This window comes from Lactuca saligna, chromosome 7 (assembly GCF_052625555.1).
Source record: "Lactuca saligna cultivar CGN05327 chromosome 7, ASM5262555v1, whole genome shotgun sequence".
Classification (NCBI taxonomy): domain Eukaryota; kingdom Viridiplantae; phylum Streptophyta; class Magnoliopsida; order Asterales; family Asteraceae; genus Lactuca; species Lactuca saligna.
Genome location: NC_136423.1, coordinates 35,371,675 through 35,443,763, shown reverse-complemented (window position 1 = coordinate 35,443,763; position 72,089 = coordinate 35,371,675). Strand labels below are relative to the sequence as shown.

The 72,089-nt window shown below is 33.7% G+C and overlaps 2 protein-coding genes and 1 long non-coding RNA gene across 4 annotated transcripts; 1 reads left to right on the top strand and 2 right to left on the bottom strand.

The window, feature by feature from the left end:
* The first annotated feature begins 1,037 nt into the window (after window positions 1-1,037).
* LOC145004146 (callose synthase 2-like) lies at window positions 1,038-18,988 on the top strand. 2 transcript variants are annotated; one of them, XM_078963043.1, is made up of 43 exons: window positions 1,038-1,240; window positions 2,713-2,939; window positions 4,905-5,005; window positions 5,152-5,267; window positions 5,380-5,473; window positions 5,550-5,660; window positions 6,140-6,256; window positions 6,969-7,061; window positions 7,157-7,248; window positions 7,339-7,465; window positions 7,574-7,711; window positions 7,788-7,864; window positions 8,258-8,330; window positions 8,450-8,572; window positions 8,646-8,763; window positions 8,852-9,186; window positions 9,830-9,882; window positions 9,966-10,026; window positions 10,401-10,482; window positions 10,627-10,676; window positions 10,768-10,854; window positions 10,993-11,127; window positions 11,211-11,302; window positions 11,694-11,778; window positions 11,911-12,071; window positions 12,139-12,262; window positions 12,348-12,445; window positions 12,751-12,829; window positions 12,918-13,069; window positions 13,154-13,263; window positions 13,328-13,453; window positions 13,929-13,997; window positions 14,129-14,318; window positions 14,723-14,879; window positions 15,174-15,293; window positions 15,403-15,518; window positions 15,635-15,718; window positions 16,042-16,154; window positions 16,355-16,584; window positions 16,824-17,618; window positions 17,721-17,771; window positions 18,215-18,400; window positions 18,497-18,988. In XM_078963043.1, exons 2-43 carry the CDS (start codon window positions 2,747-2,749, stop codon window positions 18,746-18,748), a joined length of 5,766 nt encoding a protein of 1,921 aa, XP_078819169.1. In that variant the 5' UTR covers window positions 1,038-1,240; window positions 2,713-2,746; the 3' UTR covers window positions 18,749-18,988. The 2 variants fall into 2 exon arrangements, with proteins under 2 accessions (XP_078819169.1, XP_078819168.1); XM_078963042.1 differs by having other exon boundaries at window positions 2,705-2,939.
* A 94-nt stretch (window positions 18,989-19,082) lies between these two features.
* Window positions 19,083-20,698, bottom strand: LOC145004147 (uncharacterized). The gene is made up of 2 exons (XR_013662286.1): window positions 20,412-20,698; window positions 19,083-19,452 (listed from the first exon to the last, which is right to left on the bottom strand). It is a non-coding gene; the product is annotated as an uncharacterized LOC145004147 (long non-coding RNA).
* Window positions 20,699-54,645: 33,947 nt separating this feature from the next.
* Window positions 54,646-56,432, bottom strand: LOC145004626 (costunolide synthase-like). Its single transcript, XM_078963582.1, has 2 exons — window positions 55,532-56,432; window positions 54,646-55,433 (listed from the first exon to the last, which is right to left on the bottom strand). Exons 1-2 carry the CDS (start codon window positions 56,396-56,398, stop codon window positions 54,828-54,830), a joined length of 1,473 nt encoding a protein of 490 aa, XP_078819708.1. The 5' UTR covers window positions 56,399-56,432; the 3' UTR covers window positions 54,646-54,827.
* Between the last annotated feature and the right edge of the window lie 15,657 nt (window positions 56,433-72,089).

Sequence of the window (72,089 nt, the reverse complement as noted above, 5' to 3'; positions counted from 1 at the left end):
TTGAGAATACAAAATCTCTAAAATACCTTATTGATATAAAAAATTATTTAATATTTTATTAGTTTTTGATTGGTGTATTCATAAACACAATAATTATCAAAAACATTTGAACCTATTTTTTACCACAAACAAAGGAAAGACGAGTTATTTGATGATATTATGTGTCTTTTTTTTTATTTTTTTTTATTTTTTTTTTTTTTATGGATTTGTAACGGACGATAAAAGTGCAAGATGCACCAGGACAATTAGATGTGTTATCCCCGATTATATATATATATATATATATATATATATATATATATATATATATATATATATATATATATATATATATATATATATATATATATATATTGCTCGGGCTTATAGCTAGAGCTTTGTTTCTAATAAAACCCCTCGTTTCAAAAAGAACCGGTAAAATCTTTAAACAATACAAATAATCCCATAAAATTAAAATGGAAAGCTTTTAAATATTATTATCAAATTTATTTGAATTTCTGCATGTAAAAAATATGATTCGATTTTCGAAAAATGAGTAAAGAGACTACTCGTACTACTGCAAAAAAAGAAAAAAAAATCATAATATATCCATATTAGTGTAAAACAGTTTGTTTTAGGGTGAACAAAAATACCGATGATACCGAGCCGATTTGGTATCGGTATCGGTACCAAATGAATGCCGAAACATATGCTTTGGTTCAATATTTGATTCTTACTTTTGTGTCATTTTGGTTGAAGTACTTTCAGTTTGATACCGGTTTGTTTTGGTTCCGTACTAGCTCACCCCTAGTTAATTTGTTTGGGGTGTTATACTTGGAGAAAGTGTGAATGATTCGAGTCTTAACAACCATTGCACATCAGTGTTAATTTCATGGATTCATCTTCTTATGGCCAGGGTACTAATTTGAACATTCCTGAAAATATGAAGCCTAAACCGCAAATATTCATATTTTAGTGGTCAATTATTTGTGTTGTTGCCCGCGTTTTCTTGTTGATTAAGGCGAGTTAGGTAATGCATCTCTCTCTCTCTCTCTCTCTCTCTCTCTCTCTCTCTCTCTCTCTCTCTCTCTCTCTCACACACACACACACACACTGTGTATATATATGTGTTCTCTTGCAAGTGTTTCTCTTTTCAGCAGAAAGCTTTCCGCATGATGAATCTTTTTTGTGACTAGTACTGAATCGTTCAATGTGATGATAAAAGCTACTTTTGTATGAAACTTTGAGCTTCATTTATCTGGTAAGTTCAACATCCTCTTCTATTTTGAATGATCTTGTAATTTAGTTGCTATGTTTAGCTGTTTTTAATCCTGTAAGTTCCTCCACACAAGGGTTTTTTGATCAATAAATTTTCCAGTTTTCTGATGAAATTTTGAATGAATTTTCGAGGGGTTTCACACAAATATGATTAATGGATTTGGTTTGTTGATCGAACAGCTTACAAATTTCCAGTTTTCTGAGAACTGAAAGATGGCTGATGGTTTTCTTTTATAAAATGCTAGTTAACTTTGTCAAGTCTACTTGCTTTCGGAAAGTGATTCAACTATATAAAGTTGTCTCGTTGTTTTTTGGGCTTCATGCAAGAAATGATAATGGACTTTGATTTACGATGTATTATAGCATAAAAGTAAACTTCCAAATTGTTTCTTAAAGCTTCTTTTTTAATAAACTTCCAAATTGTTTATTAAAGCTTCTTTTTTAAAAAATACCTCATTTTAGCATTATACTTTTAGTTATTTTTATACTACACTTTAAAAAATCCACCAAATTATAATATGAGTGAAACTATTTTGTACTTGGATAGGATTACAGCTATTGGATTGACTTCTCAAAATAAATTCTTGTAATAAGATGAAATAAAAGTAAGATACTATACAAACCAATGATAATACATACCTTACTATTTATTGGATATAAACTTATTTCAAACCATCAAAGGCTGAGACTCGAAGTGTAAAAAGTTGCTAGCTGCCAAATATTTATTGTCTAACCAATATCAAGCTGTTTCATTTCACTTAATTTCACAAATTCCATTGAAAGTAACAATTCATTGGCAATTTGACATTTTTTTTTGTAAAAGTAAAATATGTCAAAATGTAGAATATATGAGATTAGCATGGACAAGCTTTCTAGACATATTTTAATGATGATGAGGATAACACGCCTTTTGATTAGATAAAAGCTGAGTTTTTGTTCAACCTTTTTAGATGGGATAAAAATTGCAATTTTTATCTCATTCATATTAATCTCACTTAAGGATAATAAAAACTCGTTAAAATATAAATTAGTTATAATAAAAATTATACTTTTAGATACATACATAATACAATTTTAATAACTTTTTTTTGAATATCATACCATCTAAAAGTTTAAGCCAATGAGATTTGAACCTGAAAATTTACATACATAAAAATAAATTTCCAAACACTTTTGTGATGGATTGGAAAAAATATCCCTACCTAGTCTTTGAATGAAAATTAACAAAATGGAGAGAATGATGCTTTTAAGTTTCAAGAATGGTCTATCCATCCGGCAAAAACCTCCTTTTTGTTCCAATCGAAATATTGAATGAACCATTTCGTTCATTCTTCGACGATATCAATACCAAACACTATATATATGATACATTTTTTTTGTGGTCTATTGCTATTTGGCAATGATTTTTTTTTTTTTTAAATTTTATCTTCATATAATATATCAAAAGGTGAACAGAAACTAGTCTCTGTAAGAAGGTCCAAGAGAAACAATGGCCAATAATCGGAGAAGGTCTAATGAGCAACCGCCTACTCGGCTACTACATACTCAATCAATTGGTGGTAGTTCGAGTATTGAACCTATGATGGATAGCGAGGTGGTGCCTTCATCTCTTGTTCAAATTGCACCTATTCTTCGTGTTGCTAATGAAGTTGAACCTACAAATTCAAGAGTTGCCTACTTATGTAAGTCTCAAACCTGTTTATAGTGGTTATTTTAAATTTCCAACACTAAATAATTAGAATGGTAAATTCATTTGTGAATCCAGGGAACTAATAAATGAAAGTGAACATTGTACATGCTTTCTCAACATACCATTCGCATGTGAATTTGAATAAATTTATTTGTAAATCCCAGTAAACTTTATTTGTGTATGATCAAAATGTAAAAATATTAATAATATCAAATGAATTTACTTATATTCACATGTAAAGTTAGTCAGATTCACATGTAAATATAAATATTTATTCGAATTCACATCTAAGTTTGATATATCTACATTAACGATCTCACACACACACACACATATATATATATATATATATATATATATATATATATATTCATATGTAAATAATCAATCATGTAGACTAAATTGATCGCCGATGTATGATATTTGTATATGATATGGTTCAAATTCACAATGCGAATATGAATTAAAAGTTTGAGGTATGTATAAATGTCGGTTAATAATTGCTAGAATTTTATGAATTTCGATATATTCAATCTTTTTGATAAAAAAATATCTAGAAGAAAAAAGCAGAAAAAAAAAAAACAAAATGATTTTTGTTTTTTATAATCTAAAACATGTGTGTGTCCATTGTAAATAAGATAAATATATACACGGTCTTGATTCATTGATTCCTTGTTTACTTTCTGTTAAACTTTTATCATCTTATTAATACATCTTACTATCAAATACATACAATTAAAATATTGGGTTTTTAAATGCCCTCTAGTTAGAGATATTTTTATATTTAGTCCAAGTTTCTCAATTTAATATAAGATAATAGAAGAAATAAATAACACATCAACAAAAAATACACTTCATAATTTTTTGTAATGAGCCAATTAAATAGTCCCTATGGGTCCGGATCAACATTCAAACTACTTCTCCTTGTCGGATGCTCCATATACCAACCCGACAACCATGGCTACTGCCGGATTTAGGCGTGGCTCTTCTTCTTTACCCACTCAAATGGGTCTACAAAATATTCTCTCTCACCGGTTTGCTTTCTTGGTTGTGATTGATTTAATGTTGTTTTAACTGCAAGTTTGACCCTTATGGGTTTTATTTTTTTGTTGTTGAAACTGGTTTTGGAATTAGGTTATAAGGAGAAGATAAATTGTCACTTTCATTAATCAACCAGCTGGGAGAGATGAAATTTTAGGGACGAAAATAACATAACAATAATATAATAATGGGATCACTTTACGTACCCCTTTAGTTAAAAAAAAGGGCTGGGTGAAGTATATTTATGTGTAAAGGGGGTTATGAGGGATAAGTAAAGTAGAACCCTTATATAATGTAGGGACCATATCATATAATGTTTTGTGGTAGGAAAGAACAAAATTTTGTAACTTACTTTAATTTCAATTATAATAGTGAATGAAAATTTGATTTTATGAAATAGTGGATACCAAACAAAGGCACATGAACGGTTTATAAGTGGTTACATAGTAAATAATAATGATACTAGAATTTCATAAGGCACAATTTTTATATGAGACAAGACATGATTGGATTGAAGAAACTTTCTAAGGCTTTTTTTACGATATCCCAAAGAGAAATTGAGAGCGAGTACATGTCTCGTATTTTTGGGCGAAGCAAAAATTGTCATTTTTGTTCTATTGACACTGGTCTTGGTTTTAGTCCAAGTCCAAGTCCAATGAACTTAACTTCAATACATTGGGTTGAGACTGATGTCAATGGGACAAAAATCACCAATAAGGTGGGACAAAGGGCCCACTCTTGATCTTTTATCTGTACAAAAGACGTGAATGCCCTCCTCATTCAGATCATCGGAAATTGCCTTAGAAAGCTTGTTCAGTTACATCCACTCCTATCCTATGTAATAAACGCAACCTTAATGTAAGCTTGGTTTGCATGCATAAATGAAATGAGAAAAAACCTTATTGTATGCACTTAGGTCGGTTCTATGCCTTTGAGAAAGCACACAATCTAGATCCAAAATCAAGTGGACGTGGTGTTCGCCAGTTCAAAACTGCTCTACTTCAACGTCTACAAAGGGTATGTGTTTGTTTATTTTCCATCTAACAACTTCCGTAATTTGTGCAATATGTTCATTTCAGTATATTTAAACTCTTATTTTTTTAGCATGCTTATCATATAATAATGTTATAAAAAACATGATAAAGTATTTCTAATCTTTTCAGGAAGAAAAAACCACATTAGAAGGACGACCACAGAGTGATGCACGTGAAATGCAAAGTTATTATCAACATTACTTCATGAAATACATTCAAGCCATGAAGGCCGAAAAAGCTGACCGGTTATTATAATAACAACAACATTAATAATTTTAATCTCTTTTTGTGATATGTGTCTTTCTTTCAATTTGCATTATTTATTTTCTGATTTGAGAAATTTACTCGTTTCATCAGTACTCGCCTTACAAAAGCTTATCAGACTGCTGCTGTGCTGTTTGAGGTTTTAAAGGCTGTTAACTTCACAGAGTCTGTTGAGGTGGCAGATGAGGTAAATACTGGATTTTTCTCTTCCCTTTATAGAATTTTACTTGATGAATTTGAATAATTATTGCTTCTGTGTGTAGATTTTGGAAGCTCACACTAAGATTGTTGAGAAGACTGAGATGTATGTTCCTTATAATATACTTCCACTTGATCCCGATAGTTCGAATCAAGCTATAATGAGATATCCAGAGGTTAGTTCCAGATTTTTTAAGAATTGTAATTTATCATGGTATATTTATTTAGAGAAATGCTCAAAAAACCATTATGGTATTTACGTGTCTATTAAGACCATTATATTTTCTGATTTTTATTAAATAATGATTCACAGCCGAATATCACAAGAAAACCGGTAGCATAACTCAAGTATAACTAGAATAAGTACATGAGCAAATTGATAAAAATTATTAAGCTTATGAGGAATAGTAATTACAGTTTCTAGAAATTAATAATGTCATGTAATTATTTGGTTCCACGTAGGTTATACAAGTTTTCTTGCGTTATCTGATTGTGAAACATTAATTGAATCAAAATCACAAAATATAATGGTTTTAGTGGATGCAAAAATAACATAATTGTTTTTTTTTTGTACATTGAGGGATAATAAGTTGGGTATTTTTTTTTTGAGCTTTTCTCATTTAGTTTATTCATGCTTTAATTGTTCCATTTGTAGATTCAAGCTTCTGTTACTGCACTGCGTAGTACCAGGGGACTTCCATGGCCGAAAGGCTACAAGAAGAAAGTAAATGAAGACATTCTTGATTGGCTACAAGCTATGTTTGGTTTTCAGGTGGTTTATTTGGATCATATAGTTTACATTAAATTACAAAAATGGTCCAAGAGTATTTCTATTTCTTGCAATTTTGGTCCCTTTTTCCACACGTTTTTAAATTCCATCCGTTAAATGCTGGACATGCCTTGCACAAGAGGGCAAATTGGTATTTTTTCATTCTCTCTCTCTGTCTCTCTCTCTCTCACACATTACGTTATTGTTATGTTTTCATAGGTAGTCTCTTCTGCATGTACTTCATTGACAATTACCCTAATCCAAAAAAAAAACATTTTAGGAAACAATGATGGGTGGGAAATTTTTTTAACAGAAATATAGGGATCATGTATGAAAGTATAATCCTAAAAAAAATTCAAACGAGTGGAAGCTAATGTGTTAGGGGAGAGGAGAGCAAAAGAACAAAGACCCATTTACCCTCTTGTGTAAAGCCCGTGCAATGTTTAGATGGAATTCAACTCCTTGAGCAAAAAAGGACCAAAATCGAAAGAGAAACATAAAAGTAAGGACCAAAATTGCAAAACAAAACATCTTGGGACCAAAATTGCAAACAACAACATTACTAAAGGACCATTTTGTAATTTAATCATGATACCCTATAAATAAATATTAAAAAAAATTAAACAAGGGTGTACATTTAGTAATATGGGTGTATGAATAGAATCACAAATTATAAATTATGATGATTCTTAGTTTGACTTGTGTTGACTCACAGAAAGATAATGTCTCAAATCAGAGAGAGCATTTAATCTTGTTGCTTGCAAATGTTCACATTCGCCAGTTCCCAAATCCTGACCAACATACTAAGGTATTATTATAATCTTTACGTGCAGCAAAACATTATACACATTTTTGTACATATCTTTTGTTTATGACATTGACTCATTTTTTTCTTCCAAAAAGCTGGATGATTGTGCGCTTACCGAAGTTATGAAGAAACTTTTTAAGAATTACAAAAAGTGGTGCAAATATCTGGGTCGCAAAAGTAGTCTTTGGTGAGTTTTTTTTCGATATTTAGTCGTCACTCATTTCACAAGATTCAATCTTTTTACAAGTACTATGTGACCATTATCCTACATTTATAGGTTGCCAAATGTTCAACAAGAAGTGCAACAAAGAAAATTATTGTACATGGGTCTATATCTTCTCATATGGGGTGAAGCTGCAAACTTGAGATTTATGCCAGAATGCCTTTGCTATATCTATCATCACGTATGCATCATATTTTTTTTTTTTTCAATTTTATGTATTTCCTTTACATGTTACAAGAATACAAACACATAAACAATTAAATGTTCAATGTTTTCTTTGTTTACAAAGATGGCATTTGAAGTATATGCTATTCTGGCCGGTAGTGTTAGTCCTTTGAATGGTGAGAATATTAAACCTGCATATGGTGGTGAAAAAGAGGCATTTTTGAAGAAAGTAGTGACTCCTATTTATGATACAATAGCACAAGTATGGAGAGTTTTCAACTTTTTCTTTCAAAGTTAATAGTTTATATGCGTACGTTTTTAATTATTGTCATGTACAGGAAGCTAGAAAATGCAAAAGGGGAAAGACAAAACATTCTCAATGGAGAAACTATGATGATCTAAATGAATACTTCTGGTATCATGCTATCTATTCATTCTTTATTCAATGATAAATTCAATTGAATATAGGATTAATTGCAAGAAATAGCGACTACTTTGATTAATTTGTTGATTATAGCATCCTACTTTCTTTTCCTTCAATTACAATATTATACTTTGAAAAATCCACACAACTATACCAATATCATTCAAATTTAAAGCAATTTAATGCTATAATTGAGTTTTTTTTTTTTTTTTTTTTTCAAATCATGAAGTACATTGCTCTAATCGTGTATTTTTTCAATATACAATGCCTTAATAAGAAAAAAAAATTAAGTCACAATCATAAAATGTTGTTTTAGAAAGAAATTAAAGTAAGATACTATAATACATATATAAATTTCATATGTTCATTGGGATAATGTTGTAGGTCAGTTGACTGTTTTCGTCTAGGATGGCCAATGCGTGACAAATCTGATTTCTTTTGTCGGCTTGATGATGATGTAAGCACTAAATTTACATTTTAGCCCTACATATTATGCTTACTATATCAATAATAATAATAAATAACCAAGATTCTATCAATTTTGTTTATTTACAATATATATATTAATTATTTCAGGAGAAAAAACCCGATACAAGTGATCATTGGATGGGAAAAATCAACTTTGTTGAGATAGATTCATTTTGGCATATCTTTAGGAGCTTCGATAGAATGTGGAGTTTTTTCATTTTGTCTTTACAGGTAATTAGTTAATTATTAATTATCTTGTAATTAATTAATCTACTAATTTATTAACTATTTTTTTTAATACAAGGCAATGATTATTATAGCATGGAACGGATCTGGTGAACTAAATTCTATCTTCGATGGGGTTGTGTTCAAGAAAGTATTAAGCATTTTCATAACTGCAGCAATATTGAAACTTGCACATGGTAAACATACACATACATATATACCTACAATTTGCGTACACTGCTTATGTGGCGATATAATCTAATTTTTGCCACCTCATTTTGCCAGCTGTCATTGATGTATTTATAATGTGGAATGCAAGATTCTACATGTCATTTCATGTGAAGCTTCGATATATTTTGAAAGCTCTGACTGCAGGAGCTTGGGTGGTGATTTTACCTATAACATATTCATATAGTTGGAAAAATCCATCTGGATTTGAAGAAACTATTAAGAATTGGTTTGGAAATGGAGAAAGTTCACCTTCTATGTTCATCATAGCAGTTGTTATTTATCTATTTCCAAATATCCTTTCTGGAATTTTATTCCTTCTACCCTTTATACGAAGGAATCTAGAGAAATCAGACTATAAGATTGTGAGGTTTGTGATGTGGTGGTCTCAGGTACGGAAAATCTTCCTACAACTTATGTCACTTTTATTTTATTTGTTACTAATTCCTTGCTGTTTTTATTTTTATTTTTGTGACTAAGGTCTTGTTTTTTTTCCCCATTAACTGTTCTCCACAAAAGATAATAATGTACTTTCATTATTTGTTTATTCTAACATCATACTTTCATTTCTTCCTATTACAACATTGTATTTTGAAAAGCCTACCTATTTATAGCAATATCATCCAAAAAACAAACAATTCTCACTGCTATAATTCGGTAGCTTTTTTATGTACAATGTCCTAATAAGAAAAGTAATTTAAAGTACAATACTATAATTGGGCAGGTTATTTTAGATTACAATGCTTAATAAAATAAAAACGAAAGTACAATGTAGTCATAGATAGAACTTAAAGTAGGATGCTATAATACACAAATAAATATAAGTCTGTTACTATTTCTTGCATTTAGCCCAAAAAGATCTTAGAAAAGTATGGCACACTGGGGAATTGAAAGGAAAAAGATAAATAAAGGAAAAGTTGTTAAAATATAGGACTTAATGGGGGAAAACCTCATTTTTCTGACTTTCTCTATTAAGTCGTTCTTTCTGCATTATGTCAAAAACAAATACCCATAACATCTCATCAAATTTTGCAGCTTTCGCTTTATGTTGGGAGGGGAATGCATGAAGATCATGTCTCCCTTATCAAGTATGCTTACATATTCTAATCGCATGTATAGATTGCTAAAATTACTTGTACCATGCTTTATGTTTTTTTTTCTTTTCTTCTAGGTACACTATATTCTGGGTTCTCCTTATAGCTTCAAAGTTAGCTTTCAGTTACTACTTAGAGGTGCCTTTCTTATCCCTTATATTTTTCTTATTACAACATTGTACTTTCATTTCTTCCTATTACAACATCTTACTTTGAAAAATCTATCTAGTTATAGCAAATGTCACCCAAATACAAAACAATTTATTCAACTATAATTTGCTAGATTTTTCAAAGTATAATATGTTTTAATAAGAAACACAAAGAACAACATCATAATTAGGTATATATCTTCAAATATAATGCCTTCATAAGCATAAAGAACTGGAAGCACAATTTTGTAAGTTGTAATAATAAGAAATTATAGTACAATGCTATAATAAACAAATAGATGCACGTAAGTTGCTCTTTCTTGAATTTGTCCCTAAGAATAAGTAATTATATACATATTCCAGATAAAGCCTCTAGTGGGTCCAACAAAAGCAATTATGCGACTTCACATTAGACGTTATGAATGGCATGAATTCTTCCCTCAAGGTAATCATGATTAAGGACCTATATATATATATATATATATATATATATATATATATATATATATATATATATATATATATAATCCATAACGCTATTTGTATAATAAGAATAAAAAATGTTACAAATTGTCATTCTTCTTTTCAGCTAACAGCAATATTGGCGTTGTGATTACGTTATGGGCTCCTATCATTCTTGTATGTTATTTTTATATTATTCATATCCTATTAATTTTCCTTTGCCTCCAAAACATGCTATATATAATGTCATTTTTTAAAATCTTTATAGGTCTATTTTATGGATACTCAAATATGGTATGCCATCTTTTCCACAATATTTGGTGGAATTTATGGTGCATTTCGACGTCTTGGAGAGGTTAGTGCTCGAATTTGCATTTATCTAAAATTTTACTTACTTTGATTATATATATATATATATATATATATATATATATATATATATATATATATATATATATATATATTGTGTTTTTTTGAATTTCTACTTCTTTAGATTCGAACTTTAAGGATGTTGAGAAGTCGGTTTCGGTCAATGCCAGTTGCTTTCAATGAATGCTTAATTCCAAAAGAAAATAGCCAAATGATTGAGCATAGGCTCACAGTTACTCCATCCCATAGAATGACTAAGGTTAAATTTCTTTTATATTTTTTTATACCTATTTGGGTGGTTGATGGTTTACAAATATTTTTTTTTAATTGTGTTTATTTTAGGAACCAACCAATAAAGAGGAGACAATAAGGTTTGCTCATATGTGGAATAAAATCATTACAAGTTTCAGAGAAGAAGATTTGATAAGCAACAGGTATTTTATGTTTGGAAAACGGTTTCAAATATTTCCAACAACTAGCCAATTGTAAAATAATAGAGAAAATTGATATATACGTGGAAAACTCCAAAACCAAAGAAAAACCACATGCCTCCAAAGAGAAAAAAAAATCCACTATATGATAAATTATTACGATTACATAGATAAATCTGTTAATCCAATCCCCCGATTACGTGTACACTTTCCAAAGATTTAACTTACTTTTCTAAATTCTAAAACAAGAGAAGAAAAGAAAAGAATCAATTACAATAAAGCTTGTCCCACACAAAAAAGATGGAACAAAGAGTCGAGAGCTCATATCTATGCAAAAGACAAAAATGTCCTCCTTACTTATCACTGATATGTGCTTGAATTTTTATGTTATCAGGGAAATGGACCTTTTACTTATGCCATGTTGGGCTGATTTTGACTTGAATCTTATTCGGTGGCCACCATTTTTACTTGCTAGCAAGGTTCATTACTTCCTGCAACACTTTCTTTCATATATATATATATATATATATATATATATATATATATATATATATATATATATATATATATATATATATATATATATTGACTATTCAACAATGATTTTATAGCTTCCAATAGCCTTGGACATGGCAAAAGACAGCAATGGAAATGACCGATTACTGCAAAAGAGGCTAAATGCAGACAATTATATGCTTTGTGCTGTTCAGGAATGCTATGTTTCAACCCAAAATATTTTAAATTTTCTTGTTGAAGGGGAAATTGACAAGGCGTAAGTAATGTATTTTTTTAATATGATATGATCTATTTGTTAATTGACATGGTCTGTGTTTTTGCAGTATTATGAAGGAGATTTTTGAAAAAGTTGATCATCACATTAAGGAGGGAGATCTACTAAGTGTGTTGGATATGAGTTACCTGCCTAGCCTCACTAATCATTTCATTCGGCTTATTGAATATCTGGTCAAATATGATCTCTTTGTTTGTTTTTTTATGTCTTCTCTTATAAGGTTTTAATATTAAATACTAGTATTTTTTTTGGTTTTAGAAAGAAAATGAAGCAACTGACAAGGACGAGATTGTCATTGTGCTACTTAACATGCTGGAGGTGGTAAACATAGACATCTTGGATGAGCCATTATCTAGGTAAATGAAATGGATATAATGTCTCTTCGGATATTGTTGGGCTAAATGCAAGTAATAATAACATACTTTCATTTATTTATACATTTTAGCATCCGACTTTCAATTTTTTTTTCAATTACAACATCATACTTTCAATTGTTTTCTTATTAATCTATTCTACTTTGCAAATCTACCCAATTATAGCATTGTATTAGGACATTACTTTAAAATACCTATCCAACTATAGCATTGTATTAGGCTATTTCTTGCATTAAACTCAATAATAAAACATTACTAACTAACTTTCTTTTGCTTTTGACATGTAGCATGGTAGAGTCAAGCCATAAGTATTTCGCAGATCTAAATTTTCCGGTTACAAGAGAGACAAAAGCTTGGAAAGAGAAAGTAAAAAGCTTCTACTCTTTATACACTAAATTACAAAAATTCCCCTATGGTATAATGAACTGAAGTTGTAATTTCCACTAAACCACAGATCAGAAGGCTTCATTTGTTGCTTACAGAAAAAGAATCTGCAATGGATGTTCCATCAAACTTAGAAGCCAGAAGGCGTATCTCTTTCTTCTCAAATTCATTGTTTATGGATATGCCTAAGGCACCCGAAGTTCGAAATATGATATCTTTCTCGTAAGTTTTCTCTATGAAAATATGTTATTATTTCTCGCATTTTGAAGATAAGTTGACTTTACGATAAATTCGATTTTATGTTAGGGTTTTGACTCCTTATTATAATGAGGATGTTCTTTTCTCTATGGATGCCTTGGAAAAGCCTAATGAAGATGGAGTTTCCATTCTTTTCTACTTGCAAAAAATATTTCCAGGTCAGTTATTTTTCTTTCTAAAGCTGTATGTTTCATGATACTAAGTTTAGCAAATAATTTTCAGATGAGTGGAACAACTTTCTAGAGAGGGTGGAATATAGCAATGAAGAAGAAATGAAAGGAGATTTAGATTCAGAAGAATTGTTGCGCCTTTGGGCTTCATATAGAGGCCAAACACTTACTAAGACTGGTAATTGGGTGTACATATGTAAACGATTAGATGCAAGAAATGGCAATCTATTTGTATTAATTTGTTTACTATAGCATCTTAATTTCATTTCTTATTGTTACAACATTTTACGTTGAAAAATGTACCTAATTATCTAATGTCATTCAATTGCAAAGCAGTTGTCATTTCTATAATTGGGTAGATTTTTCATAGTATAATGTCCTATACTATGATTAAGGTAAAAAAAAAATTCAAGTACAATGTCTTAATAAGAAAATATTGAAAGCATATTACTTTGATAGAAAGAAATGAAAGTAGAATGATATAATATACAAATAAATGAAAATAAATTGTAATTTCTTGCATCTAGCCCATTAGTAAAAAGAGAATGGAAGAGGAAAACTCAAATGATGATGATGATAAAACTTAAATCAACCTTTTGTTCTTCATTTCAATATTCTGATCATAATTTTGTTCTTCTTTGAACTTAAATTAGTACGAGGCATGATGTACTATCGGCAAGCATTGGAACTTCAAGCTTTCATTGACATGGCAAATGATGATGGTATATACAATCAACAACAACATATTTTCATTTATTTGATGATTTAGTGCATACATACATACATACATACATACTACATACTGCATGTATGCATGCATGCATACATACATAACTATTGATGATTGTTGCAGAGTTAATGAAAGGTTACAATCCTGCTGAATCTAACACGGAAGAATATTTAAGGAATGAAAGATCAACACTAGCACAATGTCGAGCAGTTGCAGATATGAAATTCACATATGTCATCTCATCTCAGCAATATGGAATCCACAAAAGATCAGGCGATGCTCGTGCTCATGACATTTTAAGGCTTATGACAACGTACGACTTGAGCACTTGTATTCAAGAAATATTTTAATTTATTTGTGTGTTATAGCATCCTACTTTCATTTTTGTTTCTATTAAAACATTCTTTTTTCATATCAAAATGCATTTTGAGAAATCACCCGATTAGAGTAATATACTTTCAAACTTTTTTGTATCAGACATCATACTTGTAAAAAATCTACCTAATTATAGCAATGAAAATTGCTTAAATGTTATAAATGGATAGTTTTTTCAAAGTACAATGATGTGATTGTAATAAATGAAAGTAGGATGTTGTAGTAAACAATACAATGGAAGTAGGTTGCTCTTTCTAGTATTTAAACAATTTTACTTTCATCCATGAAGTGTTTCTCTAATTTTCTAACTAATGTTGGGAAATCTATATGTTTTTGAGGCAGGTATCCTTCTCTTAGAGTTGCCTATATTGATGAGGTGGAAGAAACTAGCATTGATGAATTAGAAAATGTGGTTACCAAAGTTTCTTATTATTCAGTTCTTGTGAAAGCTGTACCAAAGTCTGCTGATGCCTCTAACCAATTTCAGAGCTTAGATCAGGTACAAATTTCAATATTTGTAGACTTAAATCAATCAATTTTGGAATATATTTTTTCACCTATTTGAGCTCAATGTGACAACCGTAAAGAAGGTTGACCAAAGACTCTATCAACTTCTACACAACTCATAAGTTTTCAAGGAAACTAGTTGAGACTTCTACTAGCATCATTTTATGGCTAAATGCAAGAAATAACAATATAACAAAGACTACTACATATTTTGAAAATATACTAATCGAAACATATGTATATCATGAAGGTTCATTAATGTAAATATACCATTTTTGTTATTCAGGTTATATATCGTATAAAACTTCCAGGAGCAGCCATACTTGGTGAGGGAAAACCAGAGAACCAAAATCATGCCATCATTTTCACACGTGGAGAAGGTCTACAGACAATAGACATGAACCAGGTATTTGACTTAATACATAAAGAACATCTTAATAGAGAAAGTCTTGAGTCCTAACTTTTTTAGAGATTTACCCTTGAATAAAATTATTTAATTATTATATTATGAATAGGACAACTACATGGAAGAAGCCTTTAAAATGAGGAATTTACTTCAAGAGTTTCTTATCAAACATGGAGTTAGAACTCCAACCATACTTGGACTTAGAGAGCATATATTCACTGGAAGGTAAATATGCATTTCTATTTCTTTTGTACCATGTAATGTTTTTAATCATTTATTATATGTGTTACTCTATTTTGTGATTAATGACTTTTTTTATTTAATTTTTTGTTTATGATTAGTGTATCTTCTCTTGCGTGGTTCATGTCAAACCAGGAGACGAGTTTTGTTACAATTGGACAACGGTTATTGGCTAATCCATTGAAGTAAGTTGCAAGATTTATTTTATAGTATTGATGTACAAATTTAATTTGATATGCTTCAAGTTTCATGTGGTTTTCATAATTTATTTTCTGAAATTTATTACATCATTGCACTTTCAAAAAAAAAGTCTTATTAAAGTATTGTACTTTGAAAAATCTAGTCAATTATAATGGTGAAAAGTGTTTTTTATTTGTTTACATTGCTATAATTAGATAGATTTTTCAAGAGTACAGTGTTGTAAATGGAAGAAATGAAAGTATAAAGTTGTAAAAAAACAAATTACTGAAAGTAGTTGCTATTTTTACCATTTCATACATATTTGTAGGGTTAGATTTCACTATGGGCATCCTGATGTGTTCGAAAGACTATTTCACTTAACCAGAGGAGGTATCAGCAAAGCTTCAAAAATCATCAATCTGAGCGAAGACATATTTGCAGGCATATATTTTTTTTTCCTTTTATCTACTTCATCATAATTAGTGGTCCCAACATGCTTATTTTAGAATATCACCTTTGTGGGTCCTAGTAAAACTACTCCCTTTAATGTTTTTTTTGGAAAGGAAACTTCCCTAACGAAGGTTTCCGGACCAACTTTCAACAAATGTTTTGTGTTTGACATTTTCCCGAATTGCTGGCAGGTTTCAATTCCACACTACGTGGAGGAAATGTGACTCATCATGAATACATACAAGTTGGTAAAGGAAGAGATGTGGGCCTCAACCAGATCTCTTTATTCGAGGCAAAAATAGCACAAGGAAACGGTGAACAAACAATGAGTCGTGATATATACAGACTTGGACACCGTTTTGATTTCTTTCGTATGCTCTCATGTTATTTCACCACTATCGGATTCTACTTCAACACATTGGTAATAAATATTTTTCTCAATTATTTTTTAAACATGATTTTCTTTTCTACTTAATAGGCTTAATATGTTCACAACAAATATACATTTAATATCGGATTCTACTTCACTACCTTTTACCTATTTATCTTTCTTCTCTACTCCTTTCACTATTGATGAATATTATGTATACACGATTCTATTTATACAACTACGTACTTTTGGAATACATCTAATATATACCCATCAATCTTACGTGGCAGCTGACTGTGCTTATTGTATACGTATTTCTCTATGGTCGCCTCTACCTCGTACTAAGTGGACTTGAAAGAGAACTAAACACAAATAAAGCAATTGCAAGAAACAAACCCCTTCACGTAGCTCTCGCATCTCAATCTTTCGTTCAAATCGGATTCCTCATGGCACTCCCAATGATAATGGAAATTGGACTCGAAAGAGGATTCCGAAGCGCATTAATCGATTTTGTCCTCATGCAACTCCAATTAGCTTCGGTTTTCTTCACATTCTCTCTCGGAACAAAAACCCATTACTACGGTCGCACTTTGCTTCACGGCGGCGCTCAATACCGCCCCACCGGCCGTGGATTTGTAGTTTTTCACGCTAAATTTTCCGAGAACTATCGGCTATATTCTCGTAGCCACTTTGTAAAAGGAATCGAGCTTTTGATCTTGCTTGTTGTGTATGAGATATTTGGAGAATCGTATACAAGTTCAGTTGCGTATATGTTGATTACAGTTTCGATGTGGTTTATGGTGGGGACATGGCTTTTTGCTCCGTTTCTTTTCAATCCTTCAGGGTTTGAGTGGCAGAAGATTGTTGATGATTGGTCGGATTGGTGTAAGTGGATAAGTAATCGTGGTGGAATCGGTGTTTCCGGTGATAAAAGTTGGGAATCATGGTGGGAGAAAGAGCAAGATCATCTTGCATGTTCGGGGGTAAAGGGTATTGTTATAGAGATTTTGTTGGCTGTTCGATTTTTTATTTATCAGTTTGGACTTGTGTATCATCTCAACATCACAAAGAGCAAAAGTTTTCTGGTATTTTTTGTGTTTATGAACTTGCATTTGATTATTATTATTATTATTTTTTGGATATAAAACATTAATTAAAATTTGTGATGTTCACTTGTTGTTTTGCAGGTTTATGGAATTTCGTGGCTTGTAATCTTCGCAGGACTTCTCGTAATGAAGGTGATCTAACTAACATGTAGTATAATAATTTCTAATTATTAAAGTCCAAATAGATACCTTTTTCTTTTTTGGGTATACAAAAAAAAATTTATAATTTTTTTCTCATTCACATTAATCAAAGTCCTAGTAGATTGCATGCCAAATACCCGAATGTACAACTTTTTATATAACTTCTCCTTTGATGTCATGTCCAACAAAAAAAGGTTCTTAAACCACAAATGCACTCCTTTATAGAACATATGTGTCCTATCTTGTTGGAAGGAAAAATTACAGTTTTTATCCCATTGACATCAATCTCAGTCTGTCTGATGCATATATATGTGTGTATCTTAGTGTGTCCCTTTGAGGGACAATGAAATAGATATTCTGAAACCGATTTTCTTTACACACATGGTAATTTTTATGTGCTTATTAAATTAATTCATTATTTTCTATATTTTCAGGGAATGGCATACTGTAGAAAATCTCTTAGTAATGACTATCAACTTGCATTCCGATTGATCAAGGGATTAATCGCTATAACTTTTTTTTCTATACTAATTACCATAATAGCACAACCTCATATGTCAATAAAGGATATAATTGTATGCGTCCTCGCCTTAATGCCTACGGGTTGGGGAATGCTTCTGGTGAGTCGTCCCTTTAATACATATTTAACACATGCTATTTTTTATGGGAAAAAAAAATAGATAATTGGTTTTAATTAACATTGGTTTGTTGTGTAGATTGCACAAGCGTTAAAGCCATTTTTGAAACAAACTGGATTCTGGTCATCTGTTAGAACGTTAGCACAATATTATGAGATAATAATGGGTTTGCTTTTATTCACTCCAGTTGCATTTTTGGCTTGGTTCCCATTCGTGTCTGAATTTCAGACACGAATGCTGTTCAACCAAGCATTTAGCAGAGGTTTACAAATCTCTCGTATTCTTGGTGGTGGCCAAAAGAAAAACAGATCATCTCGCATCAAGGAGTGACTTTTTGTCCTTTAGCATACCTATTTTCCATTCGTATGTATATATGTATAAATTTATGTATGTATGTATGTTATCACAAGCTTGGGATCAACATACATCTATATAAACTAGTAATGTGAATTGATTATTAGTGTTGAAGATGTATCACCATTTGGTAGTAAGATGTATAGTTTTATTTACTTTTTCTAGGTGTGTTTTGTGATCATTGACTACTATTTATTCATATTAAGGGTAGTGGAAGTCATTTTGCATCATATGTTTAAATGTTTTTAAAAGTTGGTCCAAAAAGCTCAAGCAAATTCTTTGGGTTGCATTTAGGACATTGGTCAAAGTGTTTGTGGAACTAAAAGTCTTCATAACAACTTGCAACAAAAGGTCAAATTACAAACTAGAGAAGCTAAAACACAATCCGAGTTTAACTTTTAATTGCATTACAGATGGGAATAAAATGAAACGTTATTTATTTTGAGAAAATCAAACCGAAAAGACCAAAAACCCACGACACAAGGGATCCTACGACCCAAAGTAGGAGGGCAAAAACGACAATCCCAGCCAAAATAGTAAGAAAAGGAGGTCCTTGGGCACTTCCAATGTCATTACTTGTAATTGCTTCTGTCTTCCCTATAGGTTCTTCTGAAGACTTGTTTGATGCATGTAGCAAAGGCAACTTTCTTTTTGTCACCAATTTTGCACCATTTTTGAACCTGTGGCCAAGTGTATATGAAAATAATTTGTCTGAATAAATACTGTTTAAAAAAAAGACCCCTGAATAAGGATTGAATATTTACAAAATGGATAGAACCATGTTCCTTTATAAATTGCAGAAATTGTTCATTCCATTCCATTGGACAAAAATAACTAGGGTTTTTTTACATTCCTGTGGAATCTACCATTCCATTCCTTCGATTGCATCATACAAACACTACTATTTTATCATTTAATTCCTTAATAATAAGACTTTGTCAAACATTCAACATCATCAAAAGTGATGGTTACAACTTCAAGCAAGCATATTTTTGATAACTTGCTTCTACTTATGATTACATAATCGGGTTTTTTACTAACATCAATAAAACTCATTACTAAAGAGTAGAGTAAAATTACTTACATACCCTTACTTACGTTTAATTTATAGATTACTTATATGATTAGAATTCATTAAGCATTCAATATCTTGAAAAGTGATATCACAACTTCAAGAAAAAGCATACCCAAACACTATTTCAAGGGGGGCAATAGAAAGAAATGATAAATGGAAGTGCAATGCGTTTTTTTCTTTCATTTTTAGCCTATCAAATTCAATAGGTAGTATTTGGAAGCATGAAATTGAGATTTGAAACTTGAAATGACGCCCAAATAGTTCAATTCGCCATATGATTTCGCACTTGCACCATTACTAATTCAAGATTCATAGAACAGGATTTGGCAGGATCGATTATGATGTTAGCAAGGGAAGCTCTAATTCTAATTTTAAAGCTGGAATTGTATACTCCCAAATCCCACGAAAATACGAAGGAATGATGTGCATTGTCAGCATTGGGAAACTTATCGAAACACAATTAGGGCACTTTAAATGAAGTTAATTTGCAAATGAAGTTCAAAAGAGAGCAGCATCGATAAGTTGATTATGAAATTGAAAAGGGTAATAGGGATTGTAAAGAACCTGAAAATTGAAGATAGGTGGAGATTGCGTGAGGAAGAATCAGCTGTGGAACAGGGAATTTGATGAAACCCTAGTTTGATTGAATGAGTAGGACGTGCATTGCAGGAGAGGAAAACGGATGCCATTCTTTTTCTGTATCTGTCTTCCCCAAAATCCAAATAAGACCAGATTCATAACAACCACAACTTGGGAAATGAGAAGCACTTCGGTTTGTTTTTATTCAAAATTAGTGGTTTAATTCTTACCAAATCGGTTTTCACTCTACAATTGTAAAATCATGCGATAACTCACAGTCATACTCACACACGTGCTACACGAATTTTTATTTATTTATTTATTTTTTCACTCGCACAATTATTAAGCAAAGTTTAGACCCAAATGATTATTAAAGTATTTATTTTGATTTGATTTGATCCTTAAGGCCTTCTAAAATCGTTTACCCGGTTCCGTTGCATATGTGGCCAAGGGGGATCTCACTTAGATCTGACAAAACATGATACGATACGAAAATCCGATACAAACCTGACACGAAATTAGTAGGTTAGAGTTAGAGATTTTAACACGTTTATGTAAATGGGTTGACACGATACGACACGATAATTAAACGAGTAGAGTTAGAGTCAAGACTTTCAACTCGAAGATGACTCGAATATGATCCGTTTAATTATACATTATTTATTATAAAATTTCATATTTTTATAAATATATTATATGTTATTGACTTGTAGTGGGCCAAACTCAAGAATTTGAAATAATATTCAAAATTTCAAAGTTACTTAATTTTACTCATCCTCACCACTTATCCAATTTGCTCCCCATCTTCAACTCTTTTCATTTTGCCTTCTAAACATACTATTTTTTTTTTGTTTTTCATTCCATCTCCTAATTCCAATGTTTCACTTTTTCATTTTTGCATCCATAACTCCTACTTTCCAACCTTTAAAATGTTTCAAGCAGACATGACACAACATATTTACAAGGTCTAGACCTTAACCCGAAACCCGACACAAAAATAAATAGGTTGATACGACACGACACGATAATTAAACAAGTCGGGTTAGGGTCAAGTCCTTTCAACCCGTTTAATGTCTTGACACGACACGAACCTAGCACGACATGAAATGTTTTCCAGGTCTAGTCTCAATTATATATGTAATATATGTAGTGCACAATTTATCCAACCACATTCATCTTCAATAAAGGTGCTCGATTTCTCCCGCATCTCCCATGACTTCCTCTTCAAATACACATAACTCCAACTTAAGATTGATCAAATCCAAGTTAAAATTGAAACTTGATGTTGCAAAGGCATGTGATTGTGGCTACCCCTTTTGAATTTGGATGTCACAGACCAAAGAAAATCCTAGAAAACAATTTAGGGTTTGCTCTAATTCGTTGGTATGTAGGTTTCAATCTTTATCTAATAAGATTTTCTTCACTAATTTCTATTGTTTGTTTTAAGAGTAATCTAAAGATTAAATGTAAATCTTGGCAATGGGTTGATAATGAAGAAACAATCAAGAGAAGAATGAAGATGAAGTAGGAGTACGATCCTGTGAAGTAAGGATTATTATTTTGGAATGTGAATTCAATATGTAGCATGAGAAGATAAATAAAGAACGTGCTAAGATGAGTAGGAAAATGTGTAGTCTAAAATGTTATGTAGTGGTCATGTTTATGTTGTTTGTAGTGTTGCTTGTAACAAGTAAAAGGGTATATATATATATATCAAATGCAGTTGGATCAAATTAACTGCAAATTTTGTTGCAACTTGCGGTTTAATCTTATTTTGTTTATTACTTGGTCATTGTCATGAATAACTAAATTTAAAAATGCATATACTTATGACTGTTGGGAAAAACTGGAAGGACAACCTACTTTCACTCTAGTCATTGTGATGAGCTTTGGTCAAGGGCATACACAACCAAAACTGGAATGCCAACCTAATTTCACTTCTCAAGAGCATAAATGACTAAAACAAGACCAAAACTGGAATGACAACTTACTTTCATTTTTCAAGGGCATAAATGACCAAAACTAAAATGACAATCTACTTTCATAATGACCATATTTTAACACGAATAAGAAATTTAAAGGAAAAGAAGTTCATACATGAAAAATTAAGATAGAAAAATTAAAGTTGTAACACTTGATTCAAAGTACTTTTAAGTTTAGAGCCTTGGTGTGCTAATGTTTTGCAGAATTGGTCCTTAGGGGGCAAAATTGCCAACTTTAGAAAAGTTGGAGTAGGTTGGGCAAACCATTTCAATTCAGGATGCGGGTCTTAACCACATATGCAGTGCATACTTGGAGTACGCATGACGTACGTGGGCATGACTGAAACCCTAATTTTTAGGGTTTGCACTATATTTAACCCTTGTAATAGCCTTATTTTGTCATGTTTAGCCACCCTCCACCCTCCTTTGTCTAGAAATTGAAACCTTGGTGTGTGTTTGTGAGTTTTGAGCCTTAAAGAGTGTTTGTTGGTGATTTGTGAAAGAGAAGAAGAAGAAGAAGAAAAAAAAGACCATTTGGAAGGGGGTATTGAGCTTGAAGATCCAGGGATAGCTCATCATTTGCAAGCTTTTGAGGTAAAAAGCTCACATCTTGATGATCCATGATGCTAGATCTAGTTATGTTGTTATTTTATGCTTTTTGAGTCCTTAGAGTGATCGATGATCTTCTTGACTTACTCCAGAAGATTTGGTGTTAGATCTGGGCTTCTTTTGGTCCTCTTATTCATAAAAATGTAAGCTTTATGGTGTATCTTATAATTAATTTAATATTTTCTTTTTTGTTATTAGTTTAGTTTATTAAACTAATTTTATTTTATTTTAATATTAACATTAATTTGATTTTAAAACTAATTTAAGTTGATTTTACAATTAATTTATTATGTTTTTAATGTTTTTTAAATTAATTTAATTTTATTCTATAATTAAATTAATATTACTAGAAGTACGTTGCTATTAATAACCTAATTAAAGCTAAAGTTGTAATGACCAACATTAAGTCACCAAAAGTATGTTGCTATTAAGTTGGTTTTATAATTGATTTAATTTGATTTTATAAAGGTAACTTAATTTGATTTTAAAGGTAAATTAATTAGATTTTATAATTAATTTAATATTTTCTTTTTTGTTATTAGTTTAATTTATTAAACTAACTTTATTTTATTTTAATTTTAACATTAACTTGATTTTAAAACTACTTTAAGTTGATTTTACAACTAATTTATTATTTTTTTAATGTTTTTTTTTAAATTAATTTAATTTTATTCTATAATTAAATTAAAATTACTAGAAGTGCGTTGCTATTAATAACCTAATTAAAGCTAAAGTTGTAATGACCAACATTAAGTCACTAAAAGTATATTGCTATTACATTGGCCAAACATTAAGTCACTAACAAAATTAAGCACTTTGAAACCATATACAATACATTACTAGAAGTAAGTTGCTATTAATAACCTAATTAAGCCAAATTTATACATCCAATTTGCATATTCCAATTTCATCCAATTTCACACAATTTCATACAATTAAGCCAAATGTATACATCCAATTTCATACAATTTGCATATTCCAATTTCATCCAATTTGCATATTCCAATATACAATTAAGTCAAATGTATACATCCAATTTGGATATTCCAATTTCATCAAATTTCATACAAATATATACATCTAAATTTCATTTTAAGGCAATGTGGTATAAACATAAATTACAATCCAACAAATGTATATATTCATGTCAATTTTTATTTTTAAGCCAATGTAATCTAAACATAAATTTCAAAACATACATAAAATGCATAATAAAATTCCCACAAATCTGAAAAAAAAAACAAAATCCAACAAAATGCATACAATCCAACAAAATGCATAACCACTTCATATCTCAAAATGCAAACATCACCACTCAACAAAATTGAAAAATACTCACAATTTATCATATAAATTAACATCAAAACAGAAAAATCATAAAAAAGAGGAGGAATTCGACCTTGATTGGGGCTATTTCGGAATGTGGCTAAATGTCACCGGTTTTTGGGGCTGTGTTGGTATTGTGGTTGTCTTGGGGGAAGGAGGGGCTAGCACCGGTCCAATAAGAAATTCCTAGTCCACCATGTTGGAAAAAATTTGCGATATTGAAGAAAGTAAGAGAGAAAAACGAGAGAAAGGTAAGAAAAAATGGCAGAAAGGTAATCTGTGAAGGATATCTGCGTTTATCATTAGCGGCGATGGGCAATAGCAGCGACACTAGGGCATTAGCGACGACAAGCGGAGGGAAAAGTCAGCGCGCATTTCCGCTTTCCTCTACGGCCGTTAGATTGAAAACAAATCGGACGGATGGGGTGAGAATGACGCGGATCGCTAAAACAAAGCATTAGCGGCGACACCTGGAAATAGCAGCGACCTGTAACGCGTCATTTACATGTCGCCGCTATTGCTAGGTGTCGCCGCTAATGCTTTGTTTTCTTGTAGTGTATGTATGTGTGTGTGTGTGTATATATATATATATATATACATATATATATATATATATATATATATATATATATATATATACATATATATATATATATATATATATATATATATATATATAATTGTGTTCTAACTAATTATTGTGTAGATGTAGAAATAATTTTGGACCAATCATTTTACTTATTTTAAGAAAATCATGTATCAATATTATTAAAATTTTAAAAAAAGAAATAATACCATTTAATTAAAAGAAGGATAAAAATGTACGTTTATATTACTTTCAAATTAGGAACATAAATTTAGAAATGAAATTTTCGGATTTTAAGAGATTCTTTATTATGTTAAATTTGAATTCTGTTTTTTTTTTTTTTTTTTTTTTTTTTTTTTTTTTTTTAATTCTGTCAAAATGTTATTTTGTTAAATAATTTTCTATGAGATTGTTTTGTCATAATGTATATCTATTAAGATATTATTGAAGAATAAAAAGTTTATGGAATTTGCAGCTAAGAATGCAAATATCACAATTCTATCTCCTTAAAATCTACTTAGTGAAAGTGTTTCCTCACTATTATTTTCATGAGTCGGAGAGAAACCTTATGACACTTAGATTTTATGGTATATGTGTTCCTATCAATGTGAATTTGTCATAACCATAGTCACAAGACAAGGTTAGTGACAAATCCATACTTATATGGACTGAACTTGTTCAATCTTAATTTCTTGCCACCTAGCAGCACAAGGGACTACCATTGCTTCCAAGTAGTTATGCAAGCAACTAAGAACTCATAGAACCCACATGCATAGTCAAATTTAACTGAAATGGGTACAAAAACAAGAATATGTCAATACGATATGTTACAAACCTCAAGTAATGTGCTAGTGTTTAATAATAGGTTTACTCTTGTATAGTTCTTGAACTTTTCAAGATCTTTAATGTGACAACCCGATATTTCGACTCTATGTAATGACCAAAAAAGTCAAGTATTGTAGCTACTTTTGAAATAATGAAATTAACTTCGAAAATAAAATGTGCAAATGTCTCTATAGGAATGTCTATTATGCTAGATAATGTGTCAAAATTTATAGAAATACTAAGAACACTAAAATCCGAGTTATAACGAAGAAGTTATGACCATTCTAAGATTTCCGACAAAACCGGCAACACCGATTAAATGAAAAAAGCGAAGTTTCAATACAATAGTTTTTAGCCTTAAGTATCTAAATGAAAGTTGTAGATAACATTAAACCGTGAGCGTACATAAAAAGAACGTCCAAATCTGACTTCGTATGAGGAAGTTATGATTTTTTTAAGATTCGGGTATAGCAGTAGACAGCTAAAAACTCGAAATAGAGCTCGAGAGACTTTTGAACAAAACAACCTAAATGAGAATCGAATGTCTCAACATTAGTACTGCAACGGCGAAAAGTATGACGAAAGCGGACATCGGATGAAGAAGTTATAGATTTTTAACGGATTTTTCGTGTCCCGACCCGTTAAAAATACATAATTAAAAATAAAGTCAAAATTTGACAATGAAGTCTAAACGAGAGTTGTATATCATATTTTCAGCTACGCGTGCATATAAAGAACGTCAAAAACGGAGCTCGTACGTGAAAGTTATGGATTTTACAAGTTCGTGGTCCAAAATCCGAGGCTGTCAGGCTTGCCACGACGTGGCACAGTTTTGCCGCGACCCGGCAAGTGACTGAGGGCGTCCAATCAATGGAAGAGGATATAATTACTCCCCACGACATGGCACACCCTTTTCCATGACGTGGCACTCAAAAATCCCCCTATAAATAGAACTCTTGGGGTGTCGGGTTTAGGTGCTCCATTCTTCCATCTCTCATGCTGAAACTCTGCGGTTAAGCACCCAAAGCCCTCCCGAAGCCCCGGTTTTCACACTCAAGTTCCGAAGGAAGGATTCTACACTCCCGATACTCCCAAGATTCCCGAGAATCCCAAGAAAATCGACTTTCACAAGCCGAAGTTCTGCTCGATTTTCATCTCGCTTTCTCCGATCTTTCAAGTGAGTTCATACCCCTATAATTCACACTTTTAAATGTTTTATAAATACTTTTATATGCTTTTAAGGGGGGGGGGGGATACAAGTAAAACCCTATATTATTATTGTGTGTCATATAAAGTTTCATTATACGCTTTTTATCAACGGAATCATATGTGATTTATAACTATTATAGGGAAACTTTCATATGCAAATTACACCACGATAACATAGATGGGAAAACATCAACTTTTTAACATATATTGGTCTTGATTTAAGACTACGCTTATACCAGTAGGAAATATGGGATTTTCTAGAGATTAACAAACAAAAACGAACCATTTCATTTTCATACAAATACTATCATTAAATGATTATGAAACTCACCAGCTTAAATGCTGATCTACTCTTTCAAAACTACTTGTATGTCCTAGGGACTCAATAATTACAGGTACTAAACAACTTTTGAAGACGGAACGCTGCAGCACTAGTTTAAATTCATATTTTGGCATCATATTGTAATTGGTTTTGAACATGTACTCTTTTAAACAATGTAAACTTTCAATTATATATATGATGGTTGTATTGCTTTCTTTACTATGTATTCATTTGTTACGTTACCACATGAAGTTATCCGCCCCCGAACGTTTCCTCCGTTCCGGTTTGGGTGTGTGACATTTAAGACTCCCACTAACCTCTTGACATATAAGATTCTCTTGTCATGATTCATTCCTTGAAAAATAAATATTCAAGAGTTAGTGCGGATTCTTATCAAGATTAACGCTTCACACAATTGGCCTTAGTTGGTCTTTGTTTTATCCAAAACACCACAGCTTACCAATTTTAATTGTACAAGAGTAAGAAACATATTACTCTACACTTGATGAGTGTTATAAACCTTCTTAATTTAATGTCCCTCAACACATAATCTTGGAGTATGACTCTAAGACTTGTTGTTGGAATGAAGTATGACTCATCTTCTTGATTTAACCATTTCAACAATTCAAGACTCCTCTTCTTAGCCATACAAGTGCACTAAGGTGTACTTAGAGGATCACTTGTGATATGGTTTTCCCTAATCATTAAGATGATCATAAAACATGATACTAAAGTAGTCTCCCATCCTTTCAGATTGGAGAAACTTTTATCTTTCTGCCTAATTTGATTCTTCTTATTCGTCCTGCCATACATTGAAACTTTACCAATGTTCAGAATTATACTTAAACTTGTAAACATAACCATATTTACTAAACTTTAGTAAATCATAACAAATAGTCTTATCGTTCTTTGTGGTGGATCTTAACCAGCGTACACCTAGTGCACCTGATCCCCTAGTCCTTCACTTGACACACATATGCATGTGAATAAGGAATTAGTCTTAATTTACCAAATATGAAAATTCACATTCATAATATAAGGTGTATGATTCCAATTTTCTATCCAATTGAAACTTGGGTGATAAGAATCTTTCCTTATTTGGCAAATTTTGATATTACCACAAACGAAAGAATCATATTGCTAACATAGAAACATACAAACATCAATTTCACAAATGTCATTGTAAGGAGATAAAATAAAACAAAATTTATTTATTTATAAAATGCGATTTTTTTCTTACAATGCAATCACAACTGAATACTATGTTATTACATATTTCCTAGCAATCTATCATAACTCCTAAGCAGCAGCTCAAAAATCCGATCTTCAAACCATGCGACTGAAATCCATCTTCGCGATCAGATTCAACATACTCTTCCTTTAAGCTTCCTTCCCTTTGTATGATCCTACAAAACATCAAAATGCAACCTTGTCACATCATGTATTAAGAATCAATAATGAGGAACTTAAGAGAGTTATACAATAGACTTACCTGAAGAAGAGTCAAACTTTTCGATTCTACTTTTTCTCAGATCTTTCAGGTAGTCAGGGCAGCTTCGCAACCAATGCCTCTTTTCTTGGCAATAGAAATATATAGACTCTTTGGGAATGGTACACGAGACAATCTCAGACTTAGCCTTTCTCTTTCCCTTGGAAAGAGAAATCTTTTCTGGACTTCTAGTGTTTCCATTGTCAATGTCCATGGAAGTTTGGGGAGTATATCTTCCAATCAAATTTGCTTTTCCAGTGCGCCAAATCATTGCTGATTCAATAGCATCAAGAAAATAGGTAAGATCAATAAGGTTCATGTCGTGATCGATCACATAATAGTCCTTAATGAACTCACTATATGAATCATGAAGTGATTGAAGATCCCATTCAACTGCCAACTTCCTCGAGACAACGATACCCAATACTCTCAGCCTGTCAATATGTGAATTCATCTCCAAGACATGAGTACACACACGCCTTCCATCTTGATGTTTCATTGCAAGTAGGGGTTGAGTGACCTTGAATTTTTCAAGTCTTAGGGAGATTTATTGGAGGAGGTGGATGTCACACCCCAAAACCGATAACGGTGGAATACGTTTCGGGGTGGAGGATGTCATGTACAGTATCATCACGATTGCATAGTAGTAAAAACAAGAAACATACAACCAGTTCATTTACATAGTGAGTTTAATTACAAGTGTGTTTTTGTAATATTCAACAAACACCAAAAGTAATGCAAAAATAAGAGATGGATCTTGTATGCTCCACCTTCTCCAAAATGTTGCACCTGTACCTATCTATCTTTGACTTGAGGATACAAGTTATTTTGAAAACGAATATCAGCATAAAGCTGGTGAGTTCATAAGAGTTTAGTGTGAGTTTTTGTATCAAAAAGCATTAGAACCGATAGTGTGAAAAGCTGTAATTCACAGTCATAAGTAGTAGTAAAACCTAGAAAATCCTATATTTTCCAAAAATACATTGTAAGTGAAAACCTTTAAGAAACATGTCATTTTTCTTCTTTGAAAACCATTTATCGTAAGAGTATAATAGTGACTCTCCAATAAGTGATGCAATATGGTAAGTTATGCCTGAAGTCAATAATAGTGGTACCAACTTCCTTTAGTGCTAGATACTTGGTTACTTCGGGATATTAACTTAACCTTTAGTTTAGTATTTTAGTGCGGTTATAGTGTATTCCTTGTATGTTTCCCATAGTGTGAGCAATAGAGGACCCCATGACCTTCCTGGTCATACATAGTGTAGTGAAGTAGTGGCATCCTTGGGCCTGCACGGCTCAGACTGAAGTTAACAGTCGGTATGTTATAGTGTCTGCCCCGTATAGATCTATACATGTAGTATCGTCTTCCGATCGGAAAAACTCTGGGCATAGTATGTAGCGAATAGAGTATCTCGTAGTGAGTTAGTGTGTTATCTTTTGTTTAGTGTCTTTTCTTGTATTATAGTGTAGTATTCTTTTGTATAGCTCGTAGTGTGTTCTCTTACTAATGTATCGTCTTGTAATAGTGTGTATTATAGTGTGCAGAGTAGTAGTGATAGCGAGTAGTAATGGCCTTAACTATACCTATTATAGTTAACTTAGTGTGTATAGTTCTTACCAATTTAGTGGTTTAAACATCGGATGAAATGAAAATGCTCGTATCCAACACTAATATACATGATATATAACTAAGAAATCAACGACAGTCGGACGGATAACAACTACCCTAAGCCCACAATCAAGCAAGAACGGGAAATAAGGCGAGCCATCGGTCCTAAGTCCTTCAAGTCTTACTTATATAAATATATTAGTGTGGTTACATATTATAAGAAAATTTATTTAAGAAAAATCTTGTCCAAAGGGAACATTTAAAAAGTTGTTTATTTATTCACAATAGTTTTGAAAACGTAAAATCCTTTTATAAGGCGTAGTGGTAAATCTCATGTGATTTGAATTACGGATAGTGAATCACATGTGATTAATTTCCATAAACATGTATAATTGACTTGTATCCCCCCCTAAAAGATATAAAAACATTTGAAAGGTTCATTAAAGGGGTATAAACTCACCTGTAGTGAGTGGTTCTGATGACAAAGTTGGATTTGATGCTAGGTGTCAAGTGGTGACTTGAGTACACATGCAAAGCCTATTTAGCATATATTGGCACATGTATGGATATAATTAGTGTTATGAACAACTAATTGATGATTTTGGGACCATCATAGGGACTAGTAAGCACTTATAATGAAGTGTTATAATCATATATAACTGTATGAGGGTTTATAAGGCTATACAAGAGGGTGTATAGCCAAAATACACACTATATGTGAGTGTGCGGCCAGGTGTGCGGCCTAGTGTGCTGCTGACACTTGTGTGCGGCCCTATGTGCGGCCATGTGTGTGTGTGCAGCTGCACATAAGTGTGTGCGGCCGTACACTCCTCTTGTGAGTCCAAATGAAGTGTTTGCTCTTCACATTAAGGAGTTTTGAATGTGTGCTGCCCCCTCATGAAGGTGTGCGACCGTTCACCTTCAAGGGTCCATGATGAGTTATCAGGCTTGGGACTCAAGTGTTTACCTCTAATAAGATTGAAGATGTACTAGATCACAAATATGAGGTCTTCAAGGTGTTCTTGGTTCAAGATTTTAGAGAGAGAAAGTAGAGAGAGAGTAAGGAGTATCCAAATGAATGAATGAAGAAGGTACCCAGCTATATATATGTTTGAGTGTGAGGCTGGAGGGTGTGTGGTTGGGTGTGCGGCCGCACACATGGGTGTGTTAGTCGTTCACATAAAAGTGTGGCCGCACACACCTCTTTTGATGTGTTTAATTCGATTTCATGATGTAAAACACTTTCCAACACCTCCTAAGACCCATAACTAGACTATATTGTGTCCAAAACACATTCGGAACTACAAGATTTCCAAAGGGGTGAGGAATTCAAGATTTAAAGACAATACGCGGACCAATTACATAGGATGAAGGTTTCAGGTTGTCACATTATCCCCCTAGAGGGAATTTCGTCCCGAAATTTAGAATTTCTATAGAGAGTAGTTACAGAACTATTAGGTAAAAAGATGGGGATATTTGAGTTTCATTTGATCCTCGCGCTCCCAAGTGAATTCCGATCCCCGCTTGGCGTTCCACCGAACCTTCACAATCAGGTTACGGCTTTGCTTCGTCTGCTTGACCTCACGGTCCATGACTTCTACGGGTTCTTCCACAAAGTTGAGGCTCTCGTTGATCTTGATCTCGTTGAGTGGAATCACGAGAGTCTCGTCGGACATACATTTCTTCAAGTTTGAGACGTGGAAGGTAGGATGTATGTTACTTAGCTCGTGGGGTAAGTTAAGTTTGTAAGCTACGGGGCCGATTCTGGCGAGAATCTCTAAAGGCCCTATGTACCTTGGGTTCAGCTTTCCACGCTTTCCGAAGAGTATCGTGCCCTTCCAGGGCGAGACCTTAAAAAGAACTCGGTCTCCCATCTGGAATTCCAAGGGTTTTCTTCGTTTGTCGGTGTAGCTTTTCTGTCGATCCTTAGCAGTTTTTAATCGTTCACGAATCTGTAGAATCTTCTTGGTCGTTTCTCGAATGATCTCCGGACCAGTGAGAGCGTTGTTATGAACTCGTCCTTTAGCTAACTGAGTATCACCCACCTCAGCCCAGCACAGAGGGGATCTGCACTTCCGGCCGTAGAGGGCTTCGAATGGAGCTGCCTTGATGCTCGTATGATAACTATTGTTGTAGGAAAACTCCACAATTGGTAAGTGTGTATCCCACGATTTACCGAAGTCGATCATGTAAGCTCGTAGCATATCTTCTAGAGTTTGGATCGTCCTCTCACTTTGTCCGTCAGTCTGCGGATGGTAGGCTGTACTCATATCCAGCCTCATCCCTAGTCCCTTTTGTAGTGATTGCTAAAACCTTGAGGTAAACCTACTATCTCTATCTGAGATAATAGATATAGGAACACCATGCAGCCGTACTATTTCCTTAATGTATGTTCTTGTGAGTTTCTCCATCTTGTCTGTTTCCTTGATGGGTAAGAAGTGTGCATACTTGGTTAATCTGTCTACGATGACCCAAATGGTATCCAAGCCACCCGCTGTCTTGGGTAGTTTGGTTATAAAGTCCATTGTAATCCACTCCCACTTCCATTCCGGTATCTCTGGTTGTTAGAGGAGTCCTGATGGCTTCTGATATTCGACCTTGACCTTCTCGCAAGTTAGGCACTTACTCAAAAAGGTAGCGATCTCTGCTTTCATGTTAGGCCACCAGTATAGCTTTTTGAGATCCAAATACATCTTATCTGAACCTGGGTGGACGGAGTATCGAGTGTTGTGTGCTTCCTTCATGACCAGATCCCTGAAACCTCCATGGCGCGGAGTCCAGATTCGATCCATGAGATAGTAGGCTCCGTCACCCTTGACCTCCAAACTCTTATCCATTTCGTGCAGGGATTCTCCCGTCACATTCTCAAGCTTCAAGGCCTCAAGCTGAGCCTCCTTGATCTGTGATGACAGATGCGAATGGATAGTCATTGTTAACAATTTGGTTCTTCGACCAGAATGCTCTTTCCTACTCAGGGCGTCTGCTACCATGTTGTCTTTTCCTGGGTGATATCGAATTTCACAATCGTAATCGTTAAGTAGCTCGACCCATCGACGTTGTCTCATGTTGAGCTCCTTCTGGTTTAGTATGTATTGGAGGCTCTTGTGATCAGTGTGCACCACGCTCTTCGTCCCATACAAGTAGTGTCTCCAGATTTTTAGTGCGAAGACGACCGCTCCTAACTCGAGGTCGTGAGTAGTGTAGTTCACCTCATGCGTCTTTAGTTGTCTTGAGGCATAGGCGATGACCTTACCTCGTTGCATCAAGACACAACCGAGCCCCTGGTTCGATGCATCGCATTATACAACAAAATCTTCAACTCCTTTGGGCAGCGATAATACTGGTGCGGTGCATAAGGCTTATTTCAGGGTCTGAAATGCCTTCTCCTGTTTCTCCTCCCAATCGAATGATACACCCTTTTGTGTCAACATGGTGAGAGGCTTCGGAATCCGAGAGAATTTTTGAATGAACCTGCGGTAGTAGCCAGCAAGGCCTAGAAATTGGCGAATTTCTATAGGCGTCTTTAGTGCTGACCAATTCTCAATAACTTTAATTTTGGAGGGGTCAACGTGGATTCCGTCTTCACTAACCACATGTCCTATGAATTCAACTCTTTAGATCCAAAATTCGCACTTAGAGAACTTCACATATAACTTCTCTGATCGTAGGGTTTCCAGGACTCGTCGCAAATGATCCCTATGCTCTAGCTCGCTCCGAGAATAGACGAGTATATCATCAATAAAGACGATGACGAACTGATCTAAGTATGGACGACACACCCTATTCATAAAGTCCATGAATACTGCAGGTGCGTTGGTCAGTCCAAAGGGCATCACCACGAATTCGTAGTGCCCGTAACGGGTTCGGAAGGCTGTTTTCGGAACATCTTCCTCAAGAACCCGTAACTGGTGATACCCGGACCTAAGATCAATCTTGGAGAAGTAACTCGCTCTTTGTAGTTGGTCGAATAGATCGTCGATACGAGGGAGAGGGTACCGATTTTTAACCGTGAGTTTGTTATGTTCCCTATAGTCGATGCACATACGGAACGATCCGTCCTTCTTCTTCACGAACAAGACCGGAGCTCCCCAAGGTGAGAAGCTTTGTCTTATAAAGCCCTTGCTGAGCAGTTCGTTAAGTTGACCGGATAGTTCTTGTATCTCGGCAGGCGCTAGACGATAGGGAGACTTTGCTACAGGAATAGCTCCTGGAACTAGGTCGATTCTGAACTCAACCTGTCGTTTGGGAGGTAAACCTGGAAGGTCCTCTGGGAAGACATCAGGGAAATCGCATACGACGGGGATGTCCTTTGGGTTCTTTGATTTCTGGCTTGTGTCGACGACGTGAGCAAGGAAGGTGCGGTATTCCTTACGTAAGTATTTCTGAGCCTGAATGCTGGAGATGATACGAAGACTCGTACCGGGTTTATCTCCATAGATCAATAGGGTTTCACAATTTGAAAGATTTAGGCGAATGGCTTTGTCAAAGCATAAGATATCGACACGATAGAGACTCAACCAGTCCATACCAACAATGACATCGAAACTCTTGATGGAGACTGATATGAGATCAATTGGAAATGAGTGATCGTCTAACGTGAGGGTACAACCTATGTAGATTTCGTTAGAGCTTTCAGTCTTCCTGTTAGCCATTTCTACAACGAATGTTTCTTTTAGTATGTGGTTGAGGGGTTTGTTTAAGTAAGTGTTTAAAGGTTTGGTTTACGAAGCTTCTTTCTGCACCATTATCGAATAAGACACATGCATAAGAGTTGTTGAGAAGAAACGTACCCGTGACTACTGTGGGATCCGTCACCGCTTCACTGTGACCAATAGCGAGTAGTCTTCTGGTTCCCCCAGGATTCGCAGCCTTCGAACAGTTTTTCTTGAAGTGACCAGCTTCACCGCAGCCGTAACACGTCGGGGTCACTCCCGAACCGGGAACTTGCGAAATAGGTTTGGGAGGGGCTTTGCAGAATCGCACCGTATGGCCCTTCCGACCGCAGTTGGAACACTGCAATTCACGATAGGGACCGTTGTGGTGGTAAGGACACTTTGGATATTTGGGCAGATTCCCACTATAAGGCTTTTGTGGTGCAGGAGCGGCTGGAGTAGTGGCAGCATGGATCGCCACAATTTGCTGGTCCCTGGAGGAGGTTTGAGTCTTCTTGCCCTTCTTCTTATCCCATCGCTTCCTCTTTCTATCAGAAGAATTGGGTGGTGCAGTGGTAGTTGTGGTTGCCGTTGCTGGAGTGGAAGAGATTTCATGGTTGATCAGACTCTGGGCCAATTCCTTGGCGTTGTCGAAGGTGGTAGGGCGTGAGGCTAGAACATTTCCTCAATACGGGGGCACTAAACCCCAGATGTACCGTTCAATCTTCTTGCTTTCGGACGGTATCATATTGGGACACATAGCCGCCAAGTCACTGAACCTGGCCGTATACGCTATTATGTCGGTCCCTTTCATCTTGAGGTTCCAGAGTTCCTCTTCAATTTTCTGAATTTCTCCCTTAGGGCAGTACTCCTTTCTCATGAGGTCCTTTAGAGTGTCCCAGCCCATGGCATTGGCTGTAACCAAGGAGAGTGCACTGACATGGTCGTTCCACCATGTCAATGCCCTGTTAGTGAGGGTGGCAGTTGCGAACTTGATTTTGCTCTCTTCGGGGAAAGAGTACATTTCAAAGACAGATTCGGTTCTTTCGAACCATTGGGACAGTGCCAGAATTCCTCCGGTACCATCGAAGAAGGTAGGTTTACAGTTCATGAAGTCCTTATAAGTGCATCCCTACACTCTTTGATGGACTTCACCGAATCTAGAGTTGCCACCGCTCGCATCACCGGAGTTCACTTGAGCCATGGCTGCTGTCGCAGCTGCAGTCACAGCCGTTTGGAACAGCACTGGATCGAATTGCGGAGGAGGAGGTGGTGGAGGAGGAGAGGTTTGAGTTGTTGGTCTTCCTCTGTTTGAACGCCTTCGCGGAGGCATGTTTCACTAGAAGACCATAGAAATGATAGCAATAGTAAAAATCTATTGCGAGGATGAATAGAGTGTTTCATGGTTTAAATCACATAATCCAACATCAGAATAAGAGTCATAGCAATAGAGTAGTTAACTGCCTATACACTGGTATTAATGATGTAAAACAAGTTCATGAAAAATTGACCTAACGGTAGGTCTTACATCAAACCATAGAGAAAATGGTGGCAGTTTAGAGGTCTAGTTAGAGTACTTTTAAGCTAGGAATGTTTATCGACAAGAGATCTATGGAACATAGAGAGGAAAGGCTAGTCCTTTAAACAAAAGAGTGGGGTACTAAACGTCTTCTACTGGCGATGGTTACTGGTTGGGCGAACCCTCAAATCCGCTAGCTGACGCATGACTTCTTGAAGGTGTCGATCGTGAGTCCTTTGGCGTGCTCGGAGTTCCCTAACTTTGGTTCGAGATGCAGCTAGATGATGCTGCAGAGCCTCGTTATTCCTCCTTATCCTGTCCACGACTTCTTCGAGTTGGCGGATGCGAGAAGTGTTGAGATTCGAGTTGGCATCCACTTCTACAACTCGACCAATAGCAGCTTGACCCTGCTCGACATTCCTGGCAATCCTTCGGATCATGATGGGCAGAACCCGATCCGCTGATCCTCCTTCGTTTATGTTGTAGAAGCTTCGATCTCCATTGTAAGGCAAGGGTTGGCCCTGCTCCTCGCTCCATCGGTGCAAGGATATGGCCCACATAGGAGTGGGAACCTGAAATGTCGGACGGGGGTTAGGGTTCGGAGCTCTGGGAGGTAGGTTATTAACTTCTGGCTCGGAGTCGGAGTTATCCGAAAAGCCTTCTGCTCGGTGGTCATCCAGAGGGATTGGGTGATCGTCGTCCGAATCTTCGCTGAGCCATCCTCCATTGCCCTGGTTTGGGTAGTACGGGTCACCTGGAAGGTGGAAGCCAGCCATGATATCTAGGCGAGAAAAGGGGAAAAGAAGATTAATAGGCGCACTAACCTAAATTACTTATAAGATGATCGTCACGAGTTAGACCAATACTTGCATAATGCATACTAATTACATGCGATCGGGGCAGGATAGTCTGTCGAATAAGTGACCCTAACTCTAAATCCACAACCAAACAAGGAACAGGAAGTAAACCAAAGATCACAGATTCTAAGTCTATAACGCCCTAGTCACATGTAACCGGAAAGTATCCATTTAGCAACTATTGCTCCATCAGTAACGACCCTTTTTAGTTCTCACACATGTATGTTTTAGAGGTACAGAATACTCCTATAGTATTCTTATGCTAATGTTATTGTGGTAGTGTTGGTAAGTTTTAGACTTGTTGCAACACCACAACCAAGCATAGGCACATGATGGTCACTCCCAGGAAAACGTAGTTGATCAGGCTACATCCCCCCAAATGTGACCATATGTCTCTAAGTCCAATTGTGCTATCCAACAATCTTAATACTTTTGTTCTGTTCTAGTGTGATACTGACTTCTGTATTTTGTAGTGGTGTGTGTGTATATATATACTTAGTTAAATCCTTTAGATACTTAACAGTATATATTCTTGGTCAGAGTGTTTTAGTCCCGAAGCGTTTATACTTCGTATATCTTTTATAGGTTGATATACTTGATTCACTATAAACATTTGTCACACCCCAAAACCAATAACGGCGGAATACGTTTCGGGGTGGAGGACGTCATGTACAGTATCATCACGATTGCATAGTAGTAAAAAGAAGAAACATACAACTAGTCCATTTACATAGTGAGTTTAATTACAAGTGTGTTTTTGTAATAATCAACAAACACCAAAAGTAATGCAAAAATAATAGATGGATCTCGTATGCTCCACCTTCTCCAAAATGCTGCACCTGTACCTGTCTATATTTGACCTGAGGATACAAGTTATTTTGAAAACGAATATCAGCATAAAGCTGGTGACTTCATAAGAGTTTAGTGTGAGTTTTTGTATCAAAAAGCATTAGAACTGATAGTGTGAAAAGCTGTAATTCACAGTCATAAGTAGTAGTAAAACCTAGAAAATCCTATATTTTCCAGAAATACATTGCAAGTGAAAACCTTTAAGAAACATGTCATTTTTCTTCTTTGAAAACCATTTATCGTATGAGTATAATAGTGACTCTCCAATAAGTGATGCAATATGGTAAGTTATGCCTGAAGTCAATAATAGTGGTACCAACTTCCTTTAGTGCTAGATACTTGGTTACTTCGGGATATTAACTTAACCTTTAGTTTAGTATTTTAGTGCGGTTATAGTGTATTCCTTGTATGTTTCCCATAGTGTGAGCAATAGAGGACCCCATGACCTTCCCGGTCATACATAGTGTAGTGAAGTAGTGGCATCCTTGGGCCTGCACGGATCGGACTGAAGTTAACAGTCGGTATGTTATAGTGTCTGCCCCGTATAGATCTATACATGTAGTATCGTCTTCCGGTCGGAAAAACTCTGGGCATAGTATGTAGCGAATAGAGTATCTCGTAGTGAGTTAGTGTGTTATCTTTTGTTTAGTGTCTTTTCTTGTATTATAGTGTAGTAGTCTTTTGTATAGCTCGTAGTGTGTTATCTTACTAATGTATCGTCTCATAATAGTGTGTATTATAGTGCGTAGAGTAGTAGTGATAGCGAGTAGTAATGGCCTTAACTATACCTATTATAGTTAACTTAGTGTGTATAGTTCTTACCAATTTAGTGGTTTAAACATCGGATAAAATGAAAATGCTTGTATCCAACACTAATATACATGATATATAACTAAGAAATCAACGACAGTCGGAAGGATAACAACTACCCTAAGCCCACAATCAAACAAGAACAGGAAATAAGGCGAGCTATCGGTCCTAAGTCCTTCAAGTCTTACTTATATAAATATATTAGTGTGGTTACATATTATAAGAAAATTTATTTAAGAAAAATCTTGTCCAAAGGGAACATTTAAAAAGTTGTTTATTTATTCACAATAGTTTTGAAAACGTAAAATCCTTTTATAAGGCGTAGTGGTAAATCTCATGTGATTTGAACTACGGATAGTGAATAACATGTGATTAATTTCCATAAACATGTATAATTGACTTGTATCCCCCCCCCTAAAAGATATAAAAACATTTGAAAGGTTCATTAAAGGGGTATGAACTCACCTGTAGTGAGTGGTTCTGATGACAAAGTTGGATTTGATGCTAGGTGTCAAGTGGTGACTTGAGTACACATGCGAAGCCTATTTAGCATATATTGGCACATGTATGGATATAATTAGTGTTATGAACAACTAATTGGTGATTTTGGGACCATCATAGGGACTAGTAAGCACTTATAATGAAGTGTTATAATCATATATAACTGTATGAGGGTTTATAAGGCTATACAAGAGGGTATATAGCCAAAATACACACTATATGTGTGTGTGCGGCCTAGTGTGCTGCCGGCACTTGTGTGCGGCCATGTGTGTGTGTGCGGCTGCACACAAGTGTGTGCGGCCGTACACTCCTCTTGTGAGTCCAAATGAAGTGTTTGCTCTTCACATTAAGGAGTTTTGAATGTGTGCTGCCCCCTCATGAAGGTGTGCGGCCGTTCACCTTCAAGGGTCCATGAATATGATGAACATGATGAGTTCTAAGGCTTGGGACTCAAGTGTTTACCTCTAATAAGCTTGAAGATGTACCAGATCACAAATATGAGGTCTTCAAGGTGTTCTTGGTTCAAGATTTTAGAGAGAGAAAGTAGAGAGAGAGAGTAAGGAGTATCCAAATGAATGAATGTAGAAGGTACCCAACTATATATATGTTTGAGTGTGAGGCTGGAGGGTGTGTGGTTGGGTGTGCGGCCGCACACATGGGTTTGTGGCCATTCACACAAAAGTGTGGCCGCACACACCTCTTTTGATGTGTTTAATTCGATTTCATGATGTAAAACACTTTCCAACACCTCCTAAGACCCATAACTAGACTATATTGTGTCCAAAACGTATTCGGAACTACAAGATTTCCAAAGGGGGTGAGGAATTCAAGATTTAAAGACAATACGCGGACCAATTACATAGGATGAAAGTTTCGGGTTGTCATAGTGGAGGAGTGATGTATGACTTCCACGATCCAACTGTGGGACATCATCTTCAAGACGAAAGCTTATTCAATTGGATTTAGGAAGACCACAATTGTCTAAACTAGACATCTACAATGGGAGAAATTCAAGTTAGTTGACTTATTCCTCAATATAACACCCAAATGAAATATTAAGGCTAGGACCCAACACAATATTTTACAATTTGGAAGAGGGATGCCGTAATCCAAACTGCAAAATATTTGAAGGTAGGTAAATGATGATTTACCAATTTCCACCATGAAAAACGTAAAAGAGTTTTAGGTTTTAAGTGAATTGAAACTTCTATATCCTTTGAGATTCATTGAACTATTCAATGACATGTTTGAATCTCGATTGTGCCCTTCAAGTTTGTGACTGGGATGCCGATAGGCCTGGCAATCGTGTCATGTTTAGGTTGGCGTGTTGCGGGTTGGCGAGTCAAAATATGTAAACCCAAACACGACTCATTTAAATATACAAGTCACATGTTGGCGGGTTTGGAACATAAACCCATGTATAACCCGCCAACCCATTTATTTATATGAGGTCACAGGTTGGCAGGTTTGTGGGTCAGATTTGGGTTCGTGGGTCAGATTCCATAAATAAAATTGACAATGAAATATGAATAAATTCTTGATGGTTGATGCAAACATATCCGAATTTTAGACACTTAAGTCTTAAACATCCAAACGAAAATTAAAAACATTCCTAAGAATGTGTTCAAACTAAACATTAATACAAAGATAGATAATCTAAGTACTAAAGTAATAGCCACAATTCCCATTTTTTCTCCCAAAAAACAAAGTCAATTCTCCAACACCATATCGATACCTGATTTCGATCACAGAGTAACAGAGTGGAGAGTGGGATTGTGGGAGACTGGGAGACTGGAAGTCTTGAAGAGGGAGATACACTCATACGTGATTTGATTTTGAGATTATTATTTAGGGAAAATAGACAAAATAGTTACAGACATAGCCTTACAGGTTACAACTTATGACCTTAGGCCATCCACCACGAGTAAAAATATCAAAACAGTCAAATGGTCTATGAATCAATGGTATATATTATATAATATTAATACTTGATACATAATAACATTTAAATTTTAAATAATTTTTTTATTAAAAATATAAACGGGTTGACGGGTTAACCCTTTTATTTTTTGAGAAACCCATATATGACCCGTTTAATAAACGGGTTGGCAGGTCAGCAGGTTGGCGGGTTGAAAACTCAACCCAAACCCATTTATTTTGTGTCGTGTCGTGGGTCGTGTCGAGAATTACCAGCCCGAGATGCCAAGGATCACAAACAAGGTGTGAATAACCATGCAAATTAGCTTGGTACACCCAATGTTACAACCACCTAATCAATGTGCCGGTTAACCACACACACTCCATTGATCTATGATTAACATCAAGCTACCCTTTGCCATGCACTGTTAGTCCATATTAGTGTGTCGGTTAACCACATACGCTCCATTAACGACTTAACAAGGTGCAAAGTGCAATTTCATGGGTTAGCACCATATTCACATTTTCCTAAGTAACTAAGATTTGGGATTTATAAGTGTTTAGTTACTTTATATTTATCATTATACTTTTAATGAAGGGATAATTAGAGTCCTATCCTACCCATTCGGCTAACGACCCTCCACCAGTCAAGGAAACGGTGGGTGAGAGTGGACACCCATTAAACTGCAAGCAACCTTATACCCCCTTATAGACCGGCTTCGTGAACGAGCCTACTAACGGTAAGAATGACTTTACTCTTATATACATATAAATATTAAACCTATAATATTATAATAGTATAGGGATTGAATTCTAAACTTTTAAAATTCTAGGGTTTGGAACTAAATGTTTCAAAAGTTTGACTTTTACATTTACAAATTCCAAAAATTGAGGGTAAGTTTTGTAACTTTCAAAACCTTTTGGAATCCATAACTTATGAGTTCAATAAAGATTTTATGAAAAGACTCTTGACATCCATAACTTTAGGACATGTTATGGAGTTCATAAAAAAACATTTATGAGAAAAAGACTCTTGAAGTTCATAACCTATGAATTTAATGATTTCTTCAAAAAAAACTTTTCATTTTCCATAACTTGAGGACAAGTTATGGAATTCATCAAAATCATTTAGATAAAAAATTCTAACAAGAAAATCAAACAATTTGTCTATGATCTAAACTACACTTATAAGAACAAGACAATTCAAATCAAATAAATTTCATGTAATTAGCCTAATCATATAAACTAATACAAAACATGAAACTTTGACAATTATCTTTTAAATTGGATAAGGATGATCCTTACCACATCAAAAACAGGTTTATAAGTTCAAAAACAGTTTAGGATAATGATCATAGTCTAATTCCAGCCAAAAAACTCAAAAAACTGCATTCTGGGGCACAACTTGTCGAGTGCAAGAACAAACTCGGTGAGTTGGTCAGAATTGTGCTTGGACTCGGTGAGTCCACTGTCCAGAACAGTAGAAAATCAAAATTTCAAGCTTAAACAACAAGCAGCATCAAGTATAATTGAAAACAAGCCTAGGCTCTGATACCACTGAAGGGTTTTGAGAATTCTAACACTCCTAAGGTGTGCATGCAACCCTAAATACCTTGGATCCGTTTTTTCTCTATTATACATGCAAACTTGAGCTTTCCAAGGTATTACCCTAGCTAGCATACAAAACTTTGATACTTGGGGTACTAAAACAAGTTAGATGACATACCTTTTGTTGTAGTTGGAAGCCTTGGACCTTTAAGAACTTAGTGCCCCAAGTGTTGCACTTCAAATGAAATCACACAACACCACCAACAATGGAGGAACTTGAGAGGATGTCACTTGCACTTATAAAATCGGCTTACCCTCTTGTTTTTCCACTATTCTCTCCTTAGTGCTCACTTGAGTGCCAATTTCATGGGCTAGAGGGGTTCTTATATAGTGTGGCAAACTAGGGTTACATCATGTAGACCCTAATGACTTTCCATATCCCTCATACTCCATGGGTTAAAACCTCCATGGTGTATCCATGGGTTACCACATGGGTTTAGCCCAACATGAAGAACTACGGATCATAAGCTCACTTTATAAGAATGAATGATTTAACAAACCAACCACTTATACTTAATTAGTCTCTTTTGATCATAAAATTAATTCCAAATTAATTCTTGATCAATACTAATTAAATAATATGATTTCATATTAATATATTAGAACTTATAATATATTAATAAACCATAAATAACCTATTCTCAATTATCCATCCATTAGATTATTCCGGTGCCATGTAACCCAAATTGTCACACCCCCAAACCGAATCGAAGGAAACATTCGGGGGTGGAGGACGTCATGTACATTATCATAACAATGCCTAATAGTAAAAACAAGCAACAACATCCATTGCATTAATAGAATAGTTAAATACATGTGTGTTCTTTTTTAAGGTTTAAATGACACCAAAAATGTACAATGAAAATAAAGACGAGTCTTGGATCCACTCCATCCTTCAAAAGCTGCATGGGGGTACATGTCTTAGTAGTTCCCTGAGAATACAAGTTATTTTGAAAGAGAGTATCAGCATAAAATGTTGGTGAGTTCATAAGTATTTAGTGTCATTTAGTAGTTAAAAACCTCGAAATGTTTGTATTAAAACCTTGAAAAGTTTGTAAAGTTTTCCCAGAAAATCCTATATTTCCTGCTTATAAATAAAGTAACCTTCTACCCGAGGCCCAACTGTTTTACATGTCTGTTTTTGTATAATAATGTAATGTTTGCATGTGTACTTGTAATAGTATGAAAAAATATAGTAGTACTTTGTTACTGTGTAAAAGTATGTTTTCTCCCATTTATCACTATCATTTATTAGGAAAATAGAATGTTTTATCTCAGCAGTGACAATACTGACTATAAAATGATAAAAATGAAGACTCAAGGTTGTATTAAATGTACTATACTCCTTGGAGAGTCTTATTTCCTTTAATTCTTATTTGGTTAATTAAAGGTTTAGATGTGAATTAGTTTGTAACCATGCTGATTGACGGTTGAATACCTGACGACCTTCTGGTGTCATAAAATAGTGAGGTGACATTTTGTCACCCCTTAGCCTTTCGGCTGGGACTGTAGCTAGTAGTCGGGGTGTGGGAGTGTTTGTACTGTATACATCTACACACACGATGCCTGCTCTCCCTCCAGGAGACTCTAGTTACAATATGATACAACAATGTATTGTTGTATCATGAAGTAGTATTTCACATTCTAGTCATTGTATTTTAGTGTTTGTATAGTATATTCTCTTGTATAGTATAGTGTATGTTCTCTTAGTTTCTCATCATAGTATATTCTTTTAGATTCTCATAATAGTAAGTTTGTATTGACTCACAAATGAACTGACTCTTGTATGTTTCATTATACTAGTAATAGTGAGTAGTAATCTCGTAAACTATACCTATTATAGTTTACTAGTAATGTTGTTTGGATGACTGTGTATGTATTGAGTTAGAGTTTTTATATCTATATACATATACATAATATATAACTAAGGTTCAAACGATGCTCGGACAAACAACCGAATACTCTAAGTCCACAACCAAACACTTAACAGGAAATTAAGCGAGTTATCAGTCCTAAGTCCTTTCAACCTAGCTCATTTATATAACTATATCTATATAGACATGATTTTGAAAATATATATGTTTAAAAGTGTTTAATAAAGAGTTTTAGCATAAAAGGTGTTGATAAAATGTTTTGAAGTAGATATTTGTTAACATAGTTTTGAAGTATAAGTAATCTAATTGTTTATTCTAGTTATTAATCACATGTGATTGATATAATAACTACAATGTTTCAACTTGTATTCACCCCATAAAAGCATTTAAAAGGTAGATTATGGGGTATGAACTCACCTGTAGTGAGGGGTTCGGATGAGAGAGTGGTATAGGATGCTAGGTGTCAAGTGAAGACTTGAGCACACACGGATCCTATTTAGCATATAATGACACATATATGTATGAGATTAGTGTTTATACAACTAATTATGTAAGGGAAAACATCTTAGGGACTAGGGTACCCTTTAATGGAAAGGTAAAAATCACAAAGGATTGTGTATAAGGTGCGTTTACGGCCACACTTGGAGTTTACGACCAAGTGTTCACGGCCACAAGTGTTAACAACCAATGAGTTTACGGCCGTAAACTCATGATGAAAAGTGTCAATGGGGGTGTTTTAAGGTCTTACAAACCACAAGGAAGGGTTCTAGTCTCAAGTCCAAGCCTTACGAAGAGTTTAAGACTCATACGCACCTCTAACTAGGGTTTACGGCCAAGGGAGATGCTCTTGGCCGTAAACACCTCTTGTTCTTGGGAATGGACGATTTCAAAGTATTTAGCATGTGATTGAGCTAGATATAGAGGATAAGGGAGTAATACTTATGATATAGGAGCTTAAAAGGGTGATTTTTGGACCAAAACACAAATGTGTTCTCGGTGTTCTTAAAGATCTTGAAGATTTAACCCTAAAAGATGAAGTTAGTGGATTGAATCAAGGGGTAATGCTAGATAAGAAGATGTATCAACTAGACAAGGGATAAAACACTTACGTTTTTGGAAGAAAAGTGAAGATTCTTGATGATATTTGAGAGCAAAACCTGATTTCTTGGCTTGGAAATGGTAAAAGTGTTGGAAAAATGGCTAAGTATCATATATATAGGGGGAGTTCTTGGCCAACCAAGAGTTTACGGCCAGCCTTGGGTTTACGGCCGTAAACTCCAATCCTTGGAGTTTTCCGGCTTTATGTAGTGCACTGAACTCTAGAATATAATTCTTATCCTTCCTTATGGTGGGTACTAGGCTTAGAATGCTCAAACAGACTCTTACCAGTGCTAAACGTTAGCAGAAACACGTCTGACTTTGGCTGAATTGAATGGTGATACAAGATAGGAATTTTGTGTTGTCACACAAATGGACCATGCTACTCTCGGGTCATATACATACCAATAATAGTTATGAGCTTAGACACTTAATCCAACAAAAACAACCATGAAAGACATCCAACCATATATTGGAACCTCCTAATAACAAGATACTTTGGAGTAGCATCAATACATTCTACTATCATTTTAAGAGATCAAAAATTGACATAAGAAATATTTAAATGCGTACCAACACTTAGTAACACCTTTAGATCAAATGGGAAGTGAAATAAACATAATGAGAATGTACTTTTTTGATACATAATGCAATAATCAACCAATCTCGTATGGGGACTAACAATAATAACCAACAACAAATTTGTGGGGGATCCTTATCATGGGAGATATTCATATCATAGGAGATATTCACGATCCTATAAGCTTTGTGCGAGGACCGATAACCTTAGTGAAAAGTTTATCGACTATCATTGATTTCCACTTAAATCTACTTGGACTGTTCCCAATAAAAATTGCATAGTTTTCTTGACATAAGAATAACCACTACATCATGAACAATATAAATATAATTAACATAAATCCAAAATCATTAATTTTAAAACTTGAAATATTTTTTTAGGTTTAAATATACATGCAAGTAACGAACTTTGGTTTTAGGATTAATTTAATGAAACCATACATGTTTTTTGTTAGCAAAATAATGTGAGTCGTGACGTGACGACAAGATTAAGCTTCAAGTTTTAGAAAACATCGCAAAACCATGAGGTTTTAAGACATCGCTTAAGGAAAAACTTATGTGTGTGTGTGTCTCTCTCTCTCTCTCTCTCTCTATATATATATATATATATATATATATATATATATATATATATAGATATATATATATATATATATATATATATATATATAATAGTTAAGTTTATTTATAAAACCTTAATTATTATGTGAATGTATGACTAATTGATAACCAATCATTTGAGAATGGCAACTTCGTAGTTTTAGAATAAATTAATTAATTATTTAAATTAACAAATTAATAATTTATTGTCAAATAAATTAATGACCAAAAATAAATCCTATTTTTATGGAAATTTTATACAAATCACTTAATGTTCAACACAAACCTGGATCATTATCATTCTCACCATTGTTGTCACTCACCATTTGCATAATCGCCGTTCCTCACCAAAATCCTACACCGCCACTAATAGCCACCACAAAATCCATCATCACCATATATCTGCAACCACCTCAAAGTTGTTGGATAAAAAGAGAACGATTACATGCATACAAAGGGGAAACAAGATCATCACGACACCCCTACATACACCACCGCATTCTCATCTCTGTTCCTCTCTATTCTATTCCTGGTGGACTAAAACAAATGTAATTTCCAAAAAATCCAATTTTGACCACAAGAACATCGCCAAGACAACGGAGGACCCAAATTTTTTTATGTTCGTTTGCTCCTACTAGGCCATTAGGGTCATCATCGAGGCATGAAATAAATTAGAAAACGGATATTGTATGGCGTGAATCATAGAAACAGTTATTAGAAGAGAGAAACAAATTAATCATCTTTTACGTTATCACAAAACTTGTTATTTTCCGATCATTTAATTTTTTTTTCTCTCGATGTAAGACTCTTCACGTTTGTGTTTTATAGAGTTCTACACTTCATGATTTCATTTGCTTGTTTCTTTTCTCTACTTTTTTTTTTTTTTTTTTTATCTTCACTATCATTGTTATAACTCAATTTAATTGTTAATGTAATGAGGCTCACCCTTTGAAACAACTTTTAGTGTGTGGGATTACATTCATATATGTATCTAATCATATAAATGATAATTATTAAAGTCATTGTATATTATGGATATATATTTTCAGTTTTCATTAGTTCATGGTGTATTCTTGTTCATTGCTAGTCAATTCATGATGCTTATTACTAATTAGTTATATATAAAATTGTTTATCATTTTTTTTATTTTGAGTAACCAAGTGTGACACTTCAAGTTTTTGCTGCATTAGTTTATTTAGAATAAATAATCTTAACCAAGTTGTAGAATATGTCTCAAGGGTTTCGTACATATAAAGATCTCCGAAATTCGAGTTATAATGAAGAAGTTATGACCCGTCGAAGTTTCATGACAGAACCGACACGACACCGGAGAGATGTAAATAGTGAATTGATGATAGAGCGACTTTTAGCCTTAGTAATCTAAATGAAAGTCATAAATATGTTAACCTGAGAGCGTCCATAAAGAGAATGCCAAAATCTGACTTCGTATGAGGAAGTTATGTAATAAAAAGTCTGTTTGTTTTTTAAGGTCTGCAGACTGATGCAATTAGTTAAAGGTATGAAAAGGTTTAAAGCGGATGGTCTAGCGCTACGCTACGCAACACACACAAAACAATTTTTAAGTTAGATGTCTTTTGAAAAACAAACATCTACGAATGGTCAAGTGTTTTTTTAGAAAAAACAAACAACACCTAAGTGTATTCATATATGAATTCACCACCTTCCTCTATCACCAACCACCGTTAACAATAGCACCGCTACTTTCGCCATCACCACGACCTCCGCAATCAACCAACGCCACTTCTGCTACCACACATTGTCGCCATATTCATATATGAATCTACATATTCATATATGAATACACTTCTTCATATATGAATATACATATCCATATATATATATATATATATATATATATATATATATATATATATATATATATATATATATATATATATATATATATATATATTCATATAAGAATATGATTTGTTCTCTTGGCATGGTATGCTGGAGCGATTAAGTGGTAGATTCGAAATTAGTAGCCCAACTTCATTTGCTTATTCTAAATATATATATTTTTTCAATTGAACCCTCCTCTCACTCACACACACACACACACACACACTCTCTCTCTCTCTCTCTCTCTATATATATATATATATATATATATATATATATATATATATATATATATATATATATATAAACGTAAAGCTCTTAGGAATAGTATAATTTCTATAATTCTCAGTTTTGCCACAATAATTTTAATATTTTGTTATTTTGGTCTCTCTTCAACTTTTTTAATGTTTTGCTACAAAATTTTTAACATTTACCTACTTTTGGTCCGTCCTTAATTTTTTTTACCATATTATTTTGTGGAGTTTCACTTTTGGTATCCCAGCTTTGATATTTTGTGCTGCTTGCCACAAAGGTTTAAATGTTTCCTACTTTTGGTCCATGACATTTACCAAATGTGACACTTCAAATTTTTGACACATTAGTTTGTGGAATTGCCACTTTTGGTCCCCTACCTTTGATATTCCACTCTATAGTCTTATTTTACTCAAATAACAACACATATATAAGTTTTGCCACAAAAGTTTCAACAGTATGCTACTTTTGGTCGCTCATAAACTTTTTATCATATTAGTTTGTGCAATTGATACTTTTGGTCCCCCGAATTCGATATTCTCTACTCTTAGCCACAAATGGTTCAAGAGTTTCTCATTTTTGATCCCTAGAATTTACCAAATGTGACACCTCAAGTTTTTGCCGCATTAGTTTATGGAGTTGGCGTTATTGGTCCCCTCATCTTTAATATTCTACTATATAGTATTATTTTCCTCAAATAACAACACATATTTAATTAGCAATGATAGCGATAGATATCAAATAAAGTATTTGTAGCACTATGTAAGAACGTTGTTACTATAGGTAAAAATAAACCTTTTAAAGTATGATGCCTTAATTGGGAAAAAGGTTTAAAAACAATACTGACCCAGGACAAAGCCCAGTTTTTTTACTAGTTATGAATTAATCAAAATGTCAATTATGCCATTATAATTACTATTTCTAATTTTCTTTTCTTAAAAGGAAATGTTTATGTGTGTTGTGCTTCATTGTTACTATTATACATCATATAATATTTGTCATATACAAATCTAATCTAATGCACCTCTCTCTCTCTCTCTCTCTCTCTCTCTCTCTCTCTCTCTCTCTCTCTCTCTCTCTCTCTCTCTCTCTCTCTTTCTCTTTCTACATATGTCAAACTCTCATTTAGTGAGTTTTTTTCTACCCACTTTGTGTTTCGTTCATAATTTTTTTTATTTGAATTTGTTTTTTTGAAAAGATCAAAGTTTTTTAAAATTTAATTCTCAACAAAATGAGCACAATTATGAAAATTTGATTTTTTTAAAAAGAACTTAAAAAAAGAAATTCTTCAAAATTATAAAAATTTAAGAGATACTTCTACTCAATATACAAGTGACTTTGCAAAAAGAATTTTTCAAAACTAAGTTTTTTGAAGTATTTATTTTTAATTTTAAGAAATATTAATTTTCTTTTTCTAAATGTTGAACATAATATGATCCAAAATGTTATGATTCAAAAAAACTTTTGATTCAACTTGTTGATGTCTTAATTTTTTATGATATAAAAGTATTTAGATTCAAATATTTTATTATCATTAATTATATATTTTATGATGTAGACTTAAATGATTCAAAATATATAACGATCCATAATTTTTTTGAATTTTTTTTTTTATGTAATTGAATGTATTATTGATCCAATATCATATGGTTCAAAAATGATGTGATCCAAAATACTATGATACAAAATAATTTGATTTAAAATTTTATGATTAAAAAAGTAATATGATTTAAAAAAAAAATATGAACGTAAAATATTATGATCCGTAATATTTTTATTAAAATTTTTATAGTTGTTAAAAATTAAAATCTCAAACCAATATTTAGTTTAAAAAAAAAATCCAAAAATAAAAAATAAAAAATAATAAAAAATAAAAACAAAAACACTAGTATCTTCAAGTATGTGGTAAATATATTAAAAAAAGAAAAAAAAATTAATTTGTTTAAAAGAAAAAAGGAAAAGAAAACATTTTTTTTAAAACCGAGTATATATATATATATATATATATATATATATATATATATATATATATATATATTATTGTTTTTAAATTAAAAAAAACAAAAAGAAACAATAAAACTTACTTACATGACGTTGAATGATTATTTGTCGCACATAACTAAATACTTGAGTCCGTATTAAGTAACACGGACGCGAGTCACATGCAGAGCCATTTGGCCTTTACAGACATGACAAAGTTTTAAGTCATTGAAATAATATTTATAGAGATATTATACAAATTGGCAAATGTCATATTAGCCTATCGAATTTCTCGTGTTTATTTTAAAAGGTCCCCAATTTATTTATTTATTTATTTATTATTATTATTTTTTTTTTTTGTACATTTAGGGAATGAATTACGAATTTACCGTTTTAAAAGGTCCTTATTTGACCTGATACCAGATAACCAGGTAAAATTTGGTCCTCTACCCCTCTTCATGTCGTTACCCTCTTCGAACTCGCCACCATCGTCTCCCTCATTCTTTCCATCATCTACCTTCTAGGGTTCTTTGGCATCGATTTCGTTCAATCCTTCATCAGTACTTCACATGTGGACTGCCGGAGAGCGGCTTCGATTCGATGGGAGACGTTAGAGAGAAAACGGGGAGGTTGTTATTAGGGTTACCACTTGAAGGATTCGATTACAATTCGATATTGGGGCAGTGTTGTGAGATGCCTATTGGTTATGTTCAGGTGCCTGTCGGAATTAAAGGACCTTCGTTGTTGAATGATGGCGAGTACATGGTGCCCATGGCTACGACAGAGGGATATTTGGTTGCGATTTGCTCGACTTTAAAGCATTAAATGCTTAATCGCCGAAAAAAATCTCTACATCAGATTTACATGTAGCGTGAGTTCTGCAATGGGGATGAACATGGTGTCAAAAGGCATCCAAAGGTTTTAGATTTTCTTCAAATCGACAAAATCGGGTTTTCATTTGATTTCAAGCCCTTGAAGATAGAAATTTGTACAAAATCTGAAATTTGAAATTGATCTATAACAGGTTCTAATCTCAAGTAGCATTAGAATGAAACTGATATACAAAGAATCCGAAATCAACAATTGAAGCTCGGATTAATAAAAAAAGAAGATGAATTGGATTGTTCCGATTCACGTTTCTAGTACACCGATTCACAAAGAAGATGAATTAGATTGTTCCGATTCACCACAAATGATTCTAAAGTGGGAAGTACTTCAATTTAGTTTTGGGGATAAGTTTGGAGAGGGGAAACATGTTACTGTTACAAGGGAGGAGGTTGGAGGAGATGAAGCTACAGTCTGAGATTAAAACCTGTTATAGTAGGTCAAGTGACTTTTTTAATAGGTCAAACGATAGTTTATTCCCTTAATGTACGAAAAAAAAATAAATTAAATGACCTTTTAAAATAAACACGAAAAGTTCGATGGGCTAAAATAATATTTGCCCTATACAAAATTACAGAGATCTAAATTCATCATTTTTTTTTACTATTTGGAATTCTATTAATATATATTCATATATGTATACAATAATACATATTATAGATTCAAGAGATCTTTGTTTTGACTCATTATTATTCATTGGTTTTAACCAAGACATCATATCACTTGCTTAATTTTAACAATCATATATAAATGATAGATACAATAAAAGCGATAAAAGTAACCATAAAGATCAGGATTATAATCAATTAAATCTCAAAAAAACGTTGAATCAGTGGCGGAATCAGGAATTTTGATATAAGGGTACAAACATTGTCAATATATATTATATGTAGTTATCCAATATCGTACATTAAAAAACATGTTATAATCTCTTTATTTGGGGGTATAATAACATGAAAAATGTTTATAAATAAAATTATATATATATATATATATATATATATATATATATATACTACTTATAAAAGAAATCTAACTATTTCTATAAATAGATTGAATATAATAATATTATTTTTTTAAGACGTCCAAACTATTAAGCTTGAAGTACAACCCATTTATAATATAATAATATTAAAACTTTCACCCTATCCTTTATCCCTAAAAATCTGGTATCAAATTAATAAAAGAATTCATTTGCAAATTGAACCCGCCAATCTCAACACTTCAACCATTTATCACCACCACCACAGCCGCTCTGCCTCCTTCCGCCTTCAATTAAGCACTATCACGACTACCGCCCTTCCTCTCACCCACGACATGAACTTTCTTTTGGAACATAACATTTTTCTTTAAAAAAATATCGTTGAAAGAAACTATTTGTCCCCGCCACTGTGCGCGGGTAACGGCTAGTATATATATATATATATATATATATATATATATATATATATAATAATAATAATAATAATAATAATAATAATAATAATAATAATAATAATAATAATAATAATAATAATAATAATAATAATAATAATTTTTTGAGGGTACTGTAGTACCCCAACGCCCCATCTAGCTCTGCTACTGCGTTGAATTCCTTAATCTTTCACTTCCAAAAAGACGTAGAATAAAATTTTTTAGAAATTAAATAAGTGATTAGATAATGGAAATTGGAAAACAGAAAAACTCCAATGGAGAATCACATACCGTTTTTACGTTTCAGTTCATCATCAGTTGAGGTTTTGACCTCTTGACCCCCGTGAACAATGGTCAATGGAGAATAACAATCACTGAATCAGATTATCAGAGAATGGAGAATAGAAGCAAGAAAAAGAATAAGGAAGGCTACTGTGTTCTCGCCTTTCACTTTCATACTAGTGTAGAATAGAGATTGGAGGACACGAGGAGAAGATGAGAAGCAAGAAGATTACAATGGAATGATCGAGACTTTCTGGACTAGAATTATTGTAAAAGATTTAAAATTGGGGGCCCTAAACCCTAACTTAATTTGACAAACACTTGAGCCAGCTGGTCGCACGCGAACGCACCACACTTAAGTATTTTTTTTACCATTGTGCCTTTGAAGAAATAGGTTGTGAAGAACTATCATCACAATCATCACTATTTTTTTGTTTCCTTACCGAAATTGGACTGAATATATATATATATATATATATATATATATATATATATATATATATATATATATATATATATATATATATATATATATATATATATATATATATATATATATATATACTTTTTACTATCATCCAACTTTTTAAATAATTTATATATATACATATGATTGAAGGCGTTTTTTTGTTTCAAACGTGGGATGTGAGTCTTGAAGTCATATATATTAATGGTGATCGACGAAAACTATGACTAGCTTTTTAAAATATTGTTCGTGAGTGATAAATAATGATTGAATATTTATATTATTGATTAATTATTGCGAACCCATAACAAAATGTACACGAAAATTTTGTATACAATACGATAAGAACGAACAACAGTGAGACAGTGGCAGCATCAACACATGGATGGGTGGTCCAGTTAAAGACTTACAGGCTGATCAGCTTCTTTTACTTTGCCTAGGACTTGAGGATCGGGACGATTTTCAACTGATGTTTGAGTGATGTTGAAATCCCTGTGATTTCTGTGATGTCAAGCTCATGGGGTTTCATTCCATTTGGAAGCTTCCAATCAAAATGATACAAGAAATTAGCAAGTGGGTATTCAACCATACTCAACCCAAATGTAAGTCCGGGGCAAATTCTCCGGCCAGCACCGAAAGGAATGAACTCGAAATCTGCACCCATGTAATTGATCGGACAGTTTTCAAATCTCTCCGGGATGAAGCTTTCGGCATCTTTCCAACTGTCAGGGTCTGTTCCACAAGCCCAGGCGTTTACAAGGATCTTAGTCTTCGCCGGAATATCATATCCATCGACGTTGCAAGCTTGTCGGCATTCTCTGGGTACTAATAAAGGTGTAGGAGCATGTAACCTCAATGTTTCCTTTACTATTAGTTTCAGGTAATGCAAGCTCTGTAAATCCGTTTCGGTGATTGTGTCTCCTTTCACCACCGATCTCACTTCTTCTTGTGCTCTCTTCATCATGTGAGGGTTCCTCATGAGCTCAGTCATCGCCCATTCAAGTGTTGCTGAAGATGTATCTGTTCCAGCAGTTAACATATCCTGGATTAAAACAAAAACATGTTAATTAGATTATGAATTTAAAAGCCATGTACATGTTGGGTGATTGAAAGTTTGTGTATGTGTATATATATTCATACCAGAACAACGGCTTTGACGTGTTCATCTGTGACTGTGAAATCCAGTCCACCGGTGTCTTTGACTCTCAAAAGAACATCAACTAGATCTTCCTGATCGCTCTTGTTTCTTCCTTTAGATCTGTGTTCCTTTAACACATCTTCCAAGATGTCATCAAGCTGTTTCTGCATCTTCAACCACTTGGCTTTCTTCCCCAAGATCACATTAAGAAACTGTAGACCAGGATAATACGATGCTAGATTGAAAGCACTCAAAGTTTTCAACACATCATACAAAACCTCGATCAGAGTAACCTGGTCTTTACAGGAATCTCCCAACGTAGCCTTGCAGATGACATTATTCACCATCTCCACAGTCATCTCCGTGAAGTTGACGGGTGTTCCAGCTTTCGATTCAAGAACCTTACTGATACGTCTAAGCTCCTCTTCCCGAATAGAGCTAAAAGATCGAACTTTTTTGGCACTAAGAAGCTCCAAGGTGCAAATCTTCTTCATCTGCCTCCAGTATTCGCCATAAGGAGCCCACCCAATGTCTTGAGCTTTGTAAAAGAATATTTGGGAGGTTGTGGTGGTGGGTCTGTCAGCAAAGCTGATATCGTTGGTTTTCATGATCTCTCGAGCAAGTCGAGGTGTAGACACGACGACTGTAGAGACTTGTCCGAGCTGTAGATGCATGATGGGGCCATATTTCTTGGCTAAGTTTCTAAGAACTCGATGAGGAGTTGGGCTTTTGAGTTGGTGAATGTTTCCGATGATAGGTAGTTTTGGTGGACCTGGTGGCAAGTTCTTGGAGGTCTTGGGTGATAATGCCCAAAAGACAAAGAGAATGAATGAAGCCACAGCGAGGGAGACGATGGTGAGAGGCTCCATTGTTGTAGTTGGTGGTGGTTGTTATTAAGCTAATGATGCTGGTATTTATACTACGCTAGATTTGTTGATGGATTATGATTTTGTCGTCAAGATTGAACGACAACATTTTAGACATTAAATATTAAAATGCATAGTCATGGAACGCCACACAAAACGTCAATTTCTTACTTATTCTATTTTGTGTCACACGATTGGTGTCGATGGATTATACTGGATATTGGTCAATAAATGTACACTTCATTTTTCTTAGTCCAAAGTTTTAAGTGATTAAATACAGAGAAAGTCACATTATTAACCAAATGGCTTAGGGATTAAACAAAAATTCCAGATTTTCTACTAATAACATCTATTTCAAATTGGTCCCTTTTAGAACTTATTCTATGAAGTGTAAAGAATTTTGACAACTGTTTGTCTTTTAAGTGTTAATTTGGTTTCGCATTAGGTGTTGAAAATGTGCCAAAATCCTAATTTTAAGTGATATTGTGGGATGATCCTTTTGTGAAAGTGTTGCCTTTGACCGGTATGAATCATCCTCTACTTTCTTGTTTTCTGCAAACTTTTTTCATTGCTGCATGTTTATCATTTTATGCGAGTTCCCAAATTAACATCTCTATTAAGATTGCCATTATTTGGTTTTAAGGTGTCACAATCAGTTATAAAAGTTTTTTTTTTTTTTTTTGAATCGGCAAATATATTAAGATAAAAGATTATTTCAAATGACTTTCTCAAACGTTTTTACATGTTAAAACTCTTTATCAAACTGCTTTACATACTGTATGATTGCTTTCAAACTCTGTTACAATTGTGTTTCAAACAAATGTTTTCCTTATACTTAAAATTATCTTATTAAACAAACTACTTTCAAATAGTTTTATAAACTGACATCAAGTCATCATTTCTTAGTATTAAACTTTTCAAAGGTTTTACAAAACTTATTTTATACTTTTATATTGTCAAATGCATGCCTATATATGTATAGTTACACAAATAATGTTTAAAGGACTTAGGACGGCTAGCTTGCTTTATTTCCTTTTCCTCGTTGGGATGTGGCCTTAGAGCACCGGTTATTCGTCCGAATGTCATCTAAATATTAGTTATATATCATGTACACATATATAGACATAAAAGTTCCATAAGCCAGTTTAGTACCTTTGGGTAGCAAAAGCATAGTTTCGGGTATACATGTACATTAATAGTAACTATAATATGTATAGTTAGGAAATACTACTTACTATTCCAAGTACAAAGAATCACACAAGAACCATTTCATTCATGAGTCTATACTAATACATTACATACTATATGAAGAAATACGCTTACATGAATACGTTTACATAGATACGTTTACATAAGTACGTTTACATGAATACGTTTACATAGATACGTTTACATAAGTACATTTACATAGATACGCTTACATGAATACGTTTACATAAGTACGTTTACATAGATATGCGCACATGAATACGTTTACATAGATACGCTTACACGAACACGTTTACATTAATACGTTTAATAGATACTATTACATAGAATCTGTTACAAATGTTTCGGGACCTACGATTCCACCCCCAAGGATGTTAGCTACAGTAGGGAAAATGATCATCGACGGGTGTTTACGGTTGTACTGTTCGGTGATTTTCCACGCCGTGAATATCCTAGTGCAAAAGGATACAATTTTAGTTATTATATTATTTTCCTTCCTTTACTTTGTGACACATTCACATGAACGACGAGGTAGGATATATTTGATATAGATATACTATTTTCCTTATTACCTTTATATTGTGATTCATATGCATAAACGACGAGGTAGACTATAGTTTTATAATAATAGTTAAACAGGGAAAAACCGTCACATTTATAGAGATGCTTACTTACAAAACAGTCGGGTCTCGGTAGAAGACTGCTTTCTAAACAGTCGGGTCTTGGTAGAAGACTACTTTTATACTAGTAGGAAATATAGGATTTTCTAGGGTTTTCAAGCGTTTACAATTACTTACAAACATTTTCATACTTATATAAACTTTTCTCAAAATATTTACAAGTCTTTACTTTACAGTCTTACAAATCAAAGACACGATAATACTTATGAATTCACCAGCTTTATTATTGATACTCGTATTCAAAATAACTTGTATTCCCAGGTCAAAAATAGACAGGTACGACGATCAGGTTTTGTGAAGACGGAGCAGTCAAGACTCATCTTTTATTTTGATTATTCATTATGTTGTCTTATATTATGAGAGAACACACATGTATTTAAAATTATACTATTAATGCAATAGATGATGTTGTTGCTTCTTTACTACTTTACATTGTTGTGATACATTACATTACGTCCTCCGCCCCATAACGTTTCCGCCGTTCTCGGTTTTGGGGTGTGACAATAAAAAATCCAAAGTTTATTTTTATTTGATTCTTGTCTTTTTCTTTGGTACACTACACTCATGAAATCCTTGAGGTTTTGAGTAATACCAACTCAGGCTGATGATTTTTAAATCCCAAAAGTGAAAGAAGCTAACCTCCATCCAAAGGTTGATTACACTTCATATTCCATTGGGAGAAATAAATAGGCTGTTAGAAGTGACGTCTTGTATTCTATCCGGTTTTCAAGGAGAAGTGACCGTTACTTTTTCATGCGTAGGTACTTTATCGGAATAGTGGTGCGAGTTTCAAGGTGCCATGTTGGATTTCATTAAATGTATATCTCACTTCAAATTCAAACTTTAGGGATACATATAAAAGGGGATTCAAGGGTTCTTGATCAATTTACGCTTTCGAAAGAAAAATTCCCAAAATTCTCTCTGCAAAGTTGATTTGTTCTTCAGAAAATTTCAAAACCTTACTCATGGGTACTTAGGCTAATGTTGATGCACCATCCCAAACTACAGAAGATATTACAAAGAGCATTTCGAAGAAGAAGAAGAAGACAAAGAAGAGGTAGCTTGTTATTCCAACACAATCTTCTGAAGACGAAGATCTGCCTGAAACTCCCGAAGCTATTCCTATTATCGAACCTTCATCTGCTGAGAAGACTTTTGTCATACCACCCGAAGTTTCGTCTGCTAAATCATTACATGAGGAGGTACGAACTTCAGACATCACTAAAAACGTATCTAATACGGATGTAAATTACATCATGGGTGAAGGAGATTTATCTAAAGAAACTTCACAATCTCTCCAAGGTACTCAAGTTGTTATTCCTGTCGAACCTTTTTCCAGTGCTTTTGTTTCTTTACCTTAATATATTATACCTACGACTTCCACCACTGAGTCACCCACCTTTGAAAACATAATCAATCAACCCTTTACATGAATTTTTTCATCACAATCTACTGATCCACCAAAAACAATGGATGAGTCTGAGAATGAAGAAGGTGGTTTTGGAGGCACTTTCGAAGACTTGGCATTTGATGATAAAGAAGAAGACTTCCTTGACCATATGTTGATGTCCATGAAGTAGTTGAAAATTCTGAATAAGAGGATGAATTACATTATTTAGACTTAAGCAGATATGGAGGCAGTTCAGTTTTCAGTTTTGAACTTGATGGACTGATGAAGGAATTTGAAGCTCAAATGGTGAGTAAAGTGTCGGGCATGGTTAAAGACTCAGAGTTACAAATTTTAGAGATGGTGGATCATGCTGATCAGCAACAGAGTTAAGGGATAATTCTCTAAATTCAAAGTTTGTGGGGACTATCAAGGAGTTAACAAATTTTCAAAAAGAACGACATAATTTGTTTGTTATGGATGTGAAGAAGGTTAGAGAACATGTCATCTTTAAGCTTCAAGAGCTTTGTGATGATATGGTTAAAGAAGTTGCTGTTGTTCAGCATGATTATGCAACTCTACACAAAAAGGTTGACATTATTTGTGAAGCTGTAACGAAATATGTCAAGTTGTATGAAAGCTTGAGTCCTCAAATTACTCAACTTTCTACAAGTGACAATCAACAATTTGGGGAGGTTCTTTCATTGCTAAAAGTTTTAAAAGATTCAGTGCTTAATCCTGCTTCATCTTCGATTATTACTCCAGAATTCCTCTCTAAAAAATTTTCACAGTTCGAAGAAATTTTCCATAAGGAGTTGGCTCCTTTATCTATAATTTCAAATATTCTACCAACAGGTGCCCCACCTGTTAGTACAATGGTGCAAGGGGGAGAGAAAATGTTTGGTGAAGATTCTCATGCAAAGGTTGGGGGTGAAGATTCTCATGGAGAGATTAAAGTTGTTGGAAAAATTTTCCCTTCAAAACTTCCATCAACTAAGCCAATAATTTCGAGTGTTGGGCCAATTACTTCAATAATTGTGACGTCAATGCCAATCACAACCAATCTCAAAGGGGATTATAATTGGTTCATCCATTAGTCAAGGTGATGCTTCGAAAACAAAAGATGTTACAGAAAGTTCAATAGATAAAGGAAAGTTGATTGTTGTTGAAAAAACGAAGGAGGAGAAGAAAGCTGAGGCCGAAGCTGAGATTGAAAAAATAAGAGTTGTACAAAGCATCATGAGGCAAAGAGCAAGTGATCCTTCTGGATTGAACAAAGGAGATCCTTCAAAACATTACAATTATGAGACCATAGAAGCAAAGGTGGCGTATAACCACATGTATGCGTTTGATAAGAAACCAAAACAGAGTTATGTGGTTTTGAATGCAAACATAAGCCAGGTTGACTTCCCAATCAATGAAATGATGCTCCTGATGCCTCAGTTCAAAATTTCTGACAAATTGAAGAGTGAAGCTGACTACAACTACATGAAGGTTCGTTTTCATGTTGTTCTTGCAAAAGCTCTAGAGGAAATTTGGTCATTAATCAAAATAAAGAAAGTGATTAGCACCAAGATGGATGTTTTATTCGAAGATATGATGCAGAATATGAGATTTTTTGTTGCAAGGGAAAATGGTCAAAATTATGATTTTTACAGTGGCTGATTTTCCACTAACGAACTTCTATGATCTTATACAAGTTGCGTTATTCTTAAAAGACAAAAATTCTTCATACCTTCGAGAAACTGATCTCGAAGTTTTTCGACTTGGATTTGCTCACATCAAGATCTTCTTGGATAATTACTATGAGTGTTTGCGTCTTATGTATGTGGAACTTGCAATTGTGAAGGGTTTAGAAGTTAAAGCGCCAATGGAACCTACAATGTCTCAATCATAATTGAAGAAGTATGCTGATGGGGAAATTTGTTTAAAACCTTTTGGAATGGTTTTTGCTGGAAAGGATAAAGGTGGAAAAGCCAAGAGATTTTTGTTCCAAGCTTGTGAAACTGAAAGATATATGACATCCTAATATACGAACTTCATTGTTCATATGAATAGTTGCAAGAAAAATAATGAAGGGGACAAGAAGGAGCTTAAGAAGATTATCTCATGGTACACGAAAATCCGAAGAGTGATGATGTATGCCATACAGATTCTCACGAACTGAGAGATGTCGACTTCATTACAAAGGGGGAGATTGTAAAGGTCGAAATTATGTTGTAATGAGTCAAAGTCTGTACCCTTTGTATATTTTGAAATGTATTTACTAAGATGTCTAATATTCGAAGCTTAATGTCTACGCCTTAGTATTTTTTGTATACTTTCATGTATCCTATAAACAAGGACTTTACTTAGAGTTAGATAAGGGTCTTTACAGCACTTGTCTTTTTACTCTCTGTAAAACTATAGAAGTATAATTGAGCTGAAGGAAGATTATATTTACTCCTTGTGTTCATTTCATATTGATATTACTCTGATTTGATTCTCTTTACTCGATTATCACTTCATCAGACACTGCATTTCCAATGGTCAAACCTGTTAGATATCTGAAATGGTCTAATTAACGAGACCAACATGCCCATATCTCTAATCTAATCATCAGAGGAAGGGCTCAAAATCCATCCCCATGACACACCATCAGTTTTTATCCTTTTTGGGACCTTGCTGTTATAGATTTTATATTATGACTTTGATTATTTGTAGACTATATATAAAGCCATTAAATATCAAGTTGTTCATTCATATTCAACTCCCCCCCTGGCAATTTCAACCTTGTAACTTCTTAATCCATTGTTGAATTTAAATGTAGTTGCAAGCTCCTCCCATACCTATAAATGTTATTATCATTACGAGGATGATGAATGCCATTGTTAGATTCCAATTATCAATCTACATTTGAGGCATGTGAGCAGCTTCTCCCAAAAACTTAAAAATCATTGTTAGAAATTTTATAAATTTTACTAATAAGTTTGCAAATTGACATTTCAAAGTTTATTTAAAATAAAAATAAAATTTTTGAACTTAAAGTTCAGACTTCACACGCTCCAATATACCACAAAACCTACAAGATTCAACTATCCATGTGAAAATCATAAATCTAAATAAGTTCATTTGTACCTTTCCATTTATATACAAAAGAAGCATATGTAAACCCTTTTACCTACCAAAATCGTCTTTTTTAATTTTTAAATTTTAATTTTTTATCCTCATGCATTTTTTTTAAATAGTGTAAAGATTGTATATATATATATATATATATATATATATATATATATATATATATATATATATATATATATATATATAATATTTTTCAAATTTAGTAAAAATGAATGATTTAAATTTACATCAAATAAACAATTTGGTAAAAAAAAATTGCTTTAAAAAATGTCTAATTGCTCAAAAAAAAATTTACCCCATCATTTTATATTTGGGGTGTCCTCTCTTAATTAGATTTACAACACATTCCTTGATATTGGCCCCATATCATAAGGACTTTTTATTGGGATGGAGAGTTTTCACAAATGATATCGTTTCTATGATGACTCTATGAAGAGATGTGAGAAGATGTTTGCACGAGGAGATAGGAAATAGTGAAAATTGTAAGTCCGTAAATCGCTTTGATGTATCAATCAAATCCACTTCATGGTGCAGAATCCTAATCAAGTGGATGATACAAGATCAAATGGAGAAGAAGAAGAATAAGAGCAAGATGAATCTTCAATGTATACAATGACATTCAATATGATCCAATACATAAGATTCACACACACACACACATACACACACTTTTTCTCTACTTTGTCTCTCTAGAACACGTCCCTTGCATATGGCAACCCCTTCCTTGCACATACCACCCTTGACTAATCCCCTATATATATATATATATATATATATATATATATATCTATATCTATATATATATATATATATATATATATATATATATATATATATATATATATATATATATATATATATATATATATATATATATATATATATATATATATATATATGGACCGAAAACCCAAACCTAAAACCGAATGGCTTGACCAAAGACTGTTTTCGGCCTTAGACTAAGAACTATGAATGTGTAGAAAAGCAAAGTAAAGACTATAAATTTAGACCCCAAAATCTCTAGCTTTCTTTTTCTTATGACCTAACAAACCCCCTGGGTTTGTAGCTTTCTTTTCGATTTAGGGACTTACAAGTGGTATCAAAGCTTGGATCGTATCAATTAATATGGCAAGCTATTGAACATTTTTGGACTTTTTCATGAAGGTTTTGGCATTTTTGAATTGTTTTGGATGAAATATTGGCACCAAAAATTGTACAAATCATGCATATGTTCCCTACTATGCACAAGGTTGGCAGAATGCACCAAGAGGGAGATCTTTCAAAAGAAGCCCTTCGAGGCCACGTTCAAATAATAGTGACTGGAATGCCTAGAAGGGCAAGGATCAAACTCGCAAGGACAAGAAGAGTATATCGGCCAAGAATCCAAACTCAAAAGATGGTCCAGTTAAACAAAGATCAATTAATTCAAAGTAATCTTGACGTTCGATTTCAAGTTCTAAAGCGAGTGATAAGTCATCCATTCGATCAAAAAAGAAATGGGTTAAAGCTGACTACAAATGGGTACCAAAGTTTCATACTCCCAAATCACCTAATGATTCTAACATTTCTTCGTCTTCTGTATGTGATAAACAGGATATATCGTGGGAGAGTACCTTACGTAGATGATAAAGGTCGACCTAGTTTCAAAATGGACTGGGTTCCATAGATCAACTAATCCCGCACTCTGTGCTGGAGAACCTATGGAGGAATATCATCAGACTTCAGTTTGAAGACAATGGCTGTTCCAGGCACATGATAAGGGACATCTCTCAATTGTAAAACATTTATAAGCTTAAGTTAGGGTTTATGTCCTTTGCAGGAAAAGAAGAAATAAGAGGATCACAAATGGGGATTGTACTTAATGATGTGGAGAATTTTTGGATCTCTTCCAGAACTAAGACACAGCTAAGATTGAATATGCTGTTGCATATGTGTGATGTTGGTGAAATACGGTTTGAGTTTTCTTCTCGATACTTCTAAGTTTCTATTAAAATGATTCGTTTCAAAGACAATTTTTTATTTTTTATTTTTTCTTGCACATTTATTTTCTTTCTTCACCATGCTCAAATTAAGGGGGAAAAATCTAAATACAAAAAAATTATAAAACAAAAATCCAAAAAAAAAAAAATTGTCCTTATGGTTTTTTGTTTGTAGGTATTATTTGGAAAGCGATATGAAGTCTAGTGCTAAAGGGAAATTTATGATGCATGTAATGCACTGAAACTAAAATTTTTAGACTATGTGCTCAATGCGCTAGTAGGCACGAAAGATTCAAAAGGACTAGACATGGATTGACAATGAAAGGACTTGATAGTGTGAACTTCGATAGTTTCATTTGGACTAATCATACGACGCTCGGATAGATTGAGCAGTGAGATAAACAAGGGATCCTATGGGATACATTAAAGTCATATGTATCTAGAACTGTGGCTTAACATTTCCTCAATGTATGGACTTATGTCCTTATTTTTGATACTGATAGGGCGACTGGGGGTTCTGATAAAGTAGGTCTATAGGAAATTATTTTCTTGCTTTCTATCTGTTAGTCATATGTTGCCTCATTTGCGAGTTTGGAACATATCCGATCTGGAATGCAACATATGCAACTCTATCTCTATGCATCTCCTTCTATATGCAATTCTTTCTATCTGTTAGCTATATGATGCCCCTTCTGCATAATCGGAAGATCCGACCTGGGACATAACATATGCACCCTACTATCTCTCTAACCCTCTATCTATGTTAGTCATATGTTGTACCCTCTGCATGACTGGAAGACATCCGACCTGGGATACAACATATGTATTTCTATATCTATCTTCTCTTGTAATGATTAAATACTCACCTAAAGTAAGGAGTTCTTTGGAAGTTCTTGATTAAGGGGTATGTCGGGAAGTGGGGTACACATTCTAGTGCACCTAAAGATGAACCATTTAAAAGGTTATCTATAGATCTCGCTGCTAAATTTAAGTGGACAACAGCACTCTTGGTCGTCGTCAACTAAATGATCTATTTAGGAATAAAGGTGCAATGTCTTGTAACTTTTAATCAGTCCAACTTGTCAATATCCTTCGTGTTTCCGTGGACCACAATACTGGTGATTGACCAGATCTAAACATGTAGGTGTGTGCTGATAAACAATATTGAATTGCTTGATAGGTTTGATACCAATTGTAAGTCCCTAAATCGCTTTGATGTATCAATCAGATCTACTTGATGGTGCGAAATCTCAACCAAGGGGATGATGCAAGATCAAATGGAGAAGAAGAAGAAGAAGAACTAGATGAATATTCAACGTATACAATAATATTCAATATGATCCAATACACAAGATTCACACACACATACAAACACACGTTCTCTCTACTTTCTCTTTCTCTAGAACACATCCCTTGCATATGACAACCCCTTCCTTGAACAAATCACCCTTGACTATATATATATATATATATATATATATATATATATATATATATATATATATATATATATATATATATATATATATATATATATATATATATATATATATATATATATATATATATATATATATATGGACTGAAAACCCAATGGCTTGACCGAAATCACATATGATTTCGGTCCAAGCTACAACAAAAACCAAGGCTGTTTTCGGCCCTAGACTACAAACTACAAATACCTAGAAAAGAAAAGTATAAACCATAAAGTTAGACTCAACAATCTCTTCCTTGGTTTATAGCTTTCTTTTCTTATGACCTAACAAACTCCCCCTGAGTTTGTAGCTTGCTTTTCTTTTTAATCTTTGCTTTGAGCTTGGGTTCTACGTTAATATTCAATTTTTTCACGACTTCAAGATGAACATATAAATGTTCAATATGAATAACTTTATCTTGAACAGTTGTGCTTTTATTTAAAGATTTGACTTTGAACACACGTTGGATGTCGAGGCTTCTAATAGGGATTCTTGAAAAATAGAACCTTCAATTTTGAGAATCTTTTGAGAAAGCAACAGATAGACCAATTCTTCTGGATCACATCAACAGGTTCATAGATAACAAAAAATTGATTGAGGAGGATTCAATGCAATTCGTCACATAATCTCTAAAAACAACTTTACCTTGCTTCTGGGGTTGAAAGATAGAATGTTGAAAAATAATCTTCACTTCTTGTTCCTTCGAATGAAAATTCTTCAATGATCACTGTTACGCCTTGAAAAGTAACAAATAACTAAAAAGTCCATGTGGATCATAGAATCATAAAGAACCTTCTCACCACAGTTTTTCAAGGATGAAACCCTGGCCCAGAAAGTGACTATTCACAGTATCTATGTGAAAATACAGTCTCCTATAGTATCTTCTTCCTTTGAGTTCTCTGATTTATGAATTCGCTTTTCAAGACAAACAAAATTTTGAGATAAAAACAAAACTAAAAGAAAACTAAACACACAATAGAAAAACTTAAGAAATAAAAATAAAAATAGAATATACTCAAAAGTAAAACAAAAATATTGTTGGATTTTTGAATTTTTCTGAAAAAGAAATAAAATAGAAATAAACATATTTTTGGATTTATTTTTTAATTTTCTGATTTTTGTTTGATTTTAAAATTGTTTTTTATTCTCCCCTAAATTTGTGCTTAGAGGAAAACTATGATCAAATTTAACAAAAATAAAAATAATGACTAAATTTAAAACATTTGAGATCAAAGTTGTTAAGCAATTCAATATCGTTTATCAGTACACACATGCATGTTTAGATCTGGTCAATCACCGATATTGTGGTCCACTTAAACACAAAGAATATTGACAAGTTGGACCGATTAAAAGTGAAAAGACATTTCACCTATATTCCTAAATAGATCATTTAGCTGAAGATGACCAAGGATATTATTGTCCACTTAAATTCAGTAGCGAGATCTACAGACAACCTTTTAAGTGGTTCAATTTTAGGTGTACTAGAACTTGTTCCCCACTTCTCGACATACCCCAGTAATCAAGAACTTCCAAAGAACTCCTTACTTTAGGTGAGTATTCAATCATTAAGAGAGAAGATAGATATATAAATGCATATGTTGTATCCCAGGTCGGATGTCTTCCAATCATATAGAGGGAACAACATATGACTAACATAAATAGAGGGTAAGAGAGATAGTAGGGTGCATATGATGTGTCCCAGGTCGGATCTTCCAATCACGCAGAGGGTACAACATATGGCCAATAGATAGAAAGAATTGCATATATAAGGAGATGCATAGAGATAGAGTTGCATATGGTGCATTTGAGGTTGGATATGTTCCAATCGAGTAAAGGAGGCAACATTCTTGGTCATCGTACATCGAGGAACTGTTAAGCCAAAGTTCTAGATACATATGACTTTAATGTATCCCACATGTTCTCATGTTTATCTCACTGCTCAATCTATCCGATCATCATATGATTAGTCCAAATGAAACTATCTAAGTCTACACTGTCGAGTCCTTTCATTGTCAATCTATGTCTAGTCCTTTTGAATCCTTTCTGCCTACCAACACATTGAGCATAGAGTCTAAACAATTTAGTTTCAGTGAATTACATGCATCATAACTTGTCCTTTAGCACTAGACTTCATATCACTTCCCAAATAATCCCTACAAACGAAAACCATAAGGACAAATTTTTGGATTTTTGTTTTATAATTTATTTTGTATTTTGAATTATCCCCCTTAATTTGAGCATAGGGAAGAAAGAAAATAAGTGCAGAAGCAAAAATAAAAAAATTGTCTTTGAAACGAATCATTATAAGAGAAACTTAGAAGTATCGAGAAGAAAACTCAAATCGTATTTCACAAACATCATGCATATGCAACAACACTTTTAATCTTAGCTATGTCTAAATTCTAGAACAGATCCTAAAATTCTCTACATCGTTAAGTACAATCCCCATTTGTGATCCTCTTCGTTCTTCCTTTCCAACAAAGGACACATACCCTCACTTAAGGTTCTGAATGTTGTATAGTTGAGAGATGTCCCTTATCATGTGCCTGGAATAGCCATTATCTACAAAATGAAGTCTGATGATATTCCTTCATAGTTGCTCCAGCACAAAATGAGGGATTAGTTGGTCTTTGGAATCTAGTCCATTTTAAAAAATGGGTCGACCTTTATCATCTACGCAAGGTAATCTCTCCCACTACATATCCTTTTTATCACACATAGAAGATGAAGAAATGTTAGAATCATTAGGTGAATTGGGAGTATGAACCTTTGGTACCCATCTGTAGTTGGGTTTAACCCATTTCTTGTTTGATCAGATGGATGCCTTATCACTCGCTTTAGAACTTAAGCTGATCGTTGAGATGACTTTGACCTGACCGATCTTGTTTTAACTGGACCATCTTTTGAGTATGGCTTCTTGGCCGACATTCCCATCTTGTCCTTAGGAGTTTGATTCTTGCCCTTTTTGGCATTCCAGTCACCATTGCGTGATTGTGACCTGAAAGGGTTTCTTTTGGAGAATCTCCCTCTAGGTGCGTTCTGCCAACCTTGTGCATAGTAGTGAACATATGCACAATTTAGACATTTTCTAGCAGTGTTTCTAGGTGTTCCACAGTGAAACATGTTTGTTTCTTCACATAGAGTTGTTTCTGCTTGTCCTTGGTAGCATGCACATGCTTTGTCTCTGATTGTTCCCACAAGCACACTTACAACAAGCAGTCTGTTTCGCTAGTTTTTGTGGTATGTATTTACCAACCGCAGGTTTATTAGAAATAATTGAATTAGAAGCAATAGATTCAGAGTTCAAGGAAACATTGGTTTGACAATCAATAGAATCAATAGAACTAGAACGAATTTTGCTCTACTTGTTCTCATCTTCCACTATTTTACCCACACTTGAAGTAGAATCATTAGTATCCTCATTTTTAGTTTGGCATAATTGTTAAGTCTTAATTGGAGCTGGACCAAGGGGTTGGCCATACTGAGCATGTATTTCTTCCTTGTTGGTTTCAAGGGGTGGGGTATAGTTGTAATTAAAGGGAGTTGAACACTATAATACCCTAGACCCTTAAAGTTAAATTCAACATCTTTATATTTAGCTTTTAATGCATCAAGTTCGGCAGTTAATTTGGCAATTTCCTTTTTAGCATAGTTATAATTTTCACATTTATTACTATATTCTTCTTGAAGTTTTCTAAAGTCCTTGGTTTTAGCCTCTAGTTGTTCTTTAAAGGGTTTTTGGGCCTTCCTAATTGTATATCCTTCAAATTAAGGCCCTCAATTTTCCTTTTTAATAAATCATGTTGATCACGATAAAGTTTAATTTTAGATTCACAAGATTAAGAACATGAAGTTTCATTAACCTTGGTGATTGAGGAACTCATCGTTTACCAAAAATAGATCTTATTTCGAAGCCAAGAAAAGTTCCCTTTGACTAGAAACCTTGAAAGTCAAATTTGAAAAGTCAAACCGAAAAGTCAAACTTAAAGAGTCAAGCTTAAAAAGTGAAACTTAAAAAAAATCAAAACTTGAAAGGTTAAATCTAAAAGTCAAAAGTCAACTTTGAAAGCCAAAGGTGAAAGTCCAAATTCTTTGACCAAAAAGAATAACTTTAACCGAAAACAAAAGTTTCTAAACTGATAACAAAACTTTAAGACAAAAAACTAGAATATTTGACCAAAAACGAGGGTATTTGACCGAATACGTGGCCTTTTTACAAAATACGATGTTTTATGACCGAAAACAAAGTTATTGGATCGAAAATATGGCTTTTGGATCGAAAATAAGTCAAAAATACTAAAAATCCGAAATTAGCACAGAAATCGCGAAGCCTCTTGATCTAGATCGAGAAGGCTTGCCCTAAAATCTACCTTCAGACTGAAATGCAAAGACCAAAAATGAAGCCGAAAACCGAGGTCAAGAACTGCGAACCAAAATCAGCGAGACCGAGAACTTTCGCACTGCAAACCCTCACAACGAGAACCCTCGCAGACGTGCCACCGAAAACCCTCGCAGACGCTCCACCGAGAACCTTCACAGACTGCTCCACCGAGATCCTTCGCTTTCAGCCGAGAACACTTCGTAACCCTACACCCTGGCCGAGATTAGTCACGGAGGTCTCGCTGGTAACAACCAAAAACATGTTTTTTTTTTCCTACTTTTTAGTGCAAAACTCGATCAAAAAGTCAAATTTATGAAGAACACAAAGAACAAACAGCCAATATTTCGTCCAGAACAATTCAAAAACGCCAAAACCTTCAAGAAAAAGTCCAAAAACGTTCAATATCTTTCCAAATTAACTGATACGATCCAAGCTCTAATACCAATTGTAAGTGCCTAAATCGCTTTGATGTATCAATCAGATCCATTGGATGGTGCGAAATCCTAATAAAGTCGATGATGCAAGATCCAATAGAAAAGAAGAAGAAGAAGAAGAAGAAGAAGATGATGATGATGATGATGATGAATCTTTAATGTATACAATGATATTCAATATGATCTAATACACAAGATTCACACAAATACACACACACACACACGTTCTCTCTACTTTCTCTCTGTGGAACACATCCCTTAATATGGCAGCCCCTTACCAACCTTGACTAATCCCCCATATATATATATATATATATATATATATATATATATATATATATATATATATATATATATATATATCTCCAAACCCAAAACCCAATGGCTTGACCAAAATCACAGGTGATTTCGGTCTATGTTACAACAAAAGCTAAGACTTTTTCGGCTATAGACTAAAAACTATAAATGCCTAGAAAAGAAAAGGATAAACCATAAATTTAGACCCAACAAAAATAGAAAAAATGGATCATCACAAAATTAAAATAGAAAAAAAATATTAGCATATGATGGATATTATATGCCAATATCATATAATCTCAACTCTTTTGAAGGGTTCTATCATACCGAAAAGGATATTAAACTAGAAATAGATTTACCAATGGTAAAAGTCACTTTATCCATATAAAGTAATGTAAATTTAGAAATAAAACTAGTTAGATATTAATCCTATTTTTTATTTAGTTGTTGATTAATAGATGTAACATTATTCTAATGTCAACTAATTATCTTTTAATAATGTAAATACACAATGTCAATATAGTATGAATATAAAATCTCAGTAAGTCTATGCTGATTTATCATGAAACACCATAAAATTTCAATGTCTACTACACTTTATGGCCAAACGTCAATTAGTAGTCGAAATCTTTAAAGCATATATAGAATACATCACAAACACAAAAATCTCTCATTAAAATATACCTTAAACATGAGTTGGATAATGTTTCATGCCTCATCTACACTAATATT

Bases quoted from the DNA above. Each gene is read 5' to 3' on its own strand.
- LOC145004146 (XM_078963043.1), top strand. From the start codon at position 2,747: ATGGCCAATAATCGGAGAAGGTCTAATGAGCAACCGCCTACTCGGCTA. The intron at 8,573-8,645 runs GTAATTAGTTAA...TTTTAATACAAG, and splicing joins TTTTCATTTTGTCTTTACAG to GCAATGATTATTATAGCATG. The intron at 12,830-12,917 runs GTAAAAAGCTTC...ACTAAACCACAG, and splicing joins CAAAAGCTTGGAAAGAGAAA to ATCAGAAGGCTTCATTTGTT.
- LOC145004626 (XM_078963582.1), bottom strand. From the start codon at position 56,398: ATGGAGCCTCTCACCATCGTCTCCCTCGCTGTGGCTTCATTCATTCTC. The intron at 55,434-55,531 runs GTATGAATATAT...GTTTTAATCCAG, and splicing joins ACGTCAAAGCCGTTGTTCTG to GATATGTTAACTGCTGGAAC.